At 47.5% G+C, this 71,595-nt stretch overlaps 4 protein-coding genes across 5 annotated transcripts; 2 read left to right on the top strand and 2 right to left on the bottom strand.

Annotated features, from left to right (window-relative positions):
* Positions 1 to 14,871: 14,871 nt before the first annotated feature.
* On the bottom strand, positions 14,872 to 24,275 carry ALKBH3 (alkB homolog 3, alpha-ketoglutarate dependent dioxygenase). The gene is made up of 10 exons (XM_061558737.1): positions 24,152 to 24,275; positions 23,556 to 23,636; positions 21,949 to 22,043; positions 20,867 to 20,901; positions 20,693 to 20,740; positions 20,258 to 20,361; positions 19,170 to 19,258; positions 17,730 to 17,939; positions 17,098 to 17,196; positions 14,872 to 16,065 (listed from the first exon to the last, which is right to left on the bottom strand). The coding sequence occupies exons 2-10, from the start codon at positions 23,632 to 23,634 to the stop codon at positions 15,976 to 15,978; spliced, it is 849 nt and encodes a 282-aa protein (XP_061414721.1). The 5' UTR covers positions 23,635 to 23,636; positions 24,152 to 24,275; the 3' UTR covers positions 14,872 to 15,975.
* A 239-nt stretch (positions 24,276 to 24,514) lies between these two features.
* On the top strand, positions 24,515 to 28,527 carry PSMC2 (proteasome 26S subunit, ATPase 2). The gene is made up of 3 exons (XM_061558700.1): positions 24,515 to 25,316; positions 26,538 to 26,750; positions 27,401 to 28,527. Exons 1-3 carry the CDS (start codon positions 25,008 to 25,010, stop codon positions 28,205 to 28,207), a joined length of 1,329 nt encoding a protein of 442 aa, XP_061414684.1. The 5' UTR covers positions 24,515 to 25,007; the 3' UTR covers positions 28,208 to 28,527.
* A 1,747-nt stretch (positions 28,528 to 30,274) lies between these two features.
* LOC133346889 (transmembrane and ubiquitin-like domain-containing protein 1) lies at positions 30,275 to 37,676 on the bottom strand. 2 transcript variants are annotated; one of them, XM_061558722.1, is made up of 3 exons: positions 37,467 to 37,676; positions 32,230 to 32,863; positions 30,275 to 31,858 (listed from the first exon to the last, which is right to left on the bottom strand). In XM_061558722.1, the coding sequence occupies exons 2-3, from the start codon at positions 32,853 to 32,855 to the stop codon at positions 31,489 to 31,491; spliced, it is 996 nt and encodes a 331-aa protein (XP_061414706.1). In that variant the 5' UTR covers positions 32,856 to 32,863; positions 37,467 to 37,676; the 3' UTR covers positions 30,275 to 31,488. The 2 variants fall into 2 exon arrangements, with proteins under 2 accessions (XP_061414706.1, XP_061414713.1); XM_061558729.1 differs by having other exon boundaries at positions 37,476 to 37,676.
* A 2,990-nt stretch (positions 37,677 to 40,666) lies between these two features.
* On the top strand, positions 40,667 to 53,231 carry LOC133346878 (uncharacterized). The gene is made up of 8 exons (XM_061558710.1): positions 40,667 to 40,732; positions 45,308 to 45,506; positions 45,838 to 46,018; positions 47,684 to 47,790; positions 48,398 to 48,541; positions 49,057 to 49,137; positions 50,199 to 50,411; positions 51,648 to 53,231. The coding sequence occupies exons 2-8, from the start codon at positions 45,309 to 45,311 to the stop codon at positions 51,762 to 51,764; spliced, it is 1,041 nt and encodes a 346-aa protein (XP_061414694.1). The 5' UTR covers positions 40,667 to 40,732; position 45,308; the 3' UTR covers positions 51,765 to 53,231.
* Positions 53,232 to 71,595: the final 18,364 nt, after the last annotated feature.

Below are 71,595 nucleotides of genomic sequence, written 5' to 3'. Positions count from 1 at the left end.
CTCCCCACCCACCTTCCCCACCCACCCTCCCCACCCACCATCCCCACCCACCTTCCCCAGTCACCTTCCCCACCCACCTTCTTCACCCACCTTCTCCTCCCATCATCCCCACCCACCATCCCCACCCACCATCCCCACTTACCCTCCCCACCCACCCTCCCCACCCACCTTCCCCACCCACCTTCCCCACCCACCATACTCACCCACCATCCCCACCCACCTTCCCCACCCACCTTCCCCACACACCTTCCCCCCCCCACCTTCCCCCCCCACCTTCCCCCCACCTTCCCCACCCACCTCCATGGCAACTGCGACCACAACCTTCACGTGGCCACGGTGAGCACGGGGAGGGATCTGTGCGTGGCCGCTCGCCTGGAGGCGATGGAGCCTCCCCAGTGCCGCATGAAGCTGGTGCGAGGCCTCTAGCATATGATTGATGGTATAAAGGGGCCCTAGATATAAAAAAACACGTAAATATTAAAACACATAAATGTTTAACTTGCATAGTAAAGTAATTGTATCTTTTCATTTGCTATACACACAGAAAATACGACAAACCGCTAACCTTAAACACCCAGTCGTTCGTAAAAGTTGAAGGCGGTATAGTACTATAATAATAGAGCAAGTGCAGAATCACTGAACCGGAGTTGATAGCTTGAAAGCATTTAGCGCGGGGCCCTTGAAAGCGCGGGGCTCGTAGCTACTACATATGGAGTAGCAGCAGCTACACACATGTAGCTGCTACTACACACATGTGTAGCTACTACACATGTATGTAGTAGCTACACACATGTAGTTACTACATATGTAGTTGCTACTACATGGGTAGCTACTTGTGCTGCTAGGAGAATCCGGCACTGAGCCTCCCACTGCCCCCACCGTGTGAGAGTAACGCTCACAAAATCCCTGCTCAGATGAGCTTTTGAGACGGTGAACATGTGCCGTCCACAACCCTGAGCCATGGCGGTGGGAATTCCACATTCCTATGGCGGGTGAGGTTGGGGTCGAGCCGGTAAACGTAGAACTTCGTGCCTCACTCCTTTCTCGAGCACTGCTACGTACGGCGCGAAAGAAGTTCACACGTACGTACATACGGTGATGCAGTTTGCTGTTGTTGTTGTGGTTTTGGGTTGCATCACGAAAAATGTGTCGTACACCCACCTCCACCCGACACAGCAGCCGCTGGGTGAGGTTTGTCACGTGGACAAAACGTGCCAAATAAATTGACTGATTCGGCACCACCGGTTGCGTGTCGGGTGAGTTCATCGTCGTACATAGCGGGTGGCTGTCGCAGCAAGAAGCAGCAGACGAGGTTTGACCCCGCGCAGTCGCCGATGACCTGGGCCGAGCCGAGGCTAACGGGGGTGCGACTCGCCGCGTCAAGGCGACGTCGCATTCCTGTCGCTCGGTGCCTCGGGTGGCCGTGCGAAGCGCCTTGTTTACTGAAACTGGAAAATGCCTCGAGTCCATTGGGTCGTTCCTTCGCTTTGCAGATCAAGTGGCTAAACGTTCTACTGTACGTGGCCGGTTACCAGTGCGCAGCTGGCAAGCTTCGTTTGGTTTCAAAACAATGAAACAAAAACACGTGACGGTAAATTGTAGTGAATGAAACTCGGCCGACTTTTACAAGGTGTCCCCCGGCCAACGCGAACGCATCTGCATCCATCGGTAGGGCAACATCTCAGATCCAGGGCAGTGGAAGGTGGCTCCTTCCCGCTGCGCGTGGACGCAATGGCCAATTCCGACAGTGGCTTCTTGCGCGAGGAGACCGCAGAGCCCAGAGACAACCCACCCACGGACACGAGGAGGGGGCTGACACTCAAAGCGCGGATAGATTCAAGAGCTTCCATTTCCTGCGTGGCCACCTCGAAGCCATTGCTAACCCGCCCCTCCGATTAGCGTGATTGGCCAAGTGCGGTGCGAACGAAGTCCAATGCACGTACACAGAGACCCACAGACTCACACAGAGACCCACAGACTCACACAGAGACCCACAGACTCACACAGAGACCCACCGACTCACACAGAGACCCACAGACTCACACAGAGACCCACAGACTCACACAGAGACCCACAGACTCACACAGAGACCCACAGACTCACACAGAGACCCACAGACTCACACAGAGACCCACAGACTCACACAGAGACCCACAGACTCACATAGAGACCCACAGACTCACACAGAGACCCACAGACTCACACAGAGACCCACAGACTCACACAGAGACCCACAGACTCACATAGAGACCCACAGACTCACACAGAGACTCACCGGCTCACATAGAGACCCACAGACTCACATAGAGGCCCAACACACTCACACAGGGACCCACCGGCTCACATAGAGACCCAACACACTCACACAGAGGCCCAACACACTCACACAGAGACCCACAGACTCACATAGAGACCCACAGACTCACATAGAGACCCACAGACTCACACAGGGACCCACCGGCTCACATAGAGACCAACACAGACTCACACAGGGACCCACCGACTCACATAGAGACCCACAGACTCACACAGAGACCCAGACTCACATAGAGACCCACAGACTCACACAGAGACTCACAGACTCACATAGAGACCCACAGACTCACACAGAGACTCACCGACTCACACAGAGACCCAGACTCACACAGGGATCCACCGACTCACATAGAGACTCACAGACTCACATAGAGACCCACAGACTCACACAGAGACCCAACAGGCTCACATAGAGACCCACAGACTCACACAGAGACCCACAGACTCACACAGAGACCCACAGACTCACACAGAGACCCACAGACTCACATAGAGACCCAACAGACTCACACAGAGGCGCACAGACTCACATATAGTGAAAACTCTGGATTGAAAACGAATTTATTTCCAACTTATTTTTTGTGTTTCGTCTGTTGCCCGGCCTCCCTCACCTCTGATCAGCACGGTTGGCTACGTACGGTGCGAAAGAAGTCAAACACACGATCAGAACCCGAACAACCCTCGCCACTCCCACACAGTCTCCATTCACGCACTAACCAGGCTCAAGCATGCCAAGCATTGCCAATTCAAAACGTTATCCCGAGGGGATATGTAGACGTGTAACACCCTCCCAAGCCCACCACACTGGGTTGTGGCAACTGAAGGTACGGGATGAGCCCCGGGAGATCCACGCACCGTTAAACCGCAACCCCTCCTGGTTGTCGCTGTTGCTCAACACACTTTCCGTTTCCGTCTGTCTCGAACGTAGCCGCATCTCTAACACAAAGCCGGCACGCGGCCCTTGGACGAGCAAGCGAAGTTTGATGTGGCATGCACAACGATAGTGGCATCTGTGCAGTTTAGTTTCCATGACAGAAATATACTGGAAGACGGATAAGGGGCCGTTCATAAATGACGTCACACACCTGGGGGGGTGGGGGGGGGGGTCAGATATTTGTGACGATGTGTGACGAGGGGGGGGGGGGGGGGTTGAGAAATGTGACGTCACATCAAAATGCGCAACTTTAAATACATATAGACAACACGTTCTACTTAATTAGACTTTTTAATAAATGTTTTCTCCTACAACATCAGAGTGCAGCGCCACATTAAATACGCACTACAATGACAATAGTTTAAAGCGATTTGAAGCATGTTTTATTTGGGGACGGGCAGAGCTTTGTGACGTCATATTTGAGGGGGGGTCTGACTTTTTGTGACGCCGTGTAACGAAGGGGGGGTCAAAAATCTCCAATATCGTGTGACGTCATTTATGGACGGCCCCTAAACCATAATAGAGGTTGTTTTGTTAAGGTTAGATCGCGTAAATATAAATGTGTCGTTAAACCCGCCACCACCCGACACAGCCAATTAATAAGGTTTTGTAACGTAAACAAAATGTGCCAATTCGTTACTAGTTCAGCACACGGGTGTGTGTTGGAGAGTAAGCCCACAACATTAATATTTACACGATCTAACTCCCAAAAAATCCTCTTTCATGGATTATATTGGTCGTGTTAAACAGAATGATAAACATTTTACCTAAAAATCAATCTCGGCTGCTAAGGACAGGGCCAAGACGGCCAGCAACAGACAGCAGGATTGAACGTGTAAAAGAACAGCAGTGAATTCGTTTCTTAAACTGAGTGCGGTCATTGTGCAAGGACTTGGCACAAGAGACGATGGGATGGAATTTCATAGTCGAGCGGTGCGAGAGGGGAGTGGTACAAGGATTAGTGTTGTGGCCTGCGGTGTGGTCTAAATACCGTGTGTTGAACTTCCTTTGCACCGTACGTAGCCAACCGTGATAATAGGAGGCGCGGGGAAAAAGTCAACAAACTAAACACAAAAAGCAGTTCTAAAGAAATAAGTTTGCAATTTAGATGTAAAAGTGTGCATAGCTCCAAGTGGCTTCCTAATATCGGAAGGAAGAGCGTTCCAGACGGCCGCAGAAGCGCCGCAGCAACATCAGATTAAAATTTTTATTTTTAACAAATCAACACCCCTTTCACCTCATTCGCTGCAGCCCCCCCCAACCCCCCCCTCCATTACACACCTCACAAATCCATCAATAAGTATATTTATGAATTCCTGATTTGTGTGAGTGGCGTTTACATTCGCTTGGATGCAACGCCGTGGCAATGCATTGGCTGGTGGTGCTTCAACACGGCGCAACGTACGTGGTCGTCGTGGTGGTGGTGGGTCAGAGGCGGTTTGCGACGCGAGTTGACGACGCCCTGCGGGTGTTTTTTTATGCGCCGCACAAAGTGACCCACGGCTGCCTGTGAGAAGCGAAGACGCCGCCTCCCGTGACATTTGCTGGCTGTGAGGGGGGAGGGAGGATGAGGAGGAGCAGAGGCGAAGCCGCGTGCGGTGATGTTGGGCCCAGCGCTGGCTGGGAGCTTTTTCCGCTGCTACTTGTAGCTAAACTAACAACTAATTTAATTATATTTCTTTTTTTATTTTGCCAGGTAAGGTCCCACTGAGCTCTGGTTATCACAAATGATAGCTCAACGAAGTGGCTTATCACGTGGACATGTTTTTGTTGCAGCCAAATAACTCTGAACGCGTGGTGATGTTGATTCCCGGAGAAAAATCCACGCGACCACGAGGAGAGCGACACGCAAACTCCAAATATACAGCAGCAGGCGTCAGGGTCGTGATCGGACCCACGACCTCCTGTATACCAAGCGAGGTAGTTAACATCTCCTAGCCACCGTGATAATGATGATGAGAGAGAGCGACACGCAAACTCCAAATATACAGCAGGCGTCAGGGTCGTGATCGAACCCACGACCTCCTGTATACCGGGCGAGGTAGTTAACATCTTACAGCCACCGTGGCCCGCCTCTCTCTGCAGAGTTGAGGCAGGCAGGCAAGGAGGGAGACCACACAAAGGACCCTTTCATGTCACAGCAAAAAAAGTGTGGAGCTGATGCGTGCGTTCTTTTGTGTCCCTTTTCAGGACCCGTTGCCCATGGCCACGCGGATACTCGACCCCCCCATCTCCCCCGCTCGCATTCATCGACCAGAGACGAGCCCACGAACAGTTCATGAGGACACACAGAAAATTACTAAAAATGCGACGTTACGCTTCGGCAAAAAAAAGCCTGCCGAGTGCAACGGCGGCCGTGCTGAGCGAGACGCGTCGTCTCGTTTCACAGCGCCGCCTTCTCCGATCGGGAACAATCTGCGCCGAATTAAATTTCGATTTAAAGCTTTCGTGACTGCAGGGATTCATCTTCTTGGTTCTTTCGGTAAAGTCACGTAGAATAGAAGTAATAAAATAATAAAAAATAAAACATAATAAAATAATTCTCACGACGTTTCGGCCACAACGCAAGCAGCCATCCTCAGGTGAAAACCAGGTCTGTCGAGGCGACAGCGTCTGAATGATTTTTTCAGAATGAATGATTTCAGACGCTGTCGCCTCGACAGACCTGGTTTTCACCTGAGGACGGCTGCTTGCGTTGTGGCCGAAACGTCGTGAGAATTATTTTATCATGTTTTATTTTTTATTATTTTATTACTTCCCTTCTACGTAACTTTACCGAAAGAACCAAGAAGATGAATCTGCGCCTAGTTGGGCACTTGACGGGGAACTTGCAGGAGCGCCGCTGGGATTACTCACGCTTGGGCTCGCCTCTTGTTTCTCCACGCATTCACTCAACGTCTTTACAACTCGGGGAGGGAGGTGGGGGGCGAGGGGGTTGTCACTGTGAACAGTTAAGAGACCGGCCGTCATGTCTTCATGACCGTTGCCGACTCGGCTACTGTCGCATGGATCATTTTAATGATCGCTCTCATGATTTTTTTAAAATGCATATTTACACAAGAATAACTGCGGCAAAAATGAATTCACGACGAGCAGAAACATTCTCGCAGGTCGGCAACACGTTCCTGGTGTCAATCGTGCGTGCGAATTCATGTCTTAATTGTCACTTTCAAATATTAAATGCTGCCTGTTGTTTTTGTTTAACGTGCGAGGGTGAATGGTGGCACAGTGGATTAGCGCATTGCACACTTCTTCTGCACTATTCACCCCACCCCCTCCCCCAGGCGGCGTAGCAAAGGCAAAGACCCCCCAGGTAGCCTATACAGGCTGTTGGGGCAAGTGCTGTTAGCGATCATCTATTAAGGCGATCATTTGTGGCCAGGTCGCTTCCGAATAGCTCAGTGGGATTAACCTGGAAAAATAAAAGTAGTTTAGTTTTACTTGTATATATGTTGAAGTGATTCGTTTACCTTTCCGAAACGTACTTGTTGTTGCAACGTCCTTACCCGCCCCTACCGGACATCTTTGAAAAACGAGCTTTATAGCTCATCGGATTCCTCCAGTATAAATAAATATTGTGATTCTGAATCGTGCCTCCAAAGTCATCGCTAAGAGATCTGAACTGATCCTGGAACTCCCTGGAACTGGCCCACACTGACCGAGGTGGTGAAATGTCGTCACCCAGGATAAACATGAAAGTTGCCAATTGATCTCGTTTTGTTTAAGGGCATACATTTTTAAAAGTACATTGCACAGGCTGACAATGAGACTGCTGAGTTAATGTTCACCCCTCTGGCTTTGATTGCCGAATCTCTTTGTTTTCTGAACGAGTTCTGATACTGAACTCGTAACAACTGAAATGTCGCAAGTTCAAATTCGGGTCAAGGATCAACGCAGCCCATCACCTCTCTATAATTGATCAAAACAAGTACCACTCCGGCTACTGGAGCCACTGGACAGTGGCGTTTCCATGTAAAAAAAGTGCGGCATGCCGTGGGAATGTGGAATTTCCACCATTGGTTCGGGATACTATCCCACTCAACCGAAAAGGGGCACGCGTTGTAGTTTTATTGAGCAGATGGACTGCGCCTGTGTAGCTTGGCAAAGGAATATCGGTCAACATGAAAACACGTAAACTGTTACTGCCCAAGATGCAGAGCCCTGGAGATAGGAGCGCGTCTGCGTGCAGAGGAAAAGCTGTAACTCTCTCCGGCTAAAAAAGTGGCTCAACGACATTGTCAGTGACCGACAAGCTGACGATCCGATCCAATAAGGGGGCCTCGTTGTACTGGTTTGCCAGCTTGAGGAACGCGCGTTCAGAAACAACAGAGACAAAGATCCACCGTATCGCCTTATCCGACGATTTGGGCAAGTGCTGTTAGCAAGCACCTATAAAGATCAGCACGGCACACGTGGGGTGTGTGGCCGGCACCACGCCAGGCCGCCTTTGTCTCCCTCGGGGCGATGTGTCCATACCAAACTAGGTACTCATTTAAGGTTGTGTTAACCTACGAGAGGCCCAGGACCGGTTCAGATAATCGTCACTGGTCACGCACATACATGCAGACGCCACACGTTGGTGTGCCATTTGCTCGGGTTGCCAGCTGTCCTGGTATGGCTCGTATCCTCCTCTGTTGGAGGTAGCTGCTGTGCTGCGAAATCTGTCATTCTTCCCACGACATTAACATTCAAAATTCGTGACAATTGCGATAAAACAACACCACTCAAGACAATACATTCACGTGTAGTTCTATATTTTTCTGGTCATTGTGAGATACAGTATTCTTCTTCCCATGATATGTCCCGGGGTTTTTTTTATTGTCGTTAGTACCATAGGTGGCAACCCAAACCGCTCACACCCACGTGGTCACGGTCTAAAGGCACGCACGCTAACAGCGCTGGTAGGCAGTGCAACGTTATCTTCGAAATACATTTAAGAATAATCTTTCTTTGAAAGAATTTAATTGCCACTTTGCCAAAAAAAACGAAACAGATATCGTTGTTGGCAAGCTGTGTTGCAAATTCCGGAGTGATTGGTTAAGGTTTTTTTTCTTCAGTTTTAATGAGAATCTGTTTTATGTCCCCCTATGAATGAACGTACACAGGTGACTTTGACACAACATTGCCCAAAGGTGCTTACAGACAGGTCAGCAAACTAATAAGCACTCGAGATCGTGTGCAAGAGAGATGCTATACCATTGTTGTACATCACGCAAGGTGTCCGCTTGACCAAGGCTGCTACTAAACAGCAGGGTTTGTTGAAGCAGGCAAATGCTGGGCAAGATTCAACTTGTGTTTTTCTTGTTAGTTTCTCTCACCAGCACAGTTAGGTCTAAAAGCACCCGACCATGAAAGCTCTCAGAAGCTGTGCAGGGTTGAGACGCAATACTACTGCGGGGCACGTGACCGCCAGGGCTTGCCAGGTGTTGTAGTCGAGAGGCTGTAAAGTGACGACAGCAAATTGTCAGGGAATGGCAGCGTGAGATATCAGCCCCTCTTATTTGTATGTCCCCTGTACGTTGACTGTACCATATGGAAGCTGAGAAGTGCATAATAGCAGAAGCATATAGACATTGGAGGGATGCTAACCAATGTGTCTGGATTCACATTGGAGCCATTATAATTACAAGCTGCTAACAAGTGACGTCATCGCATCAGCCCCTCTATTTAAGGAACGATCAATCCGGGCAACAAAAATAAAAGTGTCTGTCTATTTGTTTGCGTTTTTCCCTTGTGATGGGGACTTTGTAGGATGAACGTTGAGATTTATAAGGGCACGGGATGACCAATCAGGTCTGCATTGGTCTGTAATCAGGCGGGGGCACTGATAGGAGGTTGACGGGTGTGTGATTATCGCGGCAGGGACGCGTCTGCACGACAACGTCCCTGCTGCTGTTGCTGCTGCGCCGTGATCAACTAGCATTGGCCGCACCACGCGCCGAGCTACGAATCTCGACCAGACTTTGAGCCTCGCTCCCCTCCCCCTCTCTCTCTTTTTATGATCAGAGGAAACAAGAAGATGCTCGGTGTAGTCGGCACTTTGCTTCGTTCATCATTTCGTTTTTTTGTTTGTTTTTTCAATGCTTTGCCGGGTTCGTAGCGCAGCGCGCTGACCGCTACACTACCCAGGTCAACACCCCCCCCACCACCACCACCCCCTAACACCACCACCACAACCCACGACCACCACTCCCTAACACCACCACCACAACGCCCTAACACCATCACCACCACCCCCTAACACCACCACCGCCCACCACCTCCACCCCCTAACACCACCACCCCCCACCACCACCACTCCAACCCACCCCCACCACCACCCCCCACCACCACCACCACCCCCCCCCCACCACCACAACCCACCATCACCACCACTCGAGTGTTTCGCCCCGTGCAGGAGTCGGTTTCACGGCGGTTGTTCCACTGAAAATAAAAATCCGCGTGCGTGTTGAGTGTGAAGAAAGGCAGCTTTGTTAATAATCTTCTTTACTTCGGCAATGTTGAGCATTGAGAATGCGAGGCGTTTGAACGGGAGAGGTGACGCGGCGTCTTTTAGACACTCGCCTCTGAAATCAGCGACCAAAGTTCGCTTATTAAAAATAAGAACAGGTTTTACCCTCTGGGGAAATAAAACAGGAGTTGTGTTAAGATGTTCAGACACCCAATAGAAACCTTTTGCAAGGAATCAATGTACTGCATTCACCACAATATACTTGTGGTGAACATGCAAACAAAACATCCTCTGATCATATATGGGCATTGTCTTTGAAACTGATTGTTCTACAGCCTTCTTCATGGGCAAGTCTCACCAGTGTCAGACCAGAGATCGAACAGTACAAATACAACGCACGCATCATATCATTTATAGCTCGGGGTAAGCAGATAAATCATGGGACCTTTTTGCCAGTATAAAAAATAAGAATAGGTTTCATCCTTTCTGGCGATAATAAGTTCGTGGCCATGGATAACGTCCGTGGCAAGTCATGTCCCAAAGAGCCTTAGGCAACTCCATCACACCAACCCACGCTGACCAGCATGGGGAAGTATGGTCAAACAATCCCCGTGACTGAGCTGGAAGGGGGAAGCCTTCACCCAGCAGTGGATCCACACAGGGCTGTAAACATAAGGCAATGAGTTTATGAGCAGTGTGGCTCAGTGTGAACCCGTGTTCCTTATAAGAAACTAAATCCTATTACAGACGGACGCGGGGAGGGGGGGAGCAGTGGCATAATGGTTAGCACAATCCGCTTTGAAATTGGTGACCCAAGTTATATTCCCAGCCGTAGCGAAAGTAATGTGACATCTGAACCTCAGTCCTGCAACCATCTTCACCAACCCCATTGTCGCCTTGGTCTGAGTAAAGCTTCACATCCAGCAGTGTATTGACAAGCGTTTTAACAGACCCATTCGGTTTAACACGTAGGCACGACCAATATTATTCATAATCAACATTTTTGGGTTAGATCGCGTTATTTATAAATGTCAACGTGACACTTATTTTTTGCTGATTGGCCGTGTCGGGTGGTGGAGGGTTACGACATATTTCTAAATAACGCGATCTAACCCAAAAACGTTGATTATGAAAGACCCATTCGGGCTATTCCACACACACACACACATCAACGCATCCGTGAAACTATTCAACGTGGCATAGCCAAGGCAGCAGAGGCCAGCCTGGGTTTGCGCCCAGATTGCAGCGGTGACGTTGAGCCGGCGTTGGTGGCGTAGTATTGCCAGGCACGCGTGCAAGTGCATCGGCAGCTTCCCCTCTCCAGCCGGGGTCGTTCATCCTCCTCGTGGACCTGGCTCTGCGAGGGGCCACTCGCCCCCCCGGGCAGCCCCACGTGACCGACCGTTCATAATCATCCCCCGTCTCGCAAGCGTCATTACCGGACTTAACATTGTTGGTTTGCTTAATTCCCTCCTGACCCGAAGCCCGTCGTCAGTGGTGGTGACGTTCCGCTGGGTTTTTTTAATTCTCATTTGCCGTGTGTTACTACAGTGCGTTTGTTTCTGCCAGTAGTCGCTCAACTTTCTTGCGTGGTTTGCCAGCACGATCGCCGACGATCCAGAATAAGCGCGTAGTCACTTTAAGATGTTCTTGTTTCTTTCGGTAAAGCCACGTAGAAGGGAAGTAATAAAATAATAAAAATAAAAAATAATTAAATAAAACATTATTTTTTATGTATTATTTTCTTACTTCCCTTCGACGTGACTTTACCGAAAGAACCAAGAAGATGAATCCCTGCAGTCACGAAAGCTTTAAATCGAAATTTCACTTTAAGATGTTTTCTTGTTCATGTTTTTGTTTGTTGCGGTTACACCCGATTCAAGAGCCGAATGGCTCACAAGGCTATACCTAATGAATGAAACTGAAAACTGAAACCGAGCACCTTGAGGAAGAAAAAGGAAAAAAACGTGGCACGAAACGTCGGACACCGCGCCGAACGACACGCGGAGCGACCAGAAAATGCATCGTGGAACCTTACGAGGTACCACAAAATGGAATGTTCTTTGGCGGTCTGGGCTGGTGTGTCTCGAGTCGACGCTGGTGAACTTCAGTGTGGTGACAAGCAGCGAGAGACGTGTCATTATTGCTACATCAGCCCCATCTGTCGGAGCCGCGTGGACATTTCACACTTTAAAACATTAACGCGTAAAAACAAAGTTTTTCACTATAAATCCTTTATATGCGTGGCGGCTAGAGTCCTCTCGTCCTCTGGCTTGAGATGGCTGCCACCTATGGGTCAGATGATTGCCTACCACCATTAAGCAATTGGTAATTGAATATAATTTATTTTTTCCTAAAAAGTGTAAAATTTTGGAAAAAATTTTTCACGAAAATAAATTGTCACGCACAACGAGTCTGTGTGCAAAATGTCAGCTCGATTGGATCACGGGAAGTGGGTTAAAAAACGACCGAAAGATTTGCACGGTCGTAAGCGCGCAAGCAAGCAAGCAAGTGAACTTAATATAAAGGATTTAAAAAAGGATACGTGAGCACCGCTTAGCGACAAGTGACAATTTCGGTAACATGGCAAGCCATTATCACAAGATGCTAACATTGGAGCTAGCATATCATGTGCAGTAGAGCGAGATGGATTGTTGCATCGGCAGACTGAGACAGCCAGCGACGACTTGGGGAGGCCTGCAGCCAGCAGTGGCACAGTCATGAGTAACGTATGTTCGTTGAACTTCTTTCGCACCGTACGTAGCCGACCGTGCTAATCGGAGGTGCGGGGGAAGGACAACAAACTAAATACAAAAAGCAGTTTTAAAGAAATTATTTTTCAATATACATTTGAAAGCGCATAACTCCAGTGGCTTCGTAATATCGCAAGAGCGTTCACGACGGCTGCAGAAGCATATCCAAAAGGATGCGGTGCAGTGACCGTCTTTGCTCGATGCTCCGAGGTTGATCGGGGTTCACGCGATGGTTTATGTTCCGTGACGAGAAGAGTTTTTTGCGTGTGATCTGCCCGGTTTCACTACAAAAACTAAAAAACGTGATCACAACAAAGCGAGGATACATCACACTCCCACCCGGCAGTATCTGGACCGCAGTTACGCACGTTAAGCAATGTGTGTGGGTGGCCGTCAAAGAATAATATTCTTCTGTGACACTTTCTGGTGAACGTCGGGACTTTACAACAGCGATCTTGCTCATTGTTGAAGGCCGACGAGTTGCGTACGCCTCTTGGGCAATGGCAATTGGTCCCAGCTACTGCCGAAGTTGCTTTCAGACGCACCAAAACAACCGGCCAACACAGGTGTGGCGGTGGCCCATCATCGCATGCAGTGCAGGCAGGAATCCTTTGCTTACTGGAAAATGTCACTTTCCTGGCACGGCCACGACCACGGGCTCGTGTCTGCGTGTCCACGAGGGCTCTCGACCAATTGCTGTGCCATGGCATTCGCTCGTCCCAAAAGGTCCCTCTGTTTGAATAAAGCCATGCGCCTCCGACTTGAGTGTTACGCATAAAACAGCGCGGGGGTAACAAAAACAATAAAACATCTGTCCTTTTATCAACAATTCGTCCCCCACGACGAGCATTACGTTTCCAAATCTTGTATTTGCGAAATCCACTGCAGCACCGGGTGGCTCTTTGTGCAAAGCACGCGTACGCTAGAGCTCAAGGCATTAATTTTGCGTGGAAACTTCCATTCACTATCCAGTGCGAACAAATGATCATCGGGTCTTGAAGCGCATAAACGTGTCCCTGTGAATTACGACCACGCAGCCTTTAGTTATCGAATTTTAAATGCGCGTAACCACCTTGAAATACTTTGCGGTGGAAACAGAAGGGCAGTTCGCCGCGTAAAACAAGAAGACTTTCCTGCAGCCTTGATTTTTTTTTCTACCTACGTGACTTTACCGAAAGAACCAAAGAGTATAAAGCTTCCTGCAGATTTGGATGGCAGACGCCTGATGTCACCCAGACACCTGCTGTCATCCAGTGGCGTCCTTGGAGTCGTGGACCGCGCGTGGACGAGTCACTGTGCGTGTGCGACCCCGGCTGGCTTGAACTGCCAGGGGGCGTGCGACAGACAGTCCAGCGAACACGACCCGTGCCACCGTGCCGGGTGTCATCGCGATTTAATTGCTAAACTAAAACTGGTGCATTCACCTACCAGGTATGATGGGCTTTTTTGTTCGCACCGTCCGGCTGTGCAAGTGAGTGAATCATCCCACCGGATTGGATCATTGATGGTAGAGGTTGACTGTGGTGGTTTACTGTGATGTGCAGTGGTTGACTGTGGTGGCTGGCTGTGGTGGTTGACTGTGGTGGTTGACTGTGGTGGCTGGCTGTGGTGGTTGACTGTGGTGGTCGACTGTGGTGACAGTGGTTGACTGGTGGCAGTGGTTGACTGTTCACAAACGAGAGGAGTCTCACCATCTGAGCGACAGGAGGCAAGCAAGGGTCTGCTGCCTGGTCACAAATGAGACTTGGATGCTGAACCTCCAGTACCTTGCAACACCAGCTGTCAAGAATGTGAAATGTGGTTTGGAAGCCAAAACACCGTGGCATGTGGTATGTCCACATGCTTCCAAAAACACTTGGGAGAGCTATGCGAAACACCTCCCTACAGCGGGTGTCCAATAAATGACGAACAAAAAATAACACACTTTACACATTCATCAATAACACTGCCTCAAAAGAAAAGGTGACGTTTCGGCTAATGGCCATTCTTCATAACACACATGTACGACGATCTAGTGCGGCTTCAAGGCTGTTTCTGGGCCAGCGGAATCCGGTATCCAAGTATTCGCAGAAGCGAGGTACGAATCAATGTGCAGCATCTCACAGCCCAGCGAAGCCGTGCCGCTCTGGACTTTCACTATGAAGGGCCATTGCCCGAAACGTCACCGTTTATATTTTCCCTTTTAAAGCCACGGTGTTATTGACGAATGCGTTGAGTGTTTTTGGTTGACTGCGCCTGTACGTATGTTGAACTTCTTTCTTGCTGTACATAGCCAACCACGCTAATCGGAGGTGCGGTGAATGTATGCTTAATGAGTGTATGTTGAGCTTCTTTCGCACCGCACGTAGAAAACAGCGCTAAACGGAGGTGCGGTGTTCGCTGCTGCCGGACGCAGAATCACCAAAGTTTGCTTCATCGAATGAGGCTTCGGTTTATTTGGATCAAACCTTGATTTGCTAACTTGAGCAAACAAAGCATTTTCCAATATGGAATTCTCTTTAACAGCCACCGCTGCTGCCATGTGATGCAGTTTTCGTGTTTGCATCCCGATTAGAACTCTCTGTAGTTTAATAGAGTTCATAAGGTGCAGCTTTATTTCAAATTTAACATTCTTCTTTGTGTTCAAAATATATTCAATCCATGTTATGAAGGGCATAATATATATTTATCCTCCCAAAGGAGGTTAGTCACCAGTGTGCTGTACTAGTAACGGATTTGATTACGTAACAACCCTTACTAATTGGCTGTGTCGGGTGGTGGCGGGTTTAACGACACATTTATATTTAAGCGATCTAACCCAAAAACCTCTATTATGGACGCATTTATCCTGTTTTACAGGTTGGCTACACAAACAATTGGGAAGGACTTCCACCTGTTAATCCATGTTCTCGATTTTTGCAAGGAACTTTTATCAAAATAAATGGCAGTTATCAAAAAAAATAGTTAATTGTAAACCTGCTAACTCGGGCACATCAACGCAGCACGCACACAATTTACCTTCCAGGTAAATGTAGTTTTATAGCAACTTCACAGGTGGACGGTGTCTGGATCCGAACCCAGAACCCCATTAGTGTCAACTCAGCGCTCTGATTCCCGAGCCATCTGGACACCTCCTGGAGTAACAACGTTCCACAGATGTGTGGCTTTATTGCTTAAGCAACAGCACGTTGACAAGGCAGCAGCGTGGATAACTCGGAGAAGGTGATTCTAGCTGTGATCTCAAAAAAAACGCTGAGGAATGCTCCTGGCTGCATGTGGAACCAATAGTTGCCTACCTCTCTGGAAAATGTCTATTTTTTATGCACTGTATATCAACACATTCATCATGAACACAGCCTTACAATGGAAACATGAGTGAAGCGGTGGTGCATTGGGTTTACGCACAGTGCGCTATGACTTTGACAACCAGAGTCTGATTCCTGGCCAGGACACCGTCATTTGCCTTCTCAGCCAGCCAGCCACCTCCTTGTTAAGTGAACGTCTCAGATGCCAATGGGCCGACACTGACATCCATTCCTTGCTCAGGTGTGTGCGGTCTTGTTGGGGTAGACGGTGCGGAAGGTGAGGTTTATTCTGCCAGCCCGGCTGTGGTATTCCTTGGGTACTCGGTGCTGTAAGGGGGACACGGAGGGGGGGGGGGGGGAGTCGGGGGGGGAGTCAGGTGGGGATCGTCATACGCTTTTATAATTCTAGATTTGAAGCTTTCGTGACTGCAAAGATTCATATTCTTAGGTTTTTTCCGGTTAAGTCACGTAAGTAAAACATCAAAATAAAAATAAAATAAAAATCACGACGTTTCGGAGGCAACACAAGTCTCCGTCATCAGGTGGGACCGTCACAGCCGAATTAGCTGCATCACTTGATGCATCACTTGATGCAGCTAATTCGGCTGTGACGGTCCCACCTGATGACGGAGACTTGTGTTGCCTCCGAAACGTCGTGATTTTTATTTTATTTTTATTTTGATGTTTTACTTACGTGACTTAACCGAAAAAACCTAAGAATATGAAGCTTTTATAATCATTAATAGCAACAGGCCTGATCTAGCCACTGCTGGATGGAGGAATCCCTGCATTGTTGCCATCCGTCACGGTCTTGTGACGCCCTAATCCATATCGCTCCTGCAGAGGGGCTCATCTCACCGCTCCACGTCAGACGTGGTAGTCCTCCTGGGTGTGTCCCCTCCTTGGGCTGCTATTCTATCACCAGTCTCGTCGATCGGCAATCATCCCCCCTTCTAGCGATGTATCCTGCCCAAACTCAATATAATATAAAAAAACATAATTTAATTGAACGATACAATCGGTATTTGAAACTTGATAAGTGGCAGTACAGATAATTTCAAGGGCATATGTCTCCGTGTATAAGTGTGTATACATTGGTGTCCGCACGCGCGTGTTTGTTTTTGTGCATGTGCGTGTATGCACGTAAGCGCATTTGCGTAAGTCTGAGTGTACCTACGAGTAAGTAATCATGTGTCTTTGTGTAGGTGGCCGGGCGTGGTGTTGGCCACCCACCCTGTCGTGTGCCGTGCCGGCCTTCTTCATTGGTGCTCGCTAACGGCACTTGCCCCAACAGTCTGTGAAAGGCTTTACGGGGGTGGGGGGGTCTTCTTCTTGTGTGTGGCAGGGTGTAGTGCTTACCTGCCAGTCGTCCTGCGAGGCCCCGAACATGAGAATGAGATCGCCGTGGCCTAGAGGAACGCGTAGACGCTCCACGTACGTGAAGTCCCCTTCATCCTCCTGGCACAGAATCGCGTGCGAACGTGAACAATGCCAGAACATCGCTCTTTGCTCACGTCACTGCTCTAAAAGTGTCCTTCCTTTGACGCTGAACTTTTGTATTATGATGATGGTTTTCCTGTTAAAGTTGCATCATAGCAAAGGGATGTATCAAGGCATAAATACGTGAAATGATGAGCAATTAACACGTCACCCTCTGATGGGTTTATGAGCTGTATAGCGTATTGTTCGGCACAATGTCCGACCTTCCGCTACGCTTGCTGGTAACTTATTTCAGGAACTGAATTTCCAGTTCTGTGTGGCCCCCAAGTATACCAATGCAGTTTTATTGTTCTATTTATTATTTTATTATTTCCCTTCTACGTGACTTTACCGAAAGAACCACGAATATACCAATGCAGTCTCTGTGGCCTAGAAGAAGCGAGTGCAGTGAAACGTCGGACATCACGCTAATCGAGAGAGCCGAACAAACGAACGAACGAGCGAAGGATTCAACGAACGAACCGTCTCGTGCCAGCGCAGGATTCACTCACCGGCGGGGGCTTCTTGCGCAGCTCGAAGGAGCGCATCTCGCCCAGGCTGAGGGAGGCGATGGACGGCTGGGGGCCCAGGTCGGGCTCGTCGTCGCAGTGCCAGTCCACGCTGTCGTGCTCGTTGCGGTACCAGTTGGCGAGCACCGAGTTGCACTGCAGCCCCGTGACCTCGGCGATGCGGTCGCGCAGCATCGTCACCAGCGGATGCCACTAGGGGACGCCGCAGGCAACACCGGGACACAGACGTGGGACGGGAGCAACGAGAGGGAAAGGGTCTTCAAGTGACCTCATTTTGGGAGAGAATGAATCGTAAATGTGCCGTAGTTTCGCTCGCAAGGCCTCTGGCATGAACACTGAATCTTAATAATGCTAAATATGCCTTACTCTGGCTTTTAGAGTCTTGCATATTAAAAGTGAACCCTAAAAAAATCCTAAAGGTGCCTTAATCTGGTGATTTTGCACTTGGGCATTCCCACTGGACTTTAAGAACCCTATGCGTGCTTTAGTGTGGCTCTGTGAGCCTCAGGCACACACGAGGGCAAGAGCAACACGAGGAGGGGGTCTTGAGTGTGCTCGCTTTCAGGCCCTCGTCAGCAAGTATAAAAGAAACTGGCCAAACATTGCAATGCACGACCCTGCTGATAAAAAGTTATGAGACTTAGTGAAGCCTTCTTGGGTAATTTAAAGCATCATCATTATTTTCATTTTTATTTGAAAAGACTTCTTGCGTGCACTAAGGTTGCACTACCGTGCATGTACCACCTTGTGCAGGCATCCCTTAGGGGCCGTCCATAAATGACGTCACGCGATTTTGGACGATTTTTGACCCCCCGCCCCCCCTTCGTCACACGGCGTCACAAAAAGTCAGACCCCCCCTCAAATATGACGTCACAAAGCTCTGCCCCCCCCCCCCCCCAAAAAAAAAATGCTTCAAATCGCTTTAAACTATTGTCATTGTAGTGCGTATTTAATGTGGCGCTGCACTCTGATGTTGTAGGAGAAACATTTATAAAAAAGTCTATTTAATTAAATAGAACGTGTTGTCTATATATATTTAAAGTTGTGTATTTTTACGTGACGTCACATTTCTCAAACCCCACCCCCCTTGTCACACATCGTCACAAATGTCTGACCCCCCCCCCCCCCCCAGGTGCCTGACGTCATTTATGGACGGCCCCTTAACCGCTGACAAAATGCGTGGAGAGTCGACCGCAAACACAATCGAGTGGCATCATAAAACTTTGTGTTTGTTTTGCAGCGGAATATCTTCCTGTGTTGCCTGAAGACAAGCTCTAGCATTGGGTAATAGAGCAATCCCCAGGAGGCGCTCAACCTACAATAGAAATTTCTTTAGGGGGCTCGATGTAATTATTCTCTACGTGCACATGAAGGCACAGTGTTTGCTTGAAGCTGTGATTGCGTGCGTGCGTTTACACTCACATGTGGGTTGGCTTCCATGGTGAGCCGCGAGTAGGTGTAGGGATGGTCACCGTACCAGCACGTCAGCTGGGGCTCCAGACTCGTCACCCCTGCTCCACATGACAAGTTCAAAGGCCGAGGTTAATGACAACTATGTGATGCTTAGTTAGTACTAACTAGGAACTAGGAATGCCACTCTCTGAAGTATATCCATAAGAATCCTAAAGATGCCTAAGTTTGGTCTATTAAGCTCTGGCATTATTATATTCTAAGGATCCTAAACAAATGGGTGCTGCCGTGGCGAGATGTTAACTACCTCGCCTGGTATACAGGAGGTCATGGGTTCGATCCCAACCCTGATGCCTGTATACTTCGAGTTTTCACATCGTCCGTGGCCATGTGGCTTTTTCTCTGGGTCCTCCAGTTTTGATCTCCACATTTAAAAACATGCGTTTAAAAGAGTATTCGGGGGCTATGCATTGTCACGTGATAAGCCATTTCGTTGAGGTATCATTTGTGGCCAGGTCGCTTCTGAAAAATAGCTATATAGCTCAGTGGGCCTTACCTGGTAAAATAAAAAATATTTAGTTTATAGTTTAAATGGGCATCTGGCATTCATAATAATCCCACAGAATCCAAAAGGTGCTGAAGCTTGGCTCTGAGCCTCAGGCATTTACACGATGACCATGATAATATGAAACACTGCTGGATGAGACTTAATCCGAAATGTCATCATTGCATCTACAACCGGTTCCCGAGCGATTGAGAGCTTGGTTCGAGGGAGATGGCTGTGTCACTCTGTGGACACGTCGCCCCTTCTTGATGCGCAAACTCCAGCAGCAAATTGCGCTCACTTCGGCTGGTGGTCGACGTTCAAAGTGGAACTGCGGTCCTCAAAGGAATGGCGCCACCCACTGTCGTTGCCCCCCCCCCCGCCCCCCCCGTGAATCAGACAAATCACCGGAGTACGGCAGCAAGAGCAGTTTAAGCGAATGCTGTCGCAAGAGGTCACACGTTTGGCGCAATCGGCCCTTCGCTGGCCATGCGTGATGAATGGATGGCTGAGAGGTACACGCCAGGTGAAATCATGCACAGGCGGCGAGCGGCACCGTGCTTGGTGTACGTCCTCTGCCCCCATGGGATCTCCGCCGCGAGCTGCTCGAACATCCAGTCGGCCTCGGCGCGCTCAACAAATCCAGGAAAGAACCGCAGGCTACAAGACACCCAGCACATTCCCACAGCCCTGGTCAGTCCACTGCTGGATGATGGCCTCCCCAAGCCAGTAAGCTATGTCTGTGGGTGTGTTATGTCAAACACGCACACACTTGTATAAACACACACACACGAAGCAATGTCTATTCCTATACACTGGCTGTACGTCTTATACTGATCAGTACAATGTGTGTTACACAATTTGAGACGTCGCATAAAAACATGCCAAGCAAATAAGAGAGGTCAAGAAGATGGAAATGACAAATTGTCAAAATGTCATAGAAATAAATGGGCCGTACAATGCACCGATGAACATCAACGTCAATTCCTACCTGGACACACCAGTCGGGCCCGTGCTGATCTCGTAGTCACCTGCCGCGCTTTAGAAGGAAAGCACAAATCACAAATGTCATTGTCAATGAAATGCATATTCGATTTTAATACCATAGTCTACTTGAGACAGTTGTTGTATTTCTGTAAAAAATAAAAGTGCGGATTTTACTCACTTAATGACTTTTACATCAGGTGCTCTTCTCAGAGGCTGTTAACACATTAAACATAACTTTAAAAGGCATATTAACAGGCATGATACAAGCATCATACCTGGGTTACAATGGCTCAAACTCTGGAGCTACGCAAATAGGTTGAGGGATGCATGTCACCTATAACTCAGCAGCGCCTGAGTCTCTATCTCTTGTCCAGATGTACCCAATCTATTGTTCAATAATTATCCTCTCCCTTCATGCACCAAGATACTAAACACGTATTCTTGGTTCTTTCGGTAAAGTCACATAGAAGGGAAATAATAAAATAATATAAATATAAAACAATAAAAATTATCACGACGTTTCGACTGCAACACAAGCAATCATCATCAGGTGTGAAATCCACAGCAAGAAAATTTGATGAGGATTGCTTGTGTTGCAGTCGAAACGTCGTGAGAATTTGTATTGTTGTATATTTATATTGTTTTATTATTTCCCTTCTACGTGACTTTACCGAAAGAACCAATAATATGAATCCCTGCAGTCACGAAAGCTTTAAATCAAAATTTATACTTAACACGGTTGAGTCTCGTGTCACCTATATTGCTTATAGGATTTGCTGTACTGCCATGTCCGTGCTACCTCTCAAGTTAGGAAGTTTCATGAATCTGAGTGAGCCACCCATCCTTGCCCCCTAACCGCTGAACGACAGGCAGGCACCATCAAGCCTATAATAGTGATAAAAACATCGTTTCGTGGAGCATAACTACATTAGACAATGTTGTGCAATCCGCAAACACGCAGTAAATTCACAAGTATTTACACTTGTGGGAGTAAACTGGAGCACCTGGAGAAACCCCACGCATGCGAGGGGGCAGCGCTCTATCCCATGCAAATGGAAAGATGGAGATAAGTCCACACTTTCTGTACAGCCTTTGCCTGGCAAGCCAAGATATGGTACAAGAACACCCATGGGACGGGAGTTTCACAGCATTGTGTGTGACCCACCACTGGCTTATGTACCTACACAAGGATAATTATATTTCCCAAACAGCTTAAAACACGTGGCTTTTAATGTACAATTGTCTTAGCATGATACTCACTTTCTCCGGGTCCACATACACAAACTTCCCATCTCGAGTTTCAGCGTTGTTCTGCTTTGGTGCAGAGATGGGCGTCTTTGTCACTTGTAGAGAAGCTGGAGGAACACGAAGTAAAACAATGCTATTTATAAATGTGTCGTAACCCTCCACCACCCGACACGGCCAATCAGCAAAAAAAGTGTCACGTTGACAAAAGACAAATAGTTCACTGCTTTAGCCCACCGGTGTGTTGAAGCGTGAAACCACAACATTTACAATTTTTGAGTACGACGTTTCGCTGGTAAATTGCATCAAGCATCATCGGGCAATTGATTATTAATAATATTGGTCGTGAAAGCCTACGTGTTAAACTAAAACAATGCTGTCACAATCTTAATTTTAGAACTTTCGTGACTGCAGTAAATGATTATTTGGTTCTTTCGGTTAAGTCACGTCTAAAGATAAAATAATAAATTACATTAAATAATAGCATACGACGTTTCGATTGCAACACAAGCAATCATCATCAGGTATAATGAAATAGCGACACACTTAAATTCTAACTTAGCAATCTTTGAAATACGTAATCAACCAGGCTATACGTTAATTGTGTGTTGACCGACTCTCTGTGTTGTATTACATTACATTTCGATATTTTGCTAGGTTATTGAATTTTAGTTTGTCCTTCTGATTTTCAGACTTGCTTGCCGTGTCATCGCACTTGCAGAACCTTGTTTTTGGACCACTCATTGATATGCAAATGTTTTCTCTAACCCCCTCCCTCTCTCTGCCTCCTCCCCCCTCTGTCTATTTAAGGCCACCCCACAGAGATGATCACCCCTCTCTGGTTCCTGTGTTGCTCCCTCTATGTATCTTGGTGATATCTGTCTGCTAATATGTCTGTCTATAGTTTTCTGGTTAGATTTTATGTCGCTATTTCATTATACCTGATGATGATTGCTTGTGTTGCAATCGAAACGTCGTATGCTATTATTTAATTTAATTTATTATTTTATCTTTAGACGTGACTTAACCGAAAGAACCAAATAATAATGCTGTCACAATTCATGCCAGTGTCCACCAGAAACTGTTGATGATTACAAAACGTTTCATCAGCCCGTTGTCAATCCACTCCTTGATGAAGACCTCTCCGGGCAGCTGGTGCCGATACAGAAATATCTCGCCAACGACGGCGAGAGAGTGAATTTAGTGCAATGTGCTAACCACTGCACCACCGCTCCCTCCCTCCACCTGTGTTCATGTCGGTTTGATAGGCTCTGGGTGGACTAGGCCAGGGGTGACTACGCCAGAGGTATCAGTAGGTGGACTAGGCTAAGGTGACTATGATAGAGGTACTGTACCTGAATGTAGTCTAGCCTAGGGGTGACTAACATCGGTGGTCTATGCAAGGGGTGAATACGATGGGTGGAGGAGGCTATGGGTGACTGATCGGTGGACGAGGCTATGGGTGACTACGACAGGTGAACGATGCTATGGGTGACTGATCGGTGGACGAGGCTATGGGTGACTACGATAGGTGGACGAGGCTATGGGTGACTACGATAGGTGGACGAGGCTATGGGTGACTGATGGGTGGTGTGTGCTAGGGGAGGCTGTAACAGAGGAACCTGCAAGTGGACGAGATTTGTTGTTGGCGGTTGGCGTCGCCCATCCGCCCTGTACACGGGGACGACTCCGTTTGTCCATCTCTGTGCGACAGACATAAACACAACGTAGCGTTCGTACCAGGCTAGGTGCACTTTGCGGCAAAACTTGTACATCACACCCAGTATACATAATGGAGCATGACGCGTCTATACATGCTGTATATGCGTGCAGAATATGGCACGGCAGACGGCAGTGCGGACACATCGACGGCTGTACGGTACTTCTATGCTCCTTCACAACAACCGCCGTTCACCACGAAGCGGCGGTCACGTCACCACGGCGCTTGTGCCAGGCTAGGTGCACTTCGAGGCACTTTCACGAACCCGCATCGACCGAGCTTCGTGTCGTACGACCCAGACCACGTCTCATGGAGGAATCCGATGAGCTGTGAAGCGCTTGTTCACAGGCGTTCAAGTCGGCCCGCACGCGGCGCGGGGAGGCCCTTATCCAGCAGTGGATAGACCAAAGGGTGTACGTCTGTCCACGTGTACTATCGGCGTGCACGGTAACAACAGCGAGCGTTGTGTGTGTGTGTTGTGTGTGCTGGAGAACTCACCGCTCAATCAACTCCACTAATTAACGCATGGACAGCGGCAACACCGATGACGTCATCGCGTCGTGACGTCACCGGGCGCGCATTGATGCGACGTCACGTACATAAGGCGATGACGTCATTCCCCCGAACGTCGATGTCTGGTTTCGGGATTTCGTGACGTCATCAAGCCGGCTCGCGAGCCCGATGACGTCATTCCCCCCGACGTTGCGCGGAAATATCTTGCGCGAGGGGGGTTGCGTGACGTCATCGAGCCCCGCTCGCGGCGACGTCATTCCACCGCGCTGCGCGGCCAATGTCAGCTTACACTGTTGCGTGACGTCATCGAGCCGGCTCACGAGCACGATGACGTAGTTCCGCCGACGGTGACGTCACCGCGAGTGTATCCGGCGACGACATCGGCGTGCGACTTGTGGGCCCCCTCTCTCTCTCCGTGCGTCGCCGTGGTTCTGCTCCGTCATTGCCTCTTGTCGCCGCCTCTGCGAGTCTCTTTCTCGGTCGGAGTCTCCCCGAGTCTCCTCCGCGTGTTCTCTCACAATCTCTCGGACGATTATTGGGGGAGGAGGGAGGGGGGGTGAAGGCCCTCTGCGTGTCTCCTGAGTTGAGTCTCAGAATCGTCGAATTCGCGTCTCCCCAAGCGGTCTCTATCGGCTTCCTCCGTCTCTCTCTCTCTCGCGCTTAGTTCCGAGCCCTTCTTGAGTCTCTCTCTCCCGTGTCTCTCTCCTAGTTCTAAGTCTCTCACCAGAGTCCCCGCTCCTCCACGGATAGTGCCACCACATACCTCCTCCGACTTGTCTGCACATCTCCCATTTAGCGTGACCACCACCACCGCTCTCCCGACACCACCGCCACCACCACCATGCCGGACTACCTGGGCAGCGACCAGCGCAAGGTGAAGGCCAAAGACTCGGCCAAGGAGGGCGGCGAGGATGGCGATGGTGAGAAAGTGATCCGCTCCCTGGACGAGGGTGACATCGCCCTGCTCAAGACCTACGGGCAGAGCGCCTACAGCCGCCTCACCAAGCAGGCGGAGGAGGACGTGCAGTCGATGCTCAAGAAAATCAACGAGCTCACGGGCATCAAGGAGTCTGACACAGGCCTGGCTCCCCCCGCCCTGTGGGACCTGGCGGCTGACAAGCAGACCCTGCAGAGCGAGCAGCCCCTGCAGGTTCGGCGGCACGGCTATTATACATTGCGTATTTACAATCACAAGTCGGGTTGGCTCCGCACATTAACATGGGTTAGGCCATCGGGCAATTGGCTTTGCAGGCGGGTATTATGAAGGCGGGTTTGTTTATAGTTGCAGGGGTGGGGAACGTACGGCCCGTGGGCCGTACAAGGCCAGCGAAATCAGTTGTGTGGCCCTGCCAAGGGAACCGCAGGCGGGACTCGAAATTCAACAAATCTAGGAGCAAACCTGGAAAAGCATTTGCGAGTAGCAACATCATCAATACCGACTAACATCACGCGCCTCGACAAAGAGAAGCAGTTCCTGCCATCGCATTAGGGGCGAGTTACTTAAAAGTTTGACCAAATATAACGGGCTAATTTTTAAGTTGGTGATTTTGTATGGCCCGCGAATGATGTTATAACTATCCAAATGGCCCTTGGCAGAAAAAAAGGTTCCCCACCCCTGGTTTATAGGGAGAAAACTTGCGACCAGAGGCTTGCGAAATAAACCCTGCTGTGTCACGAGATGTTGGTGGCAAGATCACTCCGTCGTTCACTTTGTGGGGCCCCGTGCAACGCAAACAGTAGCTTGCCCCTACAGGTTAGGTGGAGGTGCCGCGTAATTTAAGGCCGATCCTATTCTTTTGTCCGTGTAGATTCGTGACATAAACATTCTCTTGTACTGCAGTCAATAACCCCACAACCACGAAAAGCTATCGACGCTTGCCATACACTCAACTCTAACCCCAACCCAAAAGCCTATCCCCTACATTTTAACCTGTTGCCATGAATCATAACCAAATCAATACTTTATCCCTAACCCTGCACGAAAACCAAATAAGTGATGTCCCAAAATACTTAATCATCTAACACCCAAACGGACGAATATCGTGTCTGTACTTAGATAAAATAGATCCACGACGATAGAGTATTTCCATTTTGTATGCTTTCCAAATGAGGTTAAAAGCTTAAATTAACTCATTATCTCCGTCTCTATCATGCTATCACAAAACCTGGAAAGATTATCCAATATGAGTGAAAGTTACTTTAAGGCTGTGTTGCTATAAAGGACTCGCCCGATAGAAAACGGGCCAAATTAACCCAAGGATTTTTTAAAAATACAATTCCGAACTTATGGTTAACTGATATTTCAACAGTCAACATGTCGTGAAATGTTATCGCATCGCGAAACATTATTTTGCTGCAACGCTACTTGCAGGTGGCCCGCTGCACCAAGATCATCAATGCCGAGGGTGAAGACGCCAAGTACATCATCAATGTGAAGCAGTTTGCCAAGTTCGTGGTGGACCTGGGCGACCAGGTGGCACCCACGGACATCGAAGAGGGCATGCGGGTCGGTGTGGACAGGAACAAGTACCAGATCCACATCCCACTGCCGCCCAAGATCGACCCCACTGTTACCATGATGCAGGTGATGTTTCTGCTGCTACGGCACGTGTGGCCTGTTATGTATGTACTATCTTGAACTTCTTTCGCACCGTACGTATGCAACCGTGCTCATCGGAGGTACGATATGGTGTGGAACGTGGGGGTTATGGTGAAACGTGACGCATTGTGAATTATGGTGAAAGAAGATGCATGGTGAACCATGGGACATGGTGAACAATTGTGGACCATGTGGTATGGTGTGTATCATGGTGAATTATGGGGCTCGGGATACCATCTTATATGGTGAGGAATGTGCATTATAAACGATGGGATTTGGTGAAGAATGTGGTAGGAGATCCTGGGTCACTGTGAGCCATGGGGCTCTGCCTTGGAGATGTCACCATCTCCCAAGACAACCCTGAGTTGTGTACTGGACATCATGCACTGTCATTTGTGAGAGGCCTCTTACATCAGGTGACAGTCCACTGAGACAGGAATGAGACCTGGGTTTAATACAAATACAACTAAAATGGGGGTCCTCATCGAATCTCTTCCATTAAGATAGAACTGCTCTTGAGGCCTCAAGAGACTACGGATTTACATCCTTTCGACCAGCTGTGATATCATTGTCTACAACTCTTTCACCTGTATTCACTCACGACTCTCTCGTCATTGCCGCGTGGCACCGCACAGGTGGAAGAGAAGCCCGACGTGACGTACAGCGACGTGGGTGGCTGCAAGGAGCAGATCGAAAAGCTGCGCGAGGTGGTGGAGACGCCGCTGCTGCACCCCGAGCGCTTCGTCAATCTGGGCATCGAGCCGCCCAAGGGCGTGCTCCTCTTCGGGCCGCCGGGCACGGGCAAGACGCTGTGCGCGCGCGCCGTCGCCAACCGCACCGATGCCTGCTTCATCCGCGTCATCGGCTCCGAGCTGGTGCAGAAGTACGTGGGCGAGGGCGCCCGCATGGTGCGCGAGCTCTTCGAGATGGCGCGCACCAAGAAGGCCTGCCTCATCTTCTTCGACGAAATCGACGCCATCGGCGGGGCGCGTTTCGACGACGGCGCCGGCGGCGACAACGAGGTGCAGCGCACGATGCTGGAGCTCATCAACCAGCTGGACGGCTTCGACCCGCGCGGAAACATCAAGGTGCTCATGGCCACCAACCGGCCCGACACGCTCGACCCCGCTCTCATGCGCCCCGGCCGCCTCGACCGCAAGATCGAGTTCGGGCTGCCAGACCTCGAGGGCCGCACGCACATCTTCAAGATCCACGCGCGCTCCATGAGCGTGGAGAGGGACATTCGCTTCGAGCTGCTCGCGCGACTCTGCCCCAACAGCACCGGAGCGGAGATCCGAAGCGTGTGCACCGAGGCCGGCATGTTCGCCATCCGCGCGCGCCGCAAGGTGGCCACCGAGAAGGATTTCCTGGAGGCCGTCAACAAAGTGATCAAGTCCTACGCCAAGTTCAGCGCCACCCCTCGCTACATGACCTACAACTGAGGTGTCGGGATTGCACGGAGGGTGCAATTGTTTTCTTGGCATTTGTTAGGAAAAGTTTTTCTTTTTACATAATACTACGGTAAATGCACACGCGAAAGTTAAAAGTGCTTGGCAAAGTTACCCGTCCTGTTCAGTGAAAGAGGGAATTAAAAAAAAATTTCCAAGCCAGGTTTTGTAGTTGGTTATAAGCATACAGGATGCCACACGCACGAGTCTAGAAATACCTGTTTTGTGGTGTGAATTTCTGTTTTGAAACCATGTAATGCTCTTTGGATTGTAAAACATTACGAATTAGACAAATAAAAGATTACATAAATGGAAAAAGCCACTGTTAACGGACTTTTATTTCAGGTCTGGTTTTTTTTGTAAAGGCAGAACTGTGCTGCTGGTATTGTGGCAGTACAGAAATCGGAGGTCATGTACCCATCTGTGCGAACCTGAGCATGATATATCCTCTTCTTGGTTCTTTCGTTAAAGTCACGTAGTAGGGAAATATAATAAAAAATAAACAATAAAATACAATTCTCACGACGTTTCGGCCACACCGCAAGCAGCTGTCTTTCTGACAGACCTGTTCTTCACCTGAGGACGGCTACTTGCATTGTGGCCAAAATGTCGTGAGAATTGCATTTATATTTTTATTATTTTATTATTTCCCTTCTACGTGCCTTTACCGAAAGAACCAAGATGAATCCCTGCAGCCACGAAAGCTTTAAATCGAAAAATGATATCCTCTTGTAGTGTTTTCTGACTACCAGTGTTCTCCCATTTGTACTCCTTGAAAGTGTCTTGGAGTTGTGAGGAAATTATATATATATGGCCATTGCAAAGAACTGTAGATTTTTCACATTACAATAGCTTCTCACTACAATAAAATATGCAGCATGCAGAGTACGCTACACCTATTGCCATCACAGCTCCTCCAGTGTCTTCCCCAGCACCTGATGCATCAGTCAGTCCTTAATGGTTGCCCCCAGTGAAGAAGCTGATATGGCTGCATGTTAAAAGATGATACACCAGGAGCATTTTAAAGAACACATCAGCAATAGTTGCTGTATGATTTATGTATATGCACACTTAAAAAAATTGTTGCCTTAATTTAGGAAAATCTCATTGCCTCAGTGGGCAACCGATATGGCAACTTGCAATCAGATCCCAGGTCACATGGACCCGATAGTGTGCTTTGACCAATCTTTTGCCATATATAAAAAAGGTTTTACCCTCTGGAAATAACAGGTGTTAAGATGTTCAAACTCCAAATAAACCTTTTGCAAAGAATCAAGTCTGCATTAACCACACAATTGTGGTGAACATGCAAACAAACATGCTCTGATAATATATGCAGTCTTTGAAATTAATTGGACTACACCACAGCCTTCTTTCGACGCTAAAGAAGGCTGTCTCTGGTGTATGCCAATGAGTTTCGAAGACAATTCCATATTATCAGAGCATGTTGCATGTTAACCACAAGTACTTGTGGTTAATGCAGACTTGATTCTTTGCTTAAGGTTTCTATTTGGTGTTTAAACATCTTAACGCTTGTTTTATTGGCAGAAAGGGTAAAACCTATTCTTATTTTTTCATACTTTTGATACTGGCAAAAAGGTCCTAATCTTTCAATTTTCAACATGGCAACTTTGTATGGGCATACAAAGTTGCCATAGTTGCTGATAGTAAATGCACTGCCAGCAACAATATATACAATTAAGGCCTAAAAGACGGCTTTCCTCTCTACAACAATAAAAATACATTTGAAAGTGCTAGCATGGCAACAAGCGTCACCTTAATGAGGCAACATTGGAAAACATTTGAATGTAATCCAACAGTTGTTTACTACTTGGGTGTCAAATCATTTTATATACAAATATCAAGTGGCCAAAACGAGGTCCGTGGTTTTCCCTTGACCGCGAGTGGATTCGTGACATCACACGTAGCTCGGGAAGCCAAGAGCTGGCTCTGATCAGACAACCTTAATAAGGTTGGACAATGCTAGTGGTCATTAAAGTATGGCCACAAAACTTGACTGCCTCAACAACCAAAGCATGTTGTGTTAACACAATGGAAAGGTTCATTACAGAAATATTTTATTCAAACATAACTCAACTCCAATTACATTATTTATTGTTGAAGACGAAGTTTTAAAACACTGCTTTGAACACCATCCCGATAACCTTTGACCTCACCCAGACCACTGCATAACGAAGGCGCATCCTTGCTTGGCCCAGTCACTCGGCCTCACGGGGGAATGGGCGAGGGAGGAGAGTGGATGGGGATTGGAAAGGGGATGAACAGAGATAAAGCCGGGGGGGGTGGTGGGGGGGGCTTTATCCCTGCACACAACTGTTTACATAATGGACTGCAGGCTGTCAAGAGTGACTGGCTACAGCCTGCTCAAGGTGGTCATGAACACACATTGCGTGCAGAAACACAAAAAAGGGCACTTATAAATGCAAACGGCCCCCCGCCCCCCCCGAATAGGCAAGCCATCATAAATTGCTGGCCTTGTGCCTGCTTGCATTGGTTTCTGCATCGGCTGGCTGGCTTTCCGAGTAGGAGTCATACATAGTAGTCACAGGTGCCGACTCGCAAGCATGGAAATTTGCTAAATTTCTCGAGTTCACTTTCTCGCTCCTACAAAGAGAAGCCTATCTCTGCCCATGGGAATCGCCAGTGATTACGCGTGATGACATCACCCCAATGACTTAGGGTGCACATTGAACATGGATACACATTGTTATAGTACACTAATAATAAAAATATGAACTTAATAAGCGCTATTTAAAATTATTTTGAAGCAGTAAATATAGTATAATTAGGTGAAAACGTGTGCATGTACTGTTTAAAGTTATTCAAACAGAAGCTCCGCCTCATTGCATCCCGCTGAGCATTATTCAAGCATTCGCCCCCTTTATATTCATATAAAAATGGCCTTTTGACATGTTTGATAATATAATTAATGGGCGCTGTGAAAAGTGCATGCTTTGTTACAAGTACCGTTATCAGCAGTGCTTAAATTCTGATGCGCAAAAGGTACATGGCGCAGCTTCCAAGGTTACGATGTAACCCGGCACAGCGGGGCATCGACAATGCGCACTCACAAGAAGACGCTGCGCAAGCGACGGCAAAGACTCGCAACGCCAGGCCGCGTCGGGTCTTTTCGGATAATTTAAGCACCGCTGCGCAAGCCCACAGTACGCGTGCGTCTCAACACTGGCAGGCACTACAGAAAACGAATGTGTAGCATTTAAGACGTTGTCACGAGCGTTGCGAGGCCCAGGGCTCTATCGTCTGTAAGTGTTGAAGGCGATGACGCTGAAGATGACGGTGACCCCGACCAGCGAGACAGTGGCGGGCGCGGTGAAGAGCTGCTTGTAGGCGATTCGCGTGTACCACACCACGACGAGCATCAGCAGGAACAGGGGCAGCATGAGCCCCCCCAAGTTCAGGCCGTCCGCGTTAGGGTCGGCGAGCGCGGCGTTGATGCGGGCGTTCCAGCCCGCGGAGGGAGGCGCCGTCGGCCGCTGCGATATGTGGCAGTGCAGCACGCAGCCGTGGTGCAGGCCGTACGAGGAGAGGGGCCGGCTGTCGTCATGCAGCAGGCGCCCCTGGTAAATCAGCCGCACCTGCTCCTCCTGTCCGGGGAACTCCACGCTGAAGTTCGCACCGTGGCACGAATGAAAACTCGTCAGAACTTTTAGGTTTTTTTTTAAACATCCATACACGGCGTACAGTAAAATCGCACAACGCGTGTATTTACTTGGTAAACCCGAAACAATTTACATTTGTAATGCACCGATAATTATAACAATTGTCTCAGAGTGCAGAATTAAAGGAAGAATGGGAGGTAAAGCGAGGGATATAGATAGGAAAGGAGAGAAAGGAAGCCATGAAGGGGATTCAAAGGTACAGTTGAAGACAAGGGATAAACATAAAAGCAGGGAGAGGGGACGAGGCAGAGGTGATGTGGAGGGAGTTCCAGAGCGCAGATGCATAGCAGTTAAAAGCACGTACAACAAAAATACCTTTTAAAATGTCCAATGGTGTCACTCGGCCGGACTCTGACGATTCTCTCGGTTTCATTCAAAAACTTGAGCCGGATCTGGATGAGTCTGTCACCTTCGGGAGCTGCACTACTGCTGTTCACAGCCTCTTCCAGCGATTCCGCACTGCCGCTGCTACCGCCGCTCCGCTGGTCCTCGGCTCTCCTGCGCAACACCGGGGAGTGGCTGGGACTACTGCTGCTTCGCGCTTGCGATGGCAAACCATGGTCTCCTACGTCCGAGGGTGATGAACCGCCTTCAACCGAGCCGCTGCCATGCGTGTCCGACTGGCTGTTAGCATCACCGGCCGCTTCCCCCGTGTTACCGCTGCCACCGGTGGCCGAAGCATCGTGGCTTGGTTCGGGGCTTGGTTCGGGGCTCGCACCACCACCACCGTCGCCGCTGCTGCGGTTGGCTGGCTGCGGTGCGGTGTGCGGGGCGGTGTGCGGTGCGGCCTGCGGGGGCCGTCCCCGAGCGTCTGCAGGCCCCGTGCGGCCCCAGCTGTCGGCCATGCTCGTGGAGAACCAGACGACGGCGAGCGTGGCGAAGCCGAGCGCCGCGGTGCATACCACCAGCACCTCGTCCGCGATGCCCTCTACCAGCACCATAGCTGCACCTGCACGGGCGTCGGTGGAAAACAGCGTCACGTTCACCACCGCCGATACCAGAGCTGCTGTACACCTGCAGCCTTAACAGACTGTTGGAGCAAGTGCTGTCAGCGAGCACCTATGCAGGCCGACACGGTAAACAAGGGAGTGGGTGCCCAGCACGATCGCCGTCTGTCTTTGTCTCCTCAGTGGTGATGTTTACACTCCGCACAAGGTACCCATTTGAGGCTGAGTAGACCTAGGGGAGGCCCAGGCCTAGTTCAGATAGTCGTCACCAGTGTTGGCCGTGAGCAGGAATCGAACTCGGGTCACCGGGTTCGTAGCGCAGCACGCAAACCGCTATCCGCTATCATACCACTTGCCGCTGTTACAGCTGCACGCGAGACTAAATAATTTACATGGTATAAATTCACGTCATTCATTCACACAAAGCATCAGCCATTTTCATTTTTCAGGAGTCGGCAGGCCTGGGGTCGATTACAATTGTGATTGTGTCATTTGCCATGAAATGCAGTCACAATGTAATTGTAATTTGAGATAGCAATGCTGCTGTAATTACCTTTACAACTACCCCAGATCTGGCAGGAGGATCTTAATCCACGAGAGTTCACTGCAATTCATTGTAGGGGCTGCTTTGTACACAGAGGAAGTGCATGCATATCAGGGAACAACACTAAAAAACTACAATGGGTTCACAAACCCATTTGCTGTCCCGCCATGTTCTGGTCAACTCTTTGTACAAGATTCTGGGTTAAGGATGTCTGTGGACATTAAGAAGAAGAGTTATAATGCAGGAGATTGTTATACACAAGGCAATTTATAAACGCACACAATATTTCACATATGCAAATGACCACGACTCCGAGGCCCGGAGCCAAACTCGGCATAGCTCGAAAGATGGGTGAAAAAGAGGTGGTGGGGCCTTTAAGAGTCTCTTAAAAGTCAGTGAAAATTGAATTCTGAGAATTTGCAGCAGGATGGTGTCACACACAATGAAAGCTGCCCAAGGAAGAAACGATGCCTGGCAGTAACAGTTCTGGTCCTAAGTATAGAGATGGTTTAAACTCTTGACAGTCCAAACATTAGCGCTGGAATTTTGCATTAATATTTTGAATAACACGGATTCTTAAGTTAAAGAAAACATGAAACTCTCCAACCCTAAAAAAAGTCTTACCTAGACAACGTTTTACCAAACCCAACACTGTGCACCAATCTCGCCTACTGCGAGTGTCCAAAGACCCAATGGAGGCTCAGAGGATGTCTTCCCGTTACCTGTGGACAGGTGAAAGAAGTAAATGTCGCAAAGTGGATTTGCCGGCTTCCACTCCTCAAACTGCGGTGTGAAAAACGGCCATTATCAAAGATACCAATTCACAAACCACTTATTTAGTTTGAAACTAGTTTATCAAGTGTTTTTACACTTGCTTTGCATATTTTCCCAAGCACCTAGTCTGAGTGCTTGCATTTAAAAATGTTTTTAAATCTCTGTTGCAAAATGCCTGGCTCGTAATTGATTTAAACAAGGAACATACCACCTCCTGCTTTACCTAGCTACCTGGCAAGGTACATTCATCGCATTGCCTATACAACACGGTGACTGGGAGCAATGGCTCTGCATCATGACTGCATGCAGCGATCTCATTGTCATTGGTAGAGAGAGTGCTCAATCAGCTTTTCGACTCCGCTCAGGACCCCAGCCAAGTTGTGGGTTGCAAGCCTTTTGCCCTCAATGTATTTAAGACCCCAGAAGGGAATTGCCTCGAACTACCTTGTCACAATCAATGCAACCCTCCAGGTGCTCTTCGTCCATCAACGAAGGTGTTTTTTTACATACTTTCTATCAACCTCTACCCACTCGCTCGCCATCATAAAGTCATCTCGGAGAATGTTAAACACCGCTGTCGTCGATGATTGTTGATGTGTCACGTGCCAAACCACGGCCTCCATTTCTTGAGACTCGCTCCCCCTGGACTATCTGCACTGTCAGGCAGAAGGCTCATCTTCAAATCAGATTTTTAAGTAAAAATAAGTTGTTTATTCCTTGATATGATCAATGTAAACATGATTTATGTTAACGCGTTCTTTTTTTTATTGCATCCTCTCTCTGCGCTGCCTATAAACCCTCAACGACTGTCGAGTTTTGTTACTGCCTTGCCTCACACAAGCAAGGGAGAAGTACCGACGTCCACTGTATGCCAAGCGAGTGATGAAAGTGCCACATTCACATGGCGAAGGTCAGCCATAGAATGCTGCTCTCCATAATCAATCTCTCCTCAAACTCAATCCTCTTGTATCACCCATAATTGTCCACCTAGTAACACAAACGCAAAACGGATGCTCTGTTAATCCAATCTGCAATGTTACATCTTGTAATATTTTGTACTACTTGCCCAACTCACCGACTGCACGATGGTAACCACAGCTCTCTCAATAACCTCGCGCGATCATTACTGTGCTCCTCTGCAATGCCTGCGGATTACAACACTCCCTCATCCTCTTCCTTGCCTCGTCCTGTCCGCTATCGGGAAAAGGCAGTGAACATGGCCAACGCATGACGATAATTTAACCACCGCACCACATGCAAGCCAGAGGAATCTCTCAATGAGGCCCCGTCAGCATTTGGTGCGGAGACTCCACTACGTCTCGTATGTAATAATGGGGAGTGCACTACGCCTCATCAGTACAGTAATGTACTACCTGTACACGTTATCGATATCAGTGGAATGTATCACACACTGATAAATATAACAGGACAAACCAATACCGATGAGATTGTGCACATGGGCTCTACAGGTGACATAGCAAAAGACCGTATAACGCTTTCAACCATGCGTTTGTCATCGGAAGCGTTTAGTTAGCGATAATAATTGCCGACCCGCCCATCCTGGACATCTGTGAAAAAGAGCTTCATAGCTCATCAGATTCCTCCGATGGAGACGGAACGAGTGAATAACGCAAACACGGGCTTCATCCCATTTGGAGAGAAAAAAAGAAAACCAGTACAGATGAGATAACAAGGTATAAAAGAGAGAACGCAGAATGGTGAAGCACACCTCATTAGAACCACCAACACTTGAACAGCGGAGATGTAGAATCGCTCTCACTAGAAGCAGTGCCAGTGTGCCGCTGCATATCACGTTACCCGACATCATCAATGCTGCAGGTTCACAGGGTGACCAGTTACATAACGTCCCAGATTCTACCTGCTCCGGCAATAGCCCAACGCTCAAAAGCCAATGGTGGGCACTCCGCATTCCCATGACCAGGCCTGTACATCCATGTGGATCAATCGCTATTCAAAGTACTGTAATCATTTACAGGGCGCTTACATTCCTCGGCAAACTCAAAGGGGGCTTTGCATCACACCTCAACTCAACCATAAACACACGCACTGCTGTAGTTTGGTCAAGGAGACCCCCAGCGGCAGGCAGCAGTTCGTGTGCGGCACGGGTGTACGCAACAATGGGCTTGCCAATACAGTCGTTGTTAAACGTTACATTTCGATTTAAAGCTTTCGTGACTGCAGGGATTCATCTTCTTGGTTCTTTCGGTAAATACTCTTAGGTTTTTTCGGTAAAGTGACGTAGGTAAAAAATAAAAATATAAATATTTCTATTATTATTTCTATAATTTTTTATTTTTTACCTACGTGACTTTACCGAAAACACATAAGAGTATGAATCCTTGCAGTGACGAAAGCTTCAAATCTAGAATCTTTCGGTAAAGTCACGTAGAAGGGAAACAATAAAATAATACGTCCATGCACAGGTTAGCGTTCGCACTAGTTCTTATGCAGCAGAGCTTCCCGGACAAACGCGTAGGAACTAAATAGTAGCGTGTGTGGTGTGAGCTCCGTATTCTGTCCATCCACACACGGAGCACGACAGCAGAGCGACTAACAGCGGCGCGTTAAGTTGCACCACCATCACCCGTCACGAACGCGCCTCGAAACAACAACGCAGACGCGGCGTGCGACCCGCTGGTGTGTAGGGAAGGGTGTAAGGAAACTCCACAGTAGCATGGCCAGGGCAAGTCCATCCACTCGCGGCGTCTCAACTCTGCCTGCTACCCGCTGGTGTGTAGGGGGGGGGGTGTAAGGAAACTCCACAGTAGCATGGCCAGGGCAAGTCCATCCACTCGCGGCGTCTCAACTCTGCCTGCTACCCGCTGGTGTGTAGGGGGGGGGGTGTAAGGAAACTCCACAGTAGCATGGCCAGGGCAAGTCCATCCACTCGCGGCGTCTCAACTCTGCCTGCTACCCGCTGGTGTGTAGGGGGGGGGGTGTAAGGAAACTCCACAGTAGCATGGCCAGGGCAAGTCCATCCACTCGCGTCGTCTCATCTCTGCTTGCGACCTGCTGGTGTGTGGTGGGCGAAGGGTGGGTGTAAGGAAACTCCACAGTAGCATGGCCAGGCCGAGTCCGTCCACTCGCAGCACCCGCGGCGTTTCAACCTTGCTCGCGACCTGCTGGTGTGTGGGGGGGGGGGAGGTGTAAGGGAACTCCACAGTAGCATGGCCAGGCCAAGTCCGTCCACTCGCGGCACCGAGGCAGGAGGCGTGCGAGTGTGGCGGCGATGTTCGTCGGCGTACAGTGCGGAGATAGATGCTCACCACTTTCACCTCTCGCTGCGTTCCGCCGACAGTGGGAGTGGAGGCACGGGGCTGCTTCTCCGCTGGCGCGAGGCGACTGCGTGGAAGCCGGCAGGGGGTTCGATGAGGCGTAGAGCAACGCGCGAGATCAATGAAACGCGATGAATATTGGAGAGGAATTTTTTATCACAGCGCCTCAAGTGACGGCAGCAGCCAACCCACCCCCCTTCCTTCGCCACGTGACCCGCGCGGGAAAGTGAAATCGATTTTTATAACGAATTACAATCGATTCGATTCTTCCTGGCTACGCGTGTTAGAGCCGTCACACCGGTGGGAATCGACCGCGGCGATTTAGTCCCCGAGGTCGATTCCGCTTTAAAGTGCACGCGGCGGTAGGTGAGTTGCGTCGATTCTCAGGAATCGATTCAATGTCTTTGGGGTTTTTTTTCATTCTCGTACAGTGGTTGCTATGGGATTCAGTTTCTCATCCAAGGCGAGCCGAGTTTATTTTGTTTAACCCTGGTGAGAACTCAGGAGACCAGGATCCATCTGATTTGCAAGAGTCACTATTTAGTCTGCTCGTAGAGAGGGGGGTGGGGGGGTGAGGACGATGATTGTTGTTACGGCTAATCCCAATTGGGTCAATTTTGCGGTGTCATTTTTTCCATTCTAATTTTTTTTATTTAAAAGCCTGCACACGATGGCCTCCCCTTGCTAATGGCGGGAGGGAATCTTTGACGTCCACAGCGAAGCAGGCGGCTTGTAGTATCATAGTTGCGGTTATTCCGTACCGCAGTATTGCCCAGGGCGGCCGCTGGGTTGAACCGCGAACCTCTGCGGCAAGTGTCGAAGTCGCCGACTCAATGTTAATGACTTTTAAAAAACAAATGTTGCTTATGTTTAACGCTTGTCAAATCTCACGTACACGGTCGAGGTGCTGTGATTGAAACTCAAATTGCGTGATAGAAAATAGTAAAAACTTGGCTTAGAGAACATACGCAGGTGAGTAAATACAAGTCACTGAGGCTTGTGCCACGGCTGTCAAAGATCAGACTCACAATTTGTATTTATACCGGAGGAATCCGATGAGCTGCAAAGCTCATTCTCACAGATGTCCAGTAGGGACGTGTCAGAAACAAAACAAAAACACGATCGGAGTGCAACGTATAGGAAAGGTAAACAAATCACTTAAAAAATGTACACTAATAAAGCGAAATTTTTTTTTGTTTTATTTTACCAAGCCCACTTACGAATTAAACTTATACTGGTAGGAACCCACTGGTTCCACCAGCCCACAGGGGATTATTGTGTCCGTCCGTCCGTCGTGAAGGGAGGGGCTGGGTGGGAGGGGCTGGGGAGGGTGGGGAGGGGCTGGGTGGGGAGGGTGGGGCTGGGTGGGGTGGGGAGGGGCTGGGTGGGGAGGGTGGGGCTGGGTGGGGTTGGGTGGGGAGGGGCTGGGTGGGGAGGGTGGGGCTGGGTGGGAGGGGCTGGGTGGGGAGGGTGGGGAGTGGGAGGGGTGGGGCTGGGTGGGGAGGGGCTGGTCACCCCGTGGTGCCCTTATAAAACTCAACGTTTAACCTACTCACGCCGGCTTGTGCCCGCCCTCACAGTCGGGCATATTTGCGGAATACACCACGCCGCCGTTGACCCTGGCCATTGACCGAGCAACCCAACGTTCCTACCAGCTCCCTCCGCAGGAATGCGTTTTTTCAGAAGCCACCTGGCCACAAATGATATCTCAACAAAGTGGCTTATCGCGTGGAAATTGATAATGGGCCCATGGTCAATAATTATAATAGAGTCCGAGAGCACGTCCCGCGAGAGATGGAGCTTTTGGAGGCCTTCATCCAGCAGTCGATCGATCACGGCCGATGGATTTGGCGATGAAGTCTCAACGCCATGAGATGTGTCGTGCATGTCCCGTGCGTGTGACCACCACGGCGAAACTAAATGCCACTGTTGCTTTTCACAAAGCCGTACGAAAGAAGGAGAAATTCGATTTAAAGCTTTCGTGACTGCAGGGATTCATATTCTTGGTTCTTTCGGTGAAGTCACGTAGAAGGGAAATAATAAAAAATTACAACAAAAATTATCACGACGTTTTGATTGCAACACAAGCAATCATCATCAGGTGTGAAAACCACAGCGAGAACATTTTCTCGTTGTTTAATTTTATTTTATTATTTCCCTTCTACGTGACTTTACCGAAATAAGCAAGAATAAGGAGCAGAATGCCACTGTGGACGTCCGCTGTCCACGGAGAGGGCTTCGGGAGGGAGAGTTCCTGGAATTGTGAGATTCCTCCGTCGAAGGAGCGCAGACTGCCCGTGGAGCGTGTTCTTGTGTTTATTCAGTGGGGTGATCGGGGGTGTTTAGTCCCAACGAGTCGGTGGCGTCTACTTGGTGGTGGTGGTGGCCGTGGCGGTGGTGGCCGTGGTGGTGGCCGTGGCGGTGGTGGCGGTGGTGGCCGTGGTGGTGGCGGTGGTGGCCGTGGTGGTGGCCGTGGTGGTGGTGGCGGTGGTGGCCGTGGTGGTGGCGGTGGTGGCCGTGGTGGTGGTGGCCGTGGTGGCGGTGGTGGTGGCGGTGGTGGCCGTGGTGGTGGCCGTGGTGGTGGTGGCGGTGGTGGCCGTGGTGGTGGCGGTGGTCGCCGTGGTGGTGGTGGCCGTGGTGGCGGTGGCCATGGTGGCGGTGGTGGCCGTGGTGGTGGCCGTGGTGGTGGTGGCAGTGGTGGCCGTGGTGGTGGTGGCAGTGGTGGCCGTGGTGGTGGCCGTGGTGGTGGTGGCGGTGGTGGCCGTGGTGGTGGTGGCCGTGGTGGTGGTGGCCGTGGTGGCGGTGGTGGCGGTGGTGGCCGTGGTGGCGGTGGTGGCCGTGGTGGTGGTGGTGGCCGTGGTGGTGGTGGCCGTGGCCGTGGTTGCCGTGGTGGTGGTGGTGGTGGCCGTGGTGGTGGTGGCCGTGGCCGTGGTGGTGGTGGCCGTGGTGGTGGCGGTGGTGGCCGTGGTGGTGGTGGTGGTGGCCGTGGTGGTGGTGGCCGTGGCCGTGGCGGTGGTGGCCGTGGTGGTGGCGGTGGTGGCCGTGGTGGTGGTGGCCGTGGTGGTGGCGGTGGTGGCTGTGGTGGTGGCCGTGGCCGTGGCGGTGGTGGCCGTGGTGGTGGCGGTGGTGGCCGTGGTGGTGGTGGCCGTGGTGGTTGTGCACTGTGCCGGGCTGCGGCCACGTGACCTCGCCCGAGGCCGTCGCCACGGCAACGGCGCCACGCGCGCCCAGAGACGTCGCAGGGAGAAGCCGACTCGGTGAGACGTCAAGACACAGACACTACTCAAGACACAGACACCCAAGACGTAGACACTCAAGACACAGACACTACTCAAGACACAGACACCCAAGACACAGACACTCCTCAAGACACAGACACCCAAGACACAGACACTCCTCAAGACACAGACACTACTCAAGACGCAGACACCCAAGACGTAGACACTCAAGACACAGACACTACTCAAGACACAGACACCCAAGACACAGACACTCCTCAAGACACAGACACTACTCAAGACACAGACACCCAAGACGTAGACACTCAAGACACAGACACTACTCAAGACACAGACACCCAAGACACAGACACTCCTCAAGACACAGACACCCAAGACACAGACACTCCTCAAGACACAGACACTACTCAAGACGCAGACACCCAAGACGTAGACACTCAAGACACAGACACTACTCAAGACACAGACACCCAAGACGTAGACACTCAAGACACAGACACTACTCAAGACACAGACACCCAAGACGTAGACACTCAAGACACAGACACTACTCAAGACACAGACACCCAAGACGTAGACACTCAAGACACAGACACTACTCAAGACACAGACACCCAAGACGTAGACACTCAAGACACAGACACTACTCAAGACACAGACACCCAAGACACAGACACTCCTCAAGACACAGACACTACTCAAGACACAGACACTACTCAAGACACAGACACTCCTCAAGACACAGACACTACTCAAGACACAGACACCCAAGACACAGACACTCCTCAAGACACAGACACTACTCAAGACACAGACACTACTCAAGACACAGACACTCCTCAAGACACAGACACTACTCAAGACACAGACACTCCTCAAGACACAGACACTCAAAACACAGACACCCAAGACGTAGACACTCAAGACACAGACACTCAAGACACAGACACTACTCAAGACACAGACACTCAAAACACAGACACCCAAGACGTAGACACTCAAGACACAGATACTACTCAAGACACAGACACCCAAGACACAGACACCCAAACCACAGACACCCAAGACGCAGACACTACTCAAGACACAGACACTCAAGACGTAGACACCCAAGACACAGACACTCAAGAGACAGACACTCAAGAGACAGACACCCAAGACGCAGACACCCAAGACGTAGACACTCAAGACACATATACTACTCAAGGCGCCGACACTACTCAAGACACAGACACCAAAGACGCAGAGACTCAAGACACAGACACCCAAGACACATACATTACTCAAGACACAGACACTCAAGAGACAGAGACTCGTAGGGACACACACACCACACACACACAGAGACACAAAGAATGAGACAGACGCAAACAGTCAGACTTATACTCACAAAGACCCCTTGAGACACACAGAGTCGTGAGACCCGGATACTCGCACAGAGGCATAGAAGACACGCAGACATTGAGACTCAGAGACGTAATCAGAGACATAGATACTAAGACGTAGAGACACACAGATTCATACATACTCACAGACTCATAAATACTCACAGACACATACATACTCACAGACACATACATACTCACAGACACATACATACTCACAGACACATACATACTCACAGACACATACATACTCACAGACACATACATACACAGACTACATACATTCTCACAGACACATACATACTCACAGACACATACATACACACAGACTCATACATACTCACAGACACATACATACACACAGACACATAAATACTCACAGACAAATACATACTCACAGACACATACATACACACAGACACATACATACACACAGCCACATACATACACACAGACACATACATACTCACAGACACATACATACACACAGACACATACATACACACAGACACATACATACACACAGACACATACATACTCACAGACAAATACATACTCACAGACACATACATACACACAGACACATACATACACACAGCCACATACATACTCACAGACACATAAATACTCACAGACAAATACATACACACAGACACATACATACTCACAGACACATACATACTCACAGACACATAAATACTCACAGACAAATACATACACACAGACACATATATACACACAGACTCATACATACTCACAGACACATACATACACACAGACACATAAATACTCACAGACAAATACATACTCACAGACACATACATACACACAGACATACATACTCACAGACAAATACATACTCACAGACACATACATACACACACATACATACACACAGCCACATACATACTCACAGACACATACATACACACAGACAAATACATACTCACAGACACATACATACTCACAGACACATACATACACACAGACACATACATACTCCCAGGTGATGGGGCTGAGTACACTCTGTTGTGCCCGATTCGGGATCTCATCCACACTGCCCCATTGCCTCTCAACACACAAAGGGTCCCTGGCAGAGGTCGCAACCGGGTACCCGATGCCCGTACCCTCCCCGATACCCGTTTGCGACCCTGGTGCGGCCGGGTACGGGTAAGGAATCAAAACCCGTTTGCGACCTCTGGTCCCTGGGTGGTACAAGCGTGAAGGTTGTCGCGGTTTTTGGTTCTGCTATCGGTTGTTGTGTTTGTATGTTGAGTACCACTGCGTAATAATGTTGATGTTCAGCGTGGTGCCCGACGACATTTAAGAGCCTCTTGTAGGGGGGGTTGATTCATTGAGTTTCTGTAAGATGCTCCCAGTGTGTGGAGCGAGAGAGAGTCGGACATCATCACATGCGTGGAGCTTCAGGTTCTGTGAGACGTGGCCACCTTGGCGTCTTTGAGACTGTGTGTTGGGAAGAGACAAACATTTGTCAACTTTGTCATTTCGGTTTGCAAATTTGCTAAATTGGCCCGCGAGGCTGGCACACAAATTGCCAGCTTCTGTGCATGAATTCACAGGAGGTTGTTAGCATCCACTTCACAATAGATGAGAATCATAAACGTATTCTTTGTTCTTTCGGTAAAGTCACGTAGAAGGGAAATAATAAAATATAATTATTTATTATAAAATTTAATTTCTTGCTGTGGATTTCACACCTAATGATGATTGCTTGTGTTGCAGTCGAAACGTGATAATTTTTATTGTTTTATAATGTTATTTTATTTTTATTTCCCTTTTACGAGACTTTACCGAAAGAACCAAGAATATGAATCCCTGCAGTCACGAGAGCTTTAAATCAAAATCATAAAAGTGTTATGGTCGTCATACTATATGATTCATATTGACATTTTAATTAGCATCGCATCAACTAAAACTTACACAATGCTATACGTTTTAAAGGTGTTTGCACTTTAGGACCTGTTGCTGTTATGATATTTGTGTTTCATGAAGTTAATTTCCGAGTTTTAATTTGTAGCACCCCATAACCTTTTTGCTGTCGTGATGTTTGCGGTTGTGACGTTCGCAACTTTACTTTTTAATTCACAGCATGATAACTGGTTGCTTCTGCTATCTTTAAGCGTGTGTTATAATTGTTTCGTGACTGAAGGAATTAATATTATTGGGTCTTTCGGTAAAGTCACGTAGATAGGTTCAAAAAAAATAAGACGACCGCTTGTGTTGCGATCGAAACGTCGTAGTTTTCTGTTCTTTTTGATGATTTTCTTTGAACCTATCTACGTGACTTTACCGAAAGACCCAAGAATATGCAGTTTTATGTTAATTCTATTTTTTTCACCCAGGTCTCCTTCAAAAAATAAACTTCTGGTCTCATTTTACAGCTCTTACCTGGTGATAAAGGTATTATTTGATAGTAACTTCACACCACTCTAAAACACTCTTTAAGCGTAATGCACTCTGTCAGCATTAAACACAGAAACGTGCGTGAAGAATAACAAGTATTAATACAGTAATTCGCCCATCGTATTGGTACCTGTACATTGATTTTTTTTTACGTGAGATTACATTGGTGGCGAGAGTGAATGAATACTGTTTATAGCTCTGAACACAATGACTGTAGCCAATAGTAAGAACAAGCTCACGCTTATATACGTGTGAATACATACAAGTCATTGTCTGGGGTCTCCCAAAGCTATTGTCAGTGAATATGCATTTGACCATACTCACCATGCTAGTGAGTGTTGGTTGGTCAGAGGGAGACACCCAGGCTCTGTTCAGATATCGCTCGCCACTGATGTTAGTCAGAGCCATCAATTGAGATCAGGTCACTGCGTTCAGATCGCACTGCGATAACCATCACTTCTCCCCAATAAAAACCTGTTACTGTGATCATAAAACTCATTTTTTGCCTGGAAGAGCAGTGGCACAGTGGTTAGCAGACCCACGATATGAACCCGGTGACCTGATTTTCATCCGGGCCACATGAACAGGTCCTGGATTCCCCACCCTTTACCAACCCACACTGAGCAGTGTGGTGAAGTATTGCCGAATAACCCCCAAGACGCTGGGCATGGCATGGAGTGGCCTCCAGCAGTGGTTTGACAAAGGGCTGTCCACTGTCAACCACAATTTGATTACATTAAGCTACCTTTGAAACGATTGCGGTTCCCCTCGTTCATGAGTGCAGCATGGCTCGGCGACGGCTCGAGGAGGCGGTGATCACAGCGAGGGAGCTCAATGAACAGCTTGAGCTGATGAAGCCGGAGCAGAGCTTGCAGCATCCCCAGCATGTGCCCCTGCCCCGGGACAGCTATGGCATCTACAGCCTGCAGTTCTCCCACAGCGTGCGCAAGCTGGCCGTCGGCTTTGGCAATGGGGCTGTGCAGGTAACCTGCTCCCCCAGCATAATGTCAGACCTGATCAATCCACCGCTGAATGTGAGGCATCCCCCGAGCTGTCACCATCTCTCGCAATCCCGCAATTGAATTAATTAAAGCAAATGATCCCAACATGAATTTTCTGAGAAGCCTTCCCCCATAAAAGCTACACTTTCAGGGATGTGCATGCTCTGTAAATATTTACTGCGGTTGAAGACATTTGAATTACAGTGTTTGCACCATTGTTCCTTGATTGGGGTTCGTCATCACCCTCCGTGTAGAACACATTTACATCTAACACATCACTGTCATTATTCGCAATGGTGTTTTTATTCTTTAGGTACTGAGGGTGCCGGACGGAACCCCACAGGCAGACCTGTGCCTTGGCCACCCAAAGCGACAGGCAGTCACCTGCATGGCCTTCCACCCCAAGAACATGGACCTCTTGGTGGCCGCGTCCGCTGACGGCAGCATCAACGTTTACAATAGCGAGACTAGCGAGTGTATCCTGTCGTTCACTGGTAAGCAGCGGCTTCACGCAGGCACCTTGTACGGTTGCGTCCACCTGTGTGGAAAGTTAAATTATACATTAATATGTTACAATTAAAATTTTAATAGAAACAGTGATAAATTTCCATACAGTACCTCTGTCAATCAACTGCTGAATGAAGGCACCTGTCCCCCCATCCCATGTTGATTTGGGGTTATTTGAGCATAGTGGTCAGTGTGGGTTGGTGAAAGAGAGATAGGACCTACGACCCGTTCTGATATCATCACACGTCAGTGATGTTTGCTGTGGCTGGGAATAAAACTCAGGTCTCTGGGTTCATAGCATAGCGGGCTAACCACTATGTGTTGGTTGGAACACATTAATGCACTTAATTCCTGTTCAAAAGCACTAATTTGCGTCTTATGAGTAGATTGGATAGGTTGATATACAATGAGAGTGGTAATCGGGTGGTGTGCCTTAAGCTTTATCAGTCCCATCAAATTTAAGTCAGCTTTCAACTTTGTGGTATGATATGGACTATGTTGGCTGCTATACATGAAACATGTAACAAGTACAGCTCAGTTTTGTTCTAGAAGCAGTGCCCATATACTGATGTTTACATTGTGCTAGAATATCACATCAGTCACCTGTTCATCGCTGAAGGTCTTCTTTCACAGCGTGCAGCTGTATGTGAAGGTTATCAATGAGGGTGAACACAATCGCGGCTCCCATTGAGCAGATGGCCCAGTTACGTTTTGGAGGGCTTGTTGACTTTTGGTGAAAAGATTGAGTTATATTTCAGCAAGTAATGTTCACATTTTTAAAATATATATGCAGTACATATACTGTCAATTTGACCACAGGAGGTTCAAGTATTTCATTTTGAGCAGGCTTTTTGTCTAACTTTGGATTGCTGTTTTAGAGTGTGGCAGTCTTTATGAACTGTAAGTAGTGCTGCGCCCAGATAAATAGCTCGGAGACAGCAATTTTTTTTCAAAGACCACTAATTTATGAAACAAAGATGATTGCATTTTAAACTCAGATTTCATAATTTCATAATACATTCATCTAAAATTAAATATACATCAGTAAATATGATTTATATACTCAAAATGTTACATGCATGACAAATCTCAAACATGGTCAATGATAAAATTGCTGTCAAAACATTTCAGGCATTCCAGTTTTCAGTTCAGTTGATTTTATTTAACCATGATAGAACCCACGCGACTAAGATAGTCTCATTTGGAATAGTGACCTGGGGATTGGGGGGTAAAAATAATCACTTGCCCCCTCCAATTTCATTTTGCCACCCTAACCCCCCTCCCCCACCCCTCTTAGAACCCCCCTTGACTTCAGTAACACTTCATTTTGCATATCTCTGTGTGGGACTTCACAGAATTCATGATGAACACATTACACAATAATCACTTGCCCCCCTCCAATTTCATTTTGCTACCCTAACCCCCCTCCCCCACCCCTCTTAGAATCCCCTTGATTTCAGTAATACTTCATTTTGCATATCTCTGTGTGGGACTTCACAGAATTCATGATGAACACATTACACGTTGGGCCATTATCCTCACTGTTAATGATTTAACTTTGCAGCATTCTGTTCCTCCTTCTATAGGACATGATGCCACTTTGTGAAGGGTGATCTATGTTAGGCTGCGCTGACCACGTGCTCTTTCTGCAGAGGAAGGAAATGAAATCAATGGACTTGATTTCTGTCTGGATGGAAGCGTTTACGCCACCTGCGGGAAGGATAAGAACATCCGCGTCTACGACAGTCAAACAAATCAGGTAATGTTGCAGTGGCCAGTACCACAAGAAACAAGAAAACAAAACGAGAGGCATCCTTAAACAATATGAAACACCACTGCAAAATGTGTGAATGTTTAATTTTAAAAAATCCCCTTTTGCAAATGCGAGTTTGTGTTTTTTGAGATAGCATCACCTGACTTGCACACAACAGCTGAGCAACCACAGCCTGTGCAAATAAAAAAGAAAAAATACAGTATTGATAAAATACGAGCGGGTACACCGGTGAATATTTGGGCAAGGCAAATAGAGTGGAGATTGCGTGCCATTCATGATTCATTGCAGCGATCAGTAGTAGCGAGATGGTGCCAAAGACACAACTGTGATCATTGTTAAATAACAAGACCTAACCTATTCAATTGTTTATTGCTGTGATTGTCCCACCTGATGACGGACGCTTGTGTTGTGCCCTGAAACGTCGTGATTTAATTTATTTTATTTTATACCTACGTGACTTTACCGAAAGAACCAAAGAGTATGGATCCCTGCAGTCACGAAAACTTAAAATATAGATTAAAAACAAACCTTACAAATTCATCTTCATACGTGACGTTTGTATATGTTTCTGATCTCTCATTTCTCTGGCTAGATGGTCCATATGTACGAAGCACCCGACATTTCCTGTGAAGACATCAGCCTGACCAGTGGGCATTCCCGTCGGATATTTGCACTCAAGTTTCATCCTGAAGAATTGCACTACTTCGTCACAGGAGGATGGGACAACTCTCTGAAGGTTAGTGCTCTCAGTTTGGACTGTAGTCTCTGATCAAATGAATGAGCCTCATGTTTAAGCCTCCATCTACATACATCGTTCTTTTGGTACGGTAATAATAAAATAATCGTGACTGCTGGATGAAGGCCTCCCCACACCTTTTGGCCATGGGTGTTGTTTGATTATACATCAGCACATTGGTCAGTGTGGATTGGAAAATGGGGCTGGCCCATGACCGGTTAAGATAGAACTTGCCACTGTGACAAGAGGAAATTAAGGTAACACAAAAGAGTTTTCAAAGGGTGTAATGAGTAAAAAATATCTGAGGTTTTTGATCTGAAATCTTACTGAAATAGTAAGATTCATAGTACACATTGTTTAACTGCAATTTCACGTAGAACAATGTTATGGCAACAAAGAAAACTTCACGCAACGAAACCTTAAAAGTACCTGTTTTCATAATTAGCGTTTACCGAGTGGAATATTACTCTCTTCAAACTTAAACAGAGCAGTAAGCACTCACATTCCTTTCTCAGATCTGGGACAAGAGGATAACGAGCTGTGCTCGGAAGCTTATCATCGGTCCACACATATGTGGCCCAGGCATCGACATCAAAGTAAGTTTTTACAGATCATTATTTTTCTATAAGAATAGATTTTACCCTTTCTGGCAATAAAACAGGTGTTAAGATGTTAAATAATCAAATAGGTACCTTTTGCAAGGAATCAAGTCTGCATTTACCACACATACTTGTGGTGAACATGCAAACAAACATGCTCTGATAACACTGGTCAACACACTTTTTCTGGCATAAGCTATTCCAACAGTTTTAATGTAATGTTGGGGTGCTGATCCCAAACCTGGCATCAGTTTTTGTCTATCACATCATGTTTTTGAGATATAAAATATTGCATTTTCAATAAAAACTGGATATCTACATAAAATGATATTATAAACACACTATCCTAAAAATACAGCACCATATTTAAACACTAAAGCAGTCACTGACTCGCAACAACTTGCAATCATAAGTGACAGAGTTAATTTCGGGTAAAATCAATGAAAATGGGGTATGCCGATAGCATAAAAATTATGTGATAGAGCAAATCTGAGATCAGATTTGGAATCAGCACCCTGAAATTAGTCTAAAACAGCTGCAAAAGTCCAGGCCAAAAATTATTATTTTTTTGTTGACCAGTGTAATATATACATTATCTTTGAAACTGATTGGCCTACACCAGAGACAGTCTTCTTTATGGCCTAGTCTCACCAGTGTCATATATCAGAAATAGCTGCTCACCCCGAGCTATAAATGCCCTGATATGTGAATTGTCTTTGTATTTTCGCCTATTGACGTTCTCTGGTATGACACTGGTGTTTGTTTGCATGTTCACCACAAGTACATGTGGTTAATGCAGACCTCATTCCTTGCAAATGGTATCTATTCGGTGTTTGAACATCTTAACACCTGCTTTATTGTCAGAAAGGGTAAAACATATTCTTATTTTTCATATAATACAATAAATTTGAAATGCCTAATTTCACTCGTGTTTTAAAATACTAAGTCACAAGTACACGTGAGAAGACGTTATTCTCTATTACCACAATAATGCAGTTTGTAAAAAGTGACAAGGTCAGAGACAGTAAACCATAACATGTTTGCCTAACATTTGCCAGGGCAACAAGGTTTTGACTGCGTCATGGGTGGCCCAGAACTCGCTGCAGCTGTGGGACTTTGGCAGCTGCAAGCAGGAGAAGCAGATCCCCATCCCGAGCGAGCCGCAGCAGAGCGAGTTCTTGTACGCTGCCCAGTTCTGCAGCCGCGACGTTGTCATCGCTGGTGGCAGTGGCACGAACACTGCTCATGTCATCAACTACAAGACTGACCAGGTGAAACAAACCACAGTGAATCCTTTCCCGTTCCGATGACGTACGGAACTGGAAGAACAAAATAATAAAATAACTTGATTGGTTCCGAGGCTCACACAAGGCCATGCGGGAGGGCGTGTGGTACAGTTTGGTGCCAGCTATCATAGAGTGTGGTCATGTCTCTACAGTTCTCTGCGGTGAGTACAATGCCTTTAAAAACAACGGCCCCTACGCCTCTCTAAATAAAATGAATGCTGAACCGCTTGCAGAACCGCAAAGGGTTAATGTCTTTGCAAGTGGCGCTTAAACCAAGGATCGCATTACTGCATGTGGTGGTGTTGTGTACTGTAAGGTTGATGGATATGCAGCCACATAGTATTTTTGCTATATTTGTGTGATAGAATGTCAGCACGTAACAATCGATTACGATGCATGTTTGTGGTCTCGGTATGTGCCTTGGATCGTGCATGAAAGATTTTATTATTCATGATGTTTGCAAATAATATGCAAAAGTCACAAACATTCCTTTTTTAAATCCTTTATATTAAGTTCTCTTGCTTGCTTGCTTGCGTGCTTGCTTGCTTACGACCGTGCAAATCTTTCGGTCGTTTTTTAACCCACTTCCCGTGATCCAATCGAGCTGACATTTTGCACACAGACTCGTTGTGCGAGACAATTAATGTTCGAGAACATTTTTTTCCAAAATTTTACACTGTTTAGGGAAAACAAATTAAATATTTAATTACCAATTGCTTAATACTGGCAGACAATCATCTGACCCATAGGTGGCAGCCATCTCAAGCCAGAGGACGAGAGGACTCTAGCCGCCACGCATATAAAGGATTTATAGTGAAAAACTTTGTTTTTACGGGTTATACTTATTTCCGCCTTGGTGTTTTGTATTTTTAGTTTGCATTGAAAAGTGCTTGATATGCTATTTTGAAATGCTAAATATATGCAAGTCCTTAAACCTGTATGTCCCACCGTAAGAGAGGTAGATTTACAAACATTGACAACAGGATTCTATGCATTTAAAATCAACCAAATCATTACATTATATTAATCATCCAGTTTTATCACGTGCTATTTGTGAATCATCACAATATATACAATCTCTGCATTTAATCTATGTTGGTGCCTCAGGTGGCTCAAGTGTTGCAGTCCACGTTGAAAACTTTCACAGCCTGTACGTAATTCTGACCGGCCCACCTGCCTTGCTGTGCTGTGTGTCCATGGCTCTGTGTGTGTGTGTGGCAGGTGCTGGGCAATGTGCCAATAGGAAAGGCTGTGCAGGTACTGGACACTGCTCTCGGGGGGAAGCACATTGCTGTTGCTGGAGTTGGTGGCAATCTTCATCTGACATCCTTAGTTTGACTATGCATGTATCTTTGTATGTATGTTGAACGTCTTTCGCACCCTACGTAGCCAACCGTGCTAATCGGAGGTGCGAGACCTTAGAAAGCAACCTACTGCCTTGCTTCGTCCGGAGGCGCACGCTGGTGGCAATTAAAATAGATCAATTAAACCGAGTCAACAAACGCGAATGTTCTATACTGCCCCACAAACTAACAAAAGATTACATTATGCCGAACCTCTCGAATGATATTTTCATTTTGTAAGATCAAAAACATTTTGAAATTGTAAGCCCCTTTGCAATGGGTAATTCATTGCCCAGATGCGATATGTAATCAATGTTAAGTGCCACTATCGTGCACATTGTTTTTCTCATTGATGATTGTAATGTACATGTACACACGTGCATTTCTCTGTGCAGACGCGCTGTGCTGCTCATCTCAAAGTAGTCTGATACGGCTGGGTGGCTAGATTTATTCAAATGACTGATTCTGAGATAATTCAGTAATTCAATGGCACATGAAGAAATAACATTTCCGTTTTTTCTCTGAGGCCAGCAGTTGCCCTCACACATGTACTCATGTTGTACATTATAACACAAATTAAATTTGACGACACATTCATATCACCAAAGGAGAGAATGGACACGAGAGGATATGCAGCACAGAGACAGCAATGAAATCAGCTTGTGTGCAGGAGCTAGATAGATCGTTACATCACAATACCATGAGAATCTAAATATTAATTTATACTGCAGGAATCCGATGAGCTATAAAGCTCTTTTTCACATGTCCAGTAGGGGCGAGTCAGAACATTACAAAAACAAACAATACAAAAACACGATAGGAGTGCAAAGTATAGGAAAGGTGGTGACGACTTTGGGAGGCCTTCATCCAGAAGTGAATAGATAATGGCTCATAATGATTCATATCTAAATGTGGCTTTGCTGACGAGGGCCGTGTGGAAGGATGTGGACATTTCTAGGCATCACAGCCCTTGTACAACTTACAAATTCTAACTCCTACACAGTAATTGCTAATCTAATGGCCACTTGCAGTGTTTGTTACAAAAATTGATGCCATGACAAGGAGTGAAAATTTGATTTAAATGGGGTTTTTTTATCCTTGGGGCTTGCACTTAATTTTGGTAAGAATTTGGATGGAGGACAATAATGTATTGTTTTAGCTTTGTTTGGTCTTAGTACAATTGTGTTGCTATGCGTCTATGTCATTTGTTTGATGCATTGATGTTAAGTTTGCTGTTCAATATGTACTTGGATATTTTGATAGCAACGTCATGTAAATCTAGCTTGCAAATACAGTTTGTATTTAAATAATCGAACTAAATCCGTGCTAAACAATATAAAAGAAATATAACTACAGTAGTCTGTAAGCCGTTGTATTGTTGTTTACTGTTAAGCCACATTTGTTTATTGTCTTAAATGAAATGATTGTCTTTTTTTATTAATAAAGTAATACTGTGAGGATTCTCCTGTAATGATAGTCGTCACTCTGTGCGCAGAGCTCTTGTTTTCTATTTCACAGTCAAGTCTAGTGTATCCTCTGGTTTTTTTGGTAAAGTGCTTTCGCTAAGTTGTCCCCACATGAAGAAGGGCGCTTGTGTTGCGCCCGAAACGTCGTGATTTAATTTATGTAAATTTTCCACCTACGTGACTTTACCGAAAAAACCAAAGAGTATGAATCGTTGCAGTCACGAAAACTTCAAATCTAGAAAGTCAAGTGTATCCCTACTTAAGCAAGCACGGACGTAGAGCTCATGTATGTTGGCGATCCTGAGCCAGTGGTATTAATTCCACATTCTCATGGCATGATTTGATAGATCCCGTTCAAATATCAAAACTCAGCACAATAGCTTATAGCACTTCCCTAAAGAGGGAACATACATCTATCACAATCAGGGCAAAAATATCACAGAGAGACAAAGAGGTCGGAGATTGAGTGAATCATAGTTGGAGACTACATTTATAAATTAAATGTTAAGATTTTTTTTTTAATTGATGAATATCTAGTCAAGCTGGCATATGACCATTTACCCATTAGTGTATATTTAGTGACAGACAAACCCTTAAAAAGTCAATAATGTAAGCAGACACTCATTTGTTTTTTTGTAAAATGATCATAATATGCTGACACATTGCACATAGTAGCAAGGGGAAAGACATATGCTTATCCACTCAACAGCCTTTATTCAGCTATTGCTATATATTTTTTAAATAACAAAAAATAAACTTTGAGTGTAATTACTGGCCACAAAAAAATATTTTAAGGGTAAAGCTGCAGTGCCTCTTTGAAGTGGGTAATAATTTCAATGTGTTGAGATAGAACAAAAATCTTGGTTTTATTTTACTTGGATGGTATAAAATCAGTTGCTCTGAAACACGTTTTCGCATATTAAAATAACTTGTGAATGCATAAAAACTGAAACATGTCTGGGTAAAATGACAAAATAGTATGTTATTATATTCTTGGTTCTTTCGGTAAAGTCACGTAGAAGGGAAATAATAAAATAATAAAAATAAAACTTAAATTCTCACGACGTTTCGGCCACAACGCAAGCAGCCGTCCTCAGGTGAAGAAACAGCTGTCGGAAAGGCAGTATGTTATTACCCACAATGCATTGCCTCATCTGTTCCATCTCGTTTAGTCACTGAGCATGAGAAGTAAAACAAATTGCACACAAATTGAATTAAACAATTATCCGTCACAAGCATGACCAAATACGCACACCGTTCGAGATACTGGTGATGTTGGTTGTGTCACGCTTGTGATTGAGACTGCAGGTGGCGATAAACACACGCAAAACACTGTTTTAATTCATTGAAATAATTTTAAACCAGAGGAGAGAGAGCCTGTTGATATTAAACGCTCCTCAAGGGAAAGATAGTTTGTTCGAGTATTCTACGTCTAACTAAAACTGCAGATGTTCAGAATATTATATTGACATTCTCTTAAAATTATAAAATATTAAAAGTAATTAAGACTATAAAAATACTTGAAACTTTGTAGTAGAACGAAGCAAAATTTATACTACAATTATAACAATCACATATTCATTCCGCAGAATGAAAAGCCCTGGTAGAATCATTAAAATCAAAATGTTTAATAACAATCATCAAATTTTTTTACAAAATGTATGCTTCTCCATTCTCCCATGGAGAAGAAAAATGCTCTTTCATGGAATAACTAAAAGGTGACCTTAGTCAATTTAAATAATCAAATAGTTAATGAAAATTTTAAAAAATTAGTGTTCTAACAATTCTATTGAATTAATATTTATTTAAAGTTTCGCATTTTGATGTGACGTCACATTTCTCCACCCCCACCCCCCTCGTCACACATCGTCACAAATATCTAACCCCCCCCCTAGATGCGTGACGTCATTTATGGACGGACCTATACCTTTTTTTGATTTAAAGATTTCGTGACTGCATGGATTCATATTCTTGGTTCTTTCGGTAAAGTCACGTAGAAGGGAAGTAATAAAATAATATTAATAAAACAATCAAATTCTCACGACGTTTCGATTGCAACACAAGCAATCATCATCAGGTGTGAAATCCACTGCATCAAAATAAAATAAAAACGCCACTTTTTTCTAATTTTCTTGCAACACAAGCAATCATCATCAGGTGTGAAAACCACAGCAAGAAAATAAAAAAACACTTTTTTCAAATTTTCTTCCTGTGGTTTTCACACCTGTTGATGATTGCTTGTGTTGCAATCGAAACGTCGTCAGCATTTTATTGTTTTATTATTTCCCTTCTACGTGACTTTACCGAAAGAACCAATAATATTAATCCCCGCAGTCACGAAAGCTTTAAATCTAAAACAGCTCTGCTGTTGTGAATGTTCAACGTGGATCTGGAGAGGGGAGGGAGAGGGAAAAACCCCTCTGTGCTGGCATCCGGGGCCGTCCCCGTTCATCCCAAGGAGGTTACGGGAGGAACAGCGAGACCCCCAAACCCCAGGGGACCCCGGGACTCGACCCCCCCCCCAGACCCCCTTGAACCTTGAACCCCCCCGACCCCGAAGAACCCCCGGGACCACCACCCCCATCCCCCACCCCGGGAAGGATACGAACCCCCTTCACCCCTCCATACTGAACGGAGGTAAGCGCGGAGTCGAGCGTGTGGACTGGAGGACTTTTGACGGAGCGGTGTGGATGTGGTGTGGGGTGTGTGGTGTGGGAGGTGATGTGATGTGGGGGGTGGTGTGGGGGATGTGTTGTGGGGGGAGATGTGGTGTGGTGTGGTGTGTGGTGTGGGGGGTGATGTGGGGGGAGATGTGGCGGTGGGGGGTGATGTGGGGGGGGGTGATGTGGGGGGGGGGATGTGGTGTGGGGGGGGGGATGTGGTGTGTGGGGTGGCGGGGGGATGATGTGGATGAGGTGTGGGGGGGGGGGATGTGGTGTGGAGGAGGGAGCCATGAGCGGTGGTGCAGCGGTCAGCGCTGCGCTACCAACCCGGCGACGCGAGTTCGATTCCCGCTCACGGCCAACACCGGTGACGATTATCCGAACCGGCCCTGGGCCTCCCCTAGGTCGACTCAGCCTCAAATGAGCACCCGGTGCGGTGTGTAGTAAACATCGCCACTGGAGAGACAAAGGCGGTCGGGCGTGGATGTTGGCCACCCACCCCCCCTCGTGTGCCGTGCCGGCCTTCATAGGTGCTGCTCGCTAACAGCACTTGCCCCTACAGTCTGTCAAGGCTATACGGGGGAGCTTTCGTCAACTCGGCCGTATCGCTGCCAACAAACCCCTCATCAGTGCTCCTAGAAAAGGGGTCGTCCATAAATGACGTCACGCGATTTTGGACGATTTTTGACCCCCCCCCCCCCCATCATCACACGGCGTCACAAAAGTCAGACCCCCCCCCTCAAATATGACGTCACAAAGCTCTGCCCCCCCCCTCCCCTTTTTCTGGCAACAAAACAATGCATATATTATCAGAGTATGTTTTTGTTTGCATTCTGACCACAAGCATTGTGGGGAAAAAACCTATTGTCATATTTTGCTACTGGCAAAGGAGGTCCCATGATGTAGATGCTCACCCCGAGCTCTCATTACTCTGATAGTGGCATTGTCTTTGGGCTGTACGACTTTTGGCGTCCTCTGGTCTAGCACCGTTTGAAACGAAGCTCTAAAGAAAGCTGTCTCTGGTGTGGACCAATCAGCTTCAAAGACAATGCATATACTATCGGAGTATGTTTTTTGTTTTCATTCTGACCACAAGCATTGTGGTTAATGCAGACATGATTCCTTGTAAAAGGTTTCAGTTTGGTGTTTTAACATCTTAACACAGCTGTTTTGTTGCCAGACAAAAGGAGAAAACCCTATTATCAGCTCCATATGCTATTGAGTGAAATGGAAAGCCTACTGGTGGCATCAGTAGCAGTAGGATTGTAAAATCATTATCTTCTCCTGCAGGTAGAGTGTACAATCTGCTCGGATGATTGCTGTGTTTATTGCAGACAAGCAGCGTTGGGTGTCGTAAGCTGCCCGGCTGGGCTTAGGAGAATTCCAGAGGGAGGTGCGGCACCTTTCCGCTGTGTGACAGTAAATAGTTGTTGCCAGTGTGTGTGTGCGTGCACGCATACCTGCACCACAGGTTACCATTATCGCCTTACCGACTTCCAATTCAATAACAATGTGCATGTGTATAGTGTCTAAAGGTAGCAGGGCCGGATTGAGGCACGGGGCTTTGGGGTCCCCGCCAGCTGGAGAGGGCCTTCCGAGATGAAGTGGAAAGTTATTTCATTTGTGAATGCTGAATTGTATTTGTTGTTAGCCTTGTAAAAAAATACAATTTTCTTTTTCTTTAACTTTGTTTTCCTTTTGAAAATATTACTGGGGGGGGGGGGGGCTCACATTACCTGTAGCCCAGGGGCCTACAGAATCTTATTCCGGCCCTGATAGGTAGCCGTGCCTCAAGGTGCTGTACAGAAACGGTGTGCATACTTTGTTGATCGAGGCGACCGGTCATAGGCAGAGGAAAAAAGGAAGGAATTTGAGCCTGGACTTGAACAGGGGCAGGTAGCTGACAACACGGATGGATGGGGGAATGGTATTCCCAGACTGTGCTGGAGACAGCAGAGGAGAATGAGCGACTTCCTACTGTGCAAAGTTGACTGAGGACTTCAGCAGAAAACATTGGGTGCTGGAGCGAAAAGTGCTTGGAGGGGAGTAGAGTGAGATGAGAGGGGAGAGGTAGGAGAGTGCGTGGGGGGGAGTAGAGTGAGATGAGAGGGGAGAGGTAGGAGAGTGCGTGGAGGGGAGTAGAGTGAGATGAGAGGGGAGAGGCAGGAGAGAGCGTGGAGGGGAGTGGAGTGAGATGAGAGGGGAGAGGTAGGAGAGTGCGTGGAGGGGAGTAGAGTGAGATGAGAGGGGAGAGGCAGGAGAGAGCGTGGAGGGGAGTGGAGTGAGATGAGAGGGGAGAGGCAGGAGAGTGCGTGGAGGGGAGTAGAGTGAGATGAGAGGGGAGAGGTAGGAGAGTGCGTGGACGGGAGTAGAGTGAGATGAGAGGGGAGAGGGAGGAGAGTGCGTGGAGGGGAGTAGAGTGAGATGAGAGGGGAGAGGTAGGAGAGTGCGTGGAGGGGAGTAGAGTGAGATGAGAGAGGAGAGGTAGGAGAGTGAGTGGAGGGGAGTATAGTGAGATGAGAGGGGAGAGGTGGGAGAGTGCGTGGAGGGGAGTGGAGTGAGATGAGAGGGGAGAGGTAGGAGAGTGCGTGGAGGGGAGTGGAGTGAGATGAGAGGGGAGAGGTAGGAGAGTGTGTGGAGGGGAGTAGAGTGAGATGAGAGGGGAGAGGTGGGAGAGTGCGTGGAGGGGAGTGGAATGAGATGAGAGGGGAGAGGTAGGAGAGTGTGTGGAGGGGAGTAGAGTGAGATGAGAGGGGAGAGGTGGGAGAGTGCGTGGAGGGGAGTGGAGTGAGATGAGAGGGGAGAGGTAGGAGAGTGTGTGGAGGGGAGTGGAGTGAGATGAGAGGGGAGAGGTAGGAGAGTGCGTGGAGGGGAGTGGAGTGAGATGAGAGGGGAGAGGTGGGAGAGTGCGTGGAGGGGAGTGGAGTGAGATGAGAGGGGAGAGGTAGGAGAGTGCGTGGAGGGGAGTAGAGTGAGATGAGAGGGGAGAGGTAGGAGAGTGTGTGGAGGGGAGTAGAGTGAGATGAGAGGGGAGAGGTAGGAGAGTGCGTGGAGGGGAGTGGAGTGAGATGAGAGGGGAGAGGTAGGAGAGTGTGTGGAGGGGAGTGGAGTGAGATGAGAGGGGAGAGGTAGGAGAGTGTGTGGAGGGGCGTGGAGTGAGATGAGAGGGGAGAGGCAGGAGAGTGCGTGGAGGGGAGTAGAGTGAGATGAGAGAGGAGAGGTTGGAGAGTGCGTGGAGGGGAGTAGAGTGAGATGAGAGGGGAGAGGTTGGAGAGTGCGTGGAGGGGAGTAGAGTGAGATGAGAGGGGAGAGGTAGGAGAGTGCGTGGAGGGGAGTGGAGTGAGATGAGAGGGGAGAGGTAGGAGAGTGCGTGGAGGGGAGTAGTGTGAGAGGAGAGGGGAGAAGGAGGCAGGGGCGGACCATGGAGGGTCTTCACGTTCACAAATCCGAGTTGACAAGCCAGTCCATTTCGCAAAACAAATTCCACTTAGGGGCCGTCCATAAATGACGTCACGCGATTTTTGACGCTTTTTGACCCCCCCCCCCCTCATCACACAACGTCACAAAAAGTCAGACCCCCCCCCCTCAAATATGACGTCACAAAGCTCTGCCCCTCCCCCCGCAAAACCATATTTCCATTTTGAAAATAAATCATGCTTCAAAACGCTATAAACTATTGTCATTGTAGTGCGTTTTTAATGTGGCGCTGCACTCTGATGTTGTAGGAGAAAACATTGATTAAAAAGTCTATTTAATTAAGTAGAACGCGTTGTCTATATTTATTAAAAGTTGCGCATTTTGATGTGACGTCACATTTCTCAAACACCCCCCCCCCTTCGTCACACATCGTCACAAATGTCTGACCACCCCCCTAGGTGCGTGACGTCATATATGGACGGCTTTTCATGTGTTTTCACAAAAAAACATTTCTTGTCCACCGGCTCACGTTTGAATTTTCCCGTGAACATTTCACTTGCAGTGTGACAATAGACCGCCAGGGGTGGGTCAGGCCCTTCTAATCAACAGGCTGTTTGCGGCTTATAGAGAGAGATTAGGGTCAAAAAGGGGATAACCGCAGATGAGTGCCGAGCAGATCCCTCGGGAAGGATCGTGTGTTCTTGCTGCTGCAGGATTTTACAGATCTGCGAATTTTGAAAAAAAAACAACAATAGTTACTTAACCTCTTTTACTGGTAGGAACCTCCTGGTTACACCAGCCCACAGGGGATTATTGTGTCCGTCGTGCAGGGAGGGGCTGGGTGGGGAGGGAGGGGCTGGGTGGAAAGGGGCTGGGTTGGGAGGGTGGGGAGGGGCTGGGTTGGGAGGGTGAGGAGGGCCTGAGTGGGGAGGGTGGGGCTGGGTGGGGAGGGGCTGGTCACCCCGTGGTGCCCTTATAAAACTCAACGTTTAACCTACTCACGCCGGCTTGTGCCCGCCCTCACAGTCGGGCATATTTGCGGAATACACCACGCCGCCGTTGACCCTGGCCATTGGCCGAGCAACCCAACGCTCCTACCAGCTCCCTCCGCAGGAATGTGTTCTAGTTGATAAAATTGTGTGCATGTGTTTCGCTGAATGATTTTAATCCGAGAACGCCTCATTCACGTGTTGATATTGGTAATAGTCTGTTAGGCTTTGCCACTTTCTCCTCTGCGTGTGGCTTTCACTCCATGAAGTGCCTTCTTTCCCTCTCTGTCCTGTAGACTCCTGCATTCCTTCATATAAAAAAATGAAAAATTCCATTCCTTGCCCTCCATTGCTCCCAATACATGAATGTCACCTCTGCTTTTCCCTCCGAGGTATTTTCGGGCGGTACCGCGTGTGGTTTGGCATGATGTCCCGGGCGGCGGTGGCTGTGCACGCCCTTTGGGTGTCGAAGTGCCACAACATCGACGCTCTTGCCAGGAGTAGGCGGTGCAGCAAGTGGACTCATTTACTTCTGGGGATAGAGTGTTACCCCCTCGCATGCGTGGCTTTTTTCTGGGTGCTCCGGTTTCCTCCCACATGTATGATAAGCACTCATGAATTGGCTGAAAACATTATGGGGACCTCATTTGCCAGTAAAAATATGATAATTGGTTCTTTACCCTTCTATCTGGCAACAAAACTGACACCTTTTTGCAAGGAGTCATGTTTGCATAGACCGCAATACATGCAGTCATAATACAAACAAAAGAACATAACTCTGATAATGTGCACTGTCCCTGAAGTTGATTGGTCCACACCCGAGACAGCTTTCCTTCGAGCCTAGTCTCATATGGGTTGGACCAGATGACGCCAAAAGGCGCACAACTCAAGGACAATGCACCATCAGAGTATGAGAGCTCGGGGCAAGCATCTACACTATGGGGACCTCATTTGCCAGTAAAAATATGATAATTGGTTCTTTACCCTTCTATCTGGCAACAAAACTGACACCTTTTTGCAAGGAGTCATGTTTGCATAGACCGCAATACCTGCAGTCATAATACAAACAAAAGAACATAACTCTGATAATGTGCACTGTCCCTGAAGTTGATTGGTCCACACCCGAGACAGCTTTCCTTCGAGCCTAGTCTCATATGGGTTGGACCAGATGACGCCAAAAGGCGCACAACTCAAGGACAATGCACCATCAGAGTATGAGAGCTCGGGGCAAGCATCTACACTATGGGGACCTCATTTGCCAGTAAAAATATGATAATTGGTTCTTTACCCTTCTATCTGGCAACAAAACTGACACCTTTTTGCAAGGAGTCATGTTTGCATAGACCGCAATACCTGCAGTCATAATACAAACAAAAGAACATAACTCTGATAATGTGCACTGTCCCTGAAGTTGATTGGTCCACACCCGAGACAGCTTTCCTTCGAGCCTAGTCTCATATGGGTTGGACCAGATGACGCCAAAAGGCGCACAACTCAAGGACAATGCACCATCAGAGTATGAGAGCTCGGGGCAAGCATCTACACTATGGGGACCTCATTTGCCAGTAAAAATATGATAATTGGTTCTTTACCCTTCTATCTGGCAACAAAACTGACACCTTTTTGCAAGGAGTCATGTTTGCATAGACCGCAATACCTGCAGTCATAATACAAACAAAAGAACATAACTCTGATAATGTGCACTGTCCCTGAAGTTGATTGGTCCACACCCGAGACAGCTTTCCTTCGAGCCTAGTCTCATATGGGTTGGACCAGATGACGCCAAAAGGCGCACAACTCAAGGACAATGCACCATCAGAGTATGAGAGCTCGGGGCAAGCATCTACACTATGGGGACCTCATTTGCCAGTAAAAATATGATAATAATCATAATTATTATCCAACCAATTAAAATGATGATTATTATCATATTTTAATTGGTTGGATAATAATTATGATTATTATCATATTTTTACTGGCAAATGAGGTCCCCATAGTGTAGATGCTTGCCCCGAGCTCTCATACTCTGATGGTGCATTGTCCTTGAGTTGTGCGCCTTTTGGCGTCATCTGATCCAACCCATATGAGACTAGGCTCGAAGGAAAGCTGTCTCGGGTGTGGACCAATCAACTTCAGGGACAGTGCACATTATCAGAGTTATGTTCTTTTGTTTGTATTATGACTGCAGGTATTGCGGTCTATGCAAACATGACTCCTTGCAAAAAGGTGTCAGTTTTGTTGCCAGATAGAAGGGTAAAGAACCAATTATCATATTTTTACTGGCAAATGAGGTCCCCATAGTGTAGATGCTTGCCCCGAGCTCTCATACTCTGATGGTGCATTGTCCTTGAGTTGTGCGCCTTTTGGCGTCATCTGGTCCAACCCATATGAGACTAGGCTCGAAGGAAAGCTGTCTCGGGTGTGGACCAATCAACTTCAGGGACAGTGCACATTATCAGAGTTATGTTCTTTTGTTTGTATTATGACTGCAGGTATTGCGGTCTATGCAAACATGACTCCTTGCAAAAAGGTGTCAGTTTTGTTGCCAGATAGAAGGGTAAAGAACCAATTATCATATTTTTACTGGCAAATGAGGTCCCCATAGTGTAGATGCTTACCCCGAGCTCTCATACTCTGATGGTGCATTGTCCTTGAGTTGTGCGCCTTTTGGCGTCATCTGGTCCAACCCATATGAGACTAGGCTCGAAGGAAAGCTGTCTCGGGTGTGGACCAATCAACTTCAGGGACAGTGCACATTATCAGAGTTATGTTCTTTTGTTTGTATTATGACTGCAGGTATTGCGGTCTATGCAAACATGACTCCTTGCAAAAAGGTGTCAGTTTTGTTGCCAGATAGAAGAGTAAAGAACCAATTATGGCTGAAAACATCTTAAGATAAAAAACCCAATGCCGGACACTCCTGAAAAAGCGTCCTACGACTCAGCGTGGCTTTCCGATCGAAATCCCTAATTTCGATCGGATCATTGGGGTTTATTAGTAATACATCGGCATTTTGCGACCCCCACTGCCACTGTGTAGCATATTATTACGTGCCAGGGATTCTATGAGATGATAAGACAATAGTCTGAGTCCATAATTGCCACTAGGTAACGGCAAAGCAGTTATAAGTGACTCACAGAACTGTGCGCAGTTGCGTATACAAGACGTGACTTCCCTGAAGGCATTCACCTTCAGTGAGCGCGATGCCGATCACGCAACGTGGTTCGAATTCGACCCTCGATCGATGGCTGCGCCATCGCCGCACACGCGTCGAATAAAAAGCAAGGGACAAGTCCTTACTTACTAACAACTCCTTACTTACTAACAACTCCGATCATTTTTCATTGCTGGAGGGGTTTCCCCCCCCCCACCTGAAAATCCTGGCCTCGCCATTGGTCTTAGCCCAATATGTTCAGCGTCCTGAGATGCCAGTCACGTTTAGTTAGACACTTTATACATCGAAATTGTACCGGAAAATATTGATTTGCGTTTTCTTAGGTTTTTTCGTTAAAGTCACGTAGGTAAAACATCAAAATTAATGAAAATAAAATAAAATAAAGATAAAAATCACGACGTTTCGATTTTTATCTTTATCTTATTTTATTTTCATTAATTTTGATGTTTTACCTACGTGACTTTACTGAAAAAACCTAAGAATATGAATCCTTGCAGTCACGAAAGCTTCAAATCTAGAATTGATTTGCGTTGTTTATTGCCTGAAAGATTCCTCGTTTATCACAGAGATTCATATATTTTTATTATGATCATGTTTTGATCCATTTTAACCAAGGCACGGGTGAGAACCCATCTAACAAGCTTCGAAATCGGAGGCGGACTGAGTATTGCACAAAGAGGCAAACCATGCACCTCATTTCGACTTTAGAAAGATACATTACAAAGGAGCATCATTAAAGAGTCATTGTTCACGATTCCTTTAATCGGTCGTTTAAAGTAATATTTCAGAAACCTGTTATTTGTTTACATTAATACAATTCGTATCTAATGCGAGGCTCCTGCTGGAGAGGCACAGAGAGAAGAACAAAGCTGTGCACGTGTCGTTCCTCGACCTTGAAAAGGCATTTGACAGGGTCCCCCACGACCTCATCTGGCACTCGCTTCGATCCCATGGAGTCCCTGAAACCTACGTGCATTGGGTGCAACTCCTATACAAGAACGTCACCAGTGCAGTCAGGTGTGCAGTGGGCATATCACCGCCATTTCCCATCAGCGTTGGAGTGCACCAAGGATCGGCCCTGTCACCACTCCTGTTTATCCTGTGCATGGACACGATCACTGCCGACCTGCACACGCCCCTCCCATGGTCAATTCTCTACGCGGATGACGTCCTCCTCTCAGATGAAGAGAGAGGAGAAGTGGAAAGACAAACGCGCCTGTGGAAGGAACGTTTGGACGAAAACGGGATGAGGTTCAACATCAAAAAGACGGAGTATATGGAGTGTGGCCCCCAAACCGACGGCACCATCAGTATTGACGGAGAAGATCTGAAGAAAGTGACGGACTTTAAGTACCTGGGCTCCACCATCAGCTCAGATGGTAGCATCACGACTGATGTGAGGTCACGAGTCAATGCGGCGTGGATGAAATGGAGGCAAGTCACCGGAGTCCTCTGTGATCGGAAAATGCCGGATAGGCTGAAGGGAAAAATATACAAGACCATCGTCCGACCGGTGGCACTCTATGGATCCGAGTGCTGGCCAGCCACAACTGTACACGAACAAGCTCTCCACACCATGGAGATGAGGATGCTCAGATGGAGCCTCGGGCTCACTCGATGGGATTGTGTCAGGAACGAAGACGTTCGGAAGCGACTTGGTGTGGCCCCCATTGCGGACAAGATGCTTGAGGCAAGGCTTCGGTGGTACGGCCATGTGATGCGAAGTGAAGAGTCATCAGTGGCCAAGACTGCCGTGCGTATTGAGCCAGAGGGCCGCCGTCCACGCGGACGTCCGAAGAAGCGATGGATGGACCGAATAAAGGAAGACATGAAGACGGTCAACGCATCCCCTGAAGATGCCCTGGACCGAGCCAAATGGAGAAGACAATGCCGAAAAGCGGACCCTGCGCCACAGCGGGAACAACGCTAGGAAGAAGAAGAAGTATCTAATGCGGGGTGAAGCTGTGGCACGTCTGTGAAAGCTCTGTGCTATGAACCCGGCGACCTGAATTACGAATCAAGGGAGGTTTTAAGAGCGGTTGTCCTGCCTAGACACCTGAGCCTTGGCCTCGCTTGATAATTATACGACTCTGGCTAATCTGGCATCACAGCAGATACTGGGCTACTATCAGAGATGCCTGGGGTTGGCCTTATTATAGAAGTGCTTCAAGGAACAGGCTCTTCTGCAAGCAGTAAGCTAATGTAGAATGTGCATCAGCTTGCTATGATACTTATTACCAGTTCAACATGCTCCCAGACATAGTAACTCTGATGTAGAATACCTTATAGCAACAAGAACTAGCTGTAGTAATAGGGTTTTACCCTTTTATCTGGCACCAAAACTGAGACCTTTATACAAGGGATCATGTTTGCAATAACCACAACACAAGCAGTCAAAATGCAAACAAAGATAGACAACTCTGATAATGATATGCACTGTCTTTGAAATTGATTGGTCCACACCCGAGACGGCTTTTCTTAGAGCCTAGTCTCCACTGGTGTTGGACCAGATGACGCCAAAAGGCGCACAACTCAAAAAACAGCGCACCATCAGAGTATTGAGAGCTCGGGGTAAGCATTTACATTATGATACCTCCTTTGCCAGTAGCAATATATAGTGATAGGTTTTTACCCTTTTATCTGGCAACAAAACTGACACCTTTATTAAATCCTTTATATTAAGTTCACTTGCTTGATTGCGCGCTTACGACCGTGCAAATTTTTCGGTCGTTTTTTAACCCACTTCCCGTGATCCAATCGAGCTGACATTTTGCACACAGACTCATTGTGCGTGACAATTTATTTTCGTGAAATTTTTTCCCCAAAATTTTCCACTTTTTAGGAAAAAAAATGTCATTTAATTTAAAATACCAATGTGATAAAAATTAAACTCTTACTCAAGAAAAACAGAAATGAATAATAAAATAAAACCGATGCCACGCATATAAAGGATTTATAGTGAAAAACTTTGTTTTTACGGGTTGATTTTTACAAGGGATCATGTTTGCAATAACCACAACACAAACAGTCAAAATGCAAACAAAAAGAGACAACTCTGTCCTTGAAGTTGATTGGTCCACACCAGAACTAGCTGCCTTCATTGTTTCCGCTCAAGTGGCACAGCGGTTACAAAGTGTGGGCCCACGATCGCAAGGTTGCAAGTTCACATCCCGGCCAGGAATCAACTTTGACCGTTCGTTCTTCTTTAGTCAATAAAAATTACTGCCGTAGAGTTAAATTTTGATTTAAAGATTCGTGACTGCAGGGATTCATATTCTTGGTTCTTTCGGTAAAGTCACGTAGAAGGGAAATAATCAAATAATATAAATAGTGGTTTATATTTTTTATTTTTTTATTTCCCTAAAGTCACGTAGAAGGGAAATAATACAATAATATAAATAAAGGTTAATATTTTTATTATTTTATTATTTCCCTTCTACGTGACTTTAAGATATAGTGATAGGTTTTTACTCTTTTATCTGGCAACAAAACTGACACCTTTATACAAGGGATCACCGAAAGAACCAAGAATACGCCGTAGAGTTGTAGAATTTGCGCCACTGGCTCAGGTGTGCTACAAGAGACGAGCACCATGCCACACCATGCTGCTTGCCTGAGTGAGAAATTACCGTTGAGATTTCATTGTTTTTTTGTGGAGGGGGGGGGCGGAGTGAGCAAAAAATTAACCCGTAAAAACAAAGTTTTTCACTCTAAATCCTTTATATGCGTGGCGACTAGAGTCCTCTCGTCCTCTGGCTTGAGATGGCTGCCACCTATGGGTCAGATGATTGCCTGCCACCATTAAGCAATTGGTAATTAAATATAATTCATTTTTTCCTAAAAAGTGTAAAATTTTTGAATTTTTTTTCACGAAAATTAATTGTCACACACAACGAGTCTGTGTGGAAAATGTCAGCTCGATTGGATCACGGGGAGTGGGTTAAAAAACGACCGAAAGATATGCACGGTCGTAAGCAAGCAAGCAAGTTAACTTAATATAAAGGAGTTTTAAAAAAGCAACGGCCTCCCAAAAAACCACTGCTCCTCCTGCATTAACTCAAAGCAAAGCGCGATCAACTCACGTACTCCAGCTACCGCGTACAGGTTGAAGACACGTTCGTTGCCCTGTTTCCGCAGGTGGTGAATGCTGGACGTGACCATCGGGGACGTGCGCGGGTTTGCGTGGGAGCGGATGACTCTGGGTGAAGGTAAGCGAATCACAAAATAGAAAATTGTGCTTCTGTGGAGAGTAAGAATGCAACGACGTCTCCAGCAGACGCTGCTGATTTATCATTTATAGCAGGACATGTGCATCAATGGGGCCGTGACATCTTCTGTTCAGGCCAGAATCTATGAATAATAACACTGGTCAACACACTTTTTCTGGCATAAGGTATTCCAACTGTTTTAAGGTAATTTTGGGGTGCTGATTCCAAATCTGGCATCGGTTTTTGTCTGTAATATCAGGGTTTTGAGATATCAAATATTGCATTTTCAATAAAAAATATGAAATAAATGTGGATATCTACATAAAATGATATTATAAACACACTATCCTAAAAATACAGCACCATATTTTAACACTAAAGCAGTCACTGACTCGCAACAACTTGCAATCATAAGTGACAGAGTTAATTTCGGGTAAAATCAATGAAAATGGGGTATGCCGATAGCATAAAAATGAGATTTGATAGAACAAATCTGAGATCAGATTTGGAATCAGCACCCTGAAATTAGTCTGAAACAGCTGCAAAAGTCCAGGCCAGAATTTTTATTTGTTGACCAATGTAATAATTCGAATAATGACAAAATGTACTTTATAAATGAAAGCCTCATTCAGTCTCATAATTGGTTCTGGAGGGGCGTACACTGAGCTATTTGGCCAGTTCCATTAACTGATGTGTGGGGGGAAACCGAATGACCACGATAAATGTGTGCACACGTGCACGTATGAGAATAACGCTTCCCGGTCCTCGGAGTTACGTTCACGAACCTACTCGCTGCACTTCCGCCTGCTCGTCACCTCGTAGGTATTTAAACAAATTCTTCACTCGACGGTGTGGTGGGATCAGCAAACACGAAATGCTCCCCCAGGTACTCGTTTCCGGCTGAGCCAACCTAGGGGACACCCAGGTCAGGTTTATTAATGCCTCGTGTAACGATTCACAAGTCTCTCTTATTTACGACCAGAAACGTGGTGTCTGAAATTCCCTGTCATGGCCGATGAATAAGGGTAATTTATTTTTAGGCATTGTTCGTGGAAAATGTGAGTTTTTTTTTATTTGTGCATGCTTATAATTACATTGTTATAATCCGTTGGATTACAGAGAGGAAAAGTGTATACGGTTCATAGAAGCATGTTCATAACACTACAAAGCACAAATCCCTGTTTAGCCTCCTATTAACTTGATCGCTTTAATACCTCGGGATGTGCGTACAATTGTTCAATGGTTACTTTTTTTTAAGGCATTACTTATGCGTATTTTATTTAAAGTGGCACATTTTGCACATCATTCCCGTATTCGAGTGAATGGATATGCAAAGATCTTCCTTAGGCATGGGGCCTGGTGGTGTAGTGGTTAGGGCATGCAACTCAAAATCTCAAGGCCATCATTTCAAATTCAGGTCTGTAGTCGCATCGGCCCTTTTGAGGTGTATCAACTCAAAGCTCCACACAGGTTCAAGCATCAATTGCCTCACTGCCATCTCCGGGCCAATTCACAGCCCAGGATTATGACACTTGGTATTCGCTAGGGAATTCTCACATCCTAGTAGTACTAATCAGGCTCTGACCAGCTTAACTACGGAGATTTCACGAGATTTGAGAGTTATTTGGACACAACAACAATAGCCAGAACTTAACCAACACGTCTTTACGAGCTGGCACCACGTTGGCTTTGTGTGATCACTGCGAACATTCGGCCACGTGAACACGGCACGTTCTGGACGCTCCTCGCGTTCCGTGCCAGAGAATATGACAACCGGTGGCGGGCAGCTGCTGTTGGAAGTTTTTCTTTTGTCTATCGGCAACACAATGGGTATGACATTGTGTTTACGTGACGTCTCCAGTCAGCTGTGAATGTAAAGGTGGAAAAAACTCACGCACAACAGGCTGGTGATGTTAGTTAAGGGCCGTCCATAAATGACGTCACGCACCTATTGGGGGGGGGGGTCAGACATTTGTGACGATGTGTGACAAGGGGGGAAATGTGACGTCACATAAAAGTGCGCAACTTTAAATATAAATAGACAACACGTTCTACTTAATTAAATAGACTTTTTAATAAATGTTTTCTCCTACAACATCAGAGTGCAGCGCCACATTAAATACGCACTACAATGACATCAGTTTAAAGCGATTTGAAGCATGTTTTATTTTCAAAATGGAAATATGGTTTTTTTTTGGGGGGGGGGGACGTCATATTTGAGGGGGGGGTCGGTCTGCCTTTTTGTGACGCCGTGTGATGAGGGGGGGGGGGTCAAAAATCGTAAAAAATCGCGTGACGTCATTTATGGACGGCCCTCTACCTGCTCGTCTTGCCATCTCACTCTCAAGAGAGTTCTTCTTGAGATTGAGATGGCAAGCCTGTGATTAGGTATAGCCCTGTGAGCCATTCGGCTCTTGAATCGGGTGCAACCGCAACAAACAAAAAACAAAAACATGAACAAGAAAACATCTTAAAGTGACTATGTGCTAACAGAAAATCCAAGAAAATAACAGCAAAATATTGCAGAAAAAGCACCGTACACCAACACTGTGTGCAAAAATCCCAGTGGGATGCAAGTCAAACAACAACAAGACAACTTAGATTAAGGCCATAAGTCTAACTCTATACTACAAAAAAACAAACATGGCCAAACCCAAATTTTTTTTCGAAAATCACCAAAATAAAGCCATTAAAGCAATGAAACAGTGATCATAGGAACTGTGATCACTGTTTCATTGATTTTAAGGAGCAGCCCTGGGTGGGTTTGGATCACAACGGCCGAGCCAAGGACCCTAACAGCTCGATCGAGGCGGGCAGGGGGGGGGTCCCGGTGGCCCTGTCATGCTGCGAGACCTGTGATGAGAGTTAATGTGTGAGGTTCACTGTTGTTTTCGCTTGGAACCCCGTTACATCCTCTCAATTTGGACGGAGGTAGATTCATATCGCAGCGTGTCTCGTGCGGGCGCACGCTCACAAACACTGCCGTAGCCCGCCACCCCCCAACTCAACCCCCCCCACCTCAATCCCCCCCACCTCCCCCCCCCTCAATCCCCCCCCCCCCCACCTAAACCCCCCCTCCACCCCCCACCTCCCCCACCTAAACCCCCCACCTCCACCCCCACCTCAACCCCCCACCTCCACCCCCACCTCCACCCCCCACCTCAACCTCCGCCCTTCACCTCAACCGCCCCTACCTTCCCCCCCCACCTCCACCCACCCCCCCCTACCACCACCCCACCTCCACCCCTACCACCACCCCACCTCCCCTACCTCCACCCCACCTCCACCCCCCTACCTCCACCCCTACCACCACCCACCTCCCCTACCTCCACCCCACCTCCACCCCCCCTACCTCCACCCCTACCACCACCCCACCTCCACCCCCCCTACCTCCACCCCTACACCCCTCCACCCCCCTACCACCAACCCACCTCCACCCCCCCTACCTCCACCCCTACCACCACCCCACCTCCCCTACCTCCATCCCACCTCCCCCACCTCCACCGAGCCGCTGAGCCAATTGGTGGCGTTGGGGAGGCAGCCGGCACCGCCAGGAGAGGCGGGGGGACGTCGTTCTAGCGGCACGCGGCGCAGAGCGACAGGTGGAGGCGGCGGGGGCGTCACGCGACCGGTGCGCGCTGTGCGTGTGCTGTGTGCGCTGTGCGCTGTGTGTGTGCGCTGTCCGTGCGCTGTGTGTGTGCGCTGTGTGTGTGCGCTGTGTGTGTGCGCTGTGTGTGTGCGCTGTGTGTGTGCGCTGTGTGTGTGCTGTGTGTGTGCGCTGTGTGCGTGCTGTGTGTGCGCTGTGTGCGTGCTGTGTGTGCGCTGCGCGCTGTGCGTGTGCGCTGTGTGTGTGTGCGCTGTGCGTGTGCTGTGTGTGTGCGCTGTGTGTGTGCGCTGTGTGCGTGCTG

This window comes from Lethenteron reissneri, chromosome 3 (assembly GCF_015708825.2).
Source record: "Lethenteron reissneri isolate LAM-NWPU_2019-01 chromosome 3, ASM1570882v1, whole genome shotgun sequence".
NCBI lineage: Eukaryota > Metazoa > Chordata > Hyperoartia > Petromyzontiformes > Petromyzontidae > Lethenteron > Lethenteron reissneri.
This window is presented reverse-complemented; position numbering and strand designations above follow the sequence as displayed.

Bases quoted from the DNA above. Each gene is read 5' to 3' on its own strand.
- ALKBH3 (XM_061558737.1), bottom strand. From the start codon at position 23,634: ATGGACAAACGGAGTCGTCCCCGTGTACAGGGCGGATGGGCGACGCCA. The intron at 19,259-20,257 runs GTGCCGCTCGCC...CATGTGGAGCAG, and splicing joins GAGGACGTACACCAAGCACG to GGGTGACGAGTCTGGAGCCC. The intron at 17,197-17,729 runs GTGAGTGAATCC...ATTCTGTGCCAG, and splicing joins TGCGCAAGAAGCCCCCGCCG to GAGGATGAAGGGGACTTCAC.
- PSMC2 (XM_061558700.1), top strand. From the start codon at position 25,008: ATGCCGGACTACCTGGGCAGCGACCAGCGCAAGGTGAAGGCCAAAGAC. The intron at 25,317-26,537 runs GTTCGGCGGCAC...CGCTACTTGCAG, and splicing joins AGAGCGAGCAGCCCCTGCAG to GTGGCCCGCTGCACCAAGAT. The intron at 26,751-27,400 runs GTGATGTTTCTG...GGCACCGCACAG, and splicing joins CCACTGTTACCATGATGCAG to GTGGAAGAGAAGCCCGACGT.
- LOC133346889 (XM_061558722.1), bottom strand. From the start codon at position 32,855: ATGGTGCTGGTAGAGGGCATCGCGGACGAGGTGCTGGTGGTATGCACC. The intron at 31,859-32,229 runs GTATTTTTGTTG...TGCGAACTTCAG, and splicing joins ACCATTGGACATTTTAAAAG to CGTGGAGTTCCCCGGACAGG.
- LOC133346878 (XM_061558710.1), top strand. From the start codon at position 45,309: ATGGCTCGGCGACGGCTCGAGGAGGCGGTGATCACAGCGAGGGAGCTC. The intron at 46,019-47,683 runs GTAAGCAGCGGC...CTCTTTCTGCAG, and splicing joins GTGTATCCTGTCGTTCACTG to AGGAAGGAAATGAAATCAAT. The intron at 49,138-50,198 runs GTAAGTTTTTAC...AACATTTGCCAG, and splicing joins GCCCAGGCATCGACATCAAA to GGCAACAAGGTTTTGACTGC.